Genomic DNA, 72,089 nt, shown 5'->3' with positions numbered 1-72,089 from the left:
GCCCTAGCGGTGCGGCTGAGAGCCGTCAGACTCACGGTCACTGCATGGCAGACGTCATCGACGGGCGTACTTCACAGTTATTTGTACTTCCCAACGTTCATCAACACACAAACACATCAGCAGCACACAGCAAATCCAATTAGCAACTCTTTCCCATCAAAAGCACTCATTATGGAGCTAGTCATTAAGGTCTGGCTCATTAATTAATGACGTGTTCACCAATTAAGTCCAATTAGGTTTGTATAGTGTTTTCCTCCTAAAACGAAGTGTTCCCTCAGTATGCACATCAGGTACATTATCTTCGAATTAGGAGAGCGGGAACCATCAAAAGTCTTGTAAGAGTAACTTTAGGGTAAACTTCGCTAAAATATACGGGCAGAGGTAGCGAGGCTAAGCGTCGCCATCGTGTATGCATTCATATCGTGACGTCGATATGACGTTTTTAACTACGACGTAGCAGTAATCACCGATCCAAACGGCAGTTCTCTCTCTCTCTCTCTCTCTCTCTCTCTCTCTCTCTCTCTCTCTCACACACACACACACACACACACACACACACACACTGTAGTCAGCACTGTACGTAGGGATGATGCTCATATGACAATATTATTTGAAAAAAACAGTTTTACTCGCAGGAAATTACTCATCTTTTCCATGGAAAACACAGCATTTGGTGCTACATGCTGCATGCATATAACACAGTGCAGCGGTTGTTAACCATGTCACCACGCCGCTCTAGTGCTTGGTGTCATGCCTCCACCACCTATCGCCGGCCACTATAATGTCGCTGTCAGTGGTTCCTAACCTGAGGGCGCTCCAGCATGGGGGCGTGAGTGATTTCCAGGGGAGGGGAGTCACCCAGCAGTAGGAATCTATCTACTTATTTTTCAACAGAGTTCTTCCAAAAAATCGGCGTATATATATATATATATATATATATATATATATATATATATATATATATATATATATAGATATATATATATATATATATATATATATTTTTTTTTTCTTTACAACAAAGGATACAGCTCAAGGGCACACAAAAAAAGAAAACAATAATAAAAAAAAGCCCGCTGCTCGCTGCTCCCAAAAAAAGAATCAAAAGAGGTGGCCGAGAGAAAGATCAATTTCGGGAAGAGAGGTGTCCTGATACCCTCCTTTTGAAAGAGTTCAGTTCGTAGGCAGGAGTAAATACAGATGAAGGAAGATTGTTCCAGAGTTTACCAACGTGAGGGATGAAAGAGTGAAGATGCTGGTTAACTCTTGCATAAGGGGTTTGGACAGTATAGGGATGAGCATGAGTAGAAAGTCGTGTGCAGCGGGGCCGCGGGAGGGGGGGAGGCATGCAGTTAGCAAGTTCAGAAGAGCAGTCAGCATGAAAATATCGATAGAAGATAGAAAGAGAGGCAACATCGCGGCGGAATTTAAGAGGTAGAAGACTATCAGTATGAGGAGGAGAGCTGATGAGACGAAGAGCCTTAGACTCCACTCTGTCCAGAAGAGCTGTGTGAGTGGAGCCCCCCCACACGTGAGATGCATGCTCCATACGAGGGCGGACAAGGCCCCTGTATATGGATAGCAACTGCGCGGGGGAGAAGAACTGGCGGAGACGATACAGAACGACCAACCTCGAGAAAGCTGATTTAGCGAGAGGGGAGATATGAAGTTTCCAGTTGAGATTTTGAATGAAGGATAGACCGAGGATGTTTAGTGTTGAAGACGGTGACAGCTGAGTGTTGTCGAAGAATAGGGGATAGGTGTTTGGAAGATTGTGTCGAGTTGATAGGTGGAGAAATTGAGTTTTTGAGGAATTGAAGGACACAAGGTTCCTTCTGCCCCAATCGGAAATGATAGCAAAGTCTGAGGTTAAGCGTTCTGCAGCCTCCAGTCTGGAGTCGTGTACTTCCTGTTGAGAGGGTCTTCTATTGAAAGAAGTTGAATAATGAGTGGAGTCGTCGGCGTATGAGTAGACAGGACAGTTTGTTATGGAAAGAAGATCATTGATGAATAACAGGAAGAGAGTGGATGATAGGACAGAGCCCTGTGGAACGCCACTGTTGATAGATTTAGGGGAAGAGCAGTGACCGTCTACCACCGCAGAGAGAGAACGGCCGGAAAGGAAACTGGAGATAAAGGAACAGAGAGAGGGATAGAATCCGAAAGAGGGCAGTTTAGAAAACAAAGACTGGTGCCAGACTCTATCGAAGGCTTTCGATATGTCTAGCGCAACAGAGAAAGTTTCACCGAAACGGCCAAGAGAGGATGACCAAGAGTCAGTTAAGAGAGGAAGAAGATCGCCAGTAGAACGCCTCTTGCGGAATCCATACTGGCGATCAGATAAAAGGTTAGAAGTGGAAAGGTGCTTTTGAATCTTCCGGTTAAGGATTGATTCAAATGCTTTAGATAGACAGGAAAGTAAAGCTATAGGGCGGTAGTTTGAGGGATTGGAACGGTCACCCTTCTTAGGCACAGGCAGTACAAAGGCATACTTCCAGCAGGAAGGAAAGATAGATGTTGATAGGCAGAGACGAAAGAGTTTGACCAGGCAGGGTGTCAGCACAGAAGCACAGTTTTTAAGGACAATAGGAGGCACTCCATCAGGTCCATAAGCCTTCTGAGAGTTGAGGCCAGAGAGGGCATAGAAAACATCATTTTGAAGAATCTTAAAAACAGGCATAAAGGAGTCAGATGGGGGATGAGTAGGAGGAATATGCCCAGAATCGTCCAGGGTGGAGTTTTTACAGAAAGTTTGAGCGAAGAGTTCAGCTTTAAAGACAGATGAGACAGCAGTGCTGCCGTCAGGGTTAAGGAGAGGAGGGAAAGAGGAAGAAGTGAAATTGGAGGAGATATTTTTGGCTAGATGCCAGAAGTCACGGGAAGAATTAGAAGAAGCAAGGTGTTGACATTTTCTATTAATGAAAGAAGTTTTGGTAAGTCGGGGAATAGATTTGGCGCGATTCCGGGCTGAAATGTAAAGATCAAAGTTAGCGGGAGTTCGAAGGGTCTGGAACCTTTTGTGAGCTGCCTCTCTATCTTTAATAGCACGAGAACAAGGATGATTAAACCAAGGCTTTTTAGCATGAGGAGTAGAGAAAGTACGTGGAATCTATGCCTCCATTCCAGAGACAATCACCTCTGTGATGCACTGAGCACACACAGAGGGGTCTCTCTCCTGGAAGGAGTAATCATTCCATGGGAAATCGGAAAAGTACATTCTCAGGTCGTCCCACCGAGCTGAAGCAAAATGCCAGAAGCATCGCCTCTTCGGTGGGTCCAGAGGATGTACAGGAGCGATAGGAGAGGGTACAGAAATAAGGTTATGATCGGAGGAGCCCAACGGAGAGAACAGTTTGACAGAGTAAGCAGAAGGATTAGAGGTAAGGAAGAGGTCTAGAATGTTGGGCCTGTCTCCAAGACGTTCGGGAATACGAGTAGGGTGCTGAACCAACTGCTCTTGGTCGTTGAGGAGAGCAAAGTTCTAGGCTTGTTCACCAGGCTGGTCAGTGAAAGAGGATGAAAGCCAAAGCTGGTGGTGAACACTGAAATCTCCCAAGATGGAGATTTCAGCAAAAGGAGAGTGAGTCAAGATGTGCTCCACTTTAGAGCTCAAATAGTCAAAGAATTTTACATAGTTAGTAGAGTTAGGCAAGAGATAAACAGCACATATGTATTTAGTAATAGAATGACAATGAAGTCTTAACCAGATGGTGGAAAATTCAGAAGAGTCTAGGTCGTGGGCACGAGAGCAAGTGATGTCGTTGCGCACGTAGGTGCAACATCCAGCTTTAGATTGAAATTTAGGATAGAGATAGTAGGAAGGAACAGAGTAGAAGTTGCTGTCAGTAGCCTCAGAAACCTGTGTTTCGGTGAGGAAGAGAAAGTGAGGTTTAGAGGAGGAGAGATGGTGTTCCACAGAGTGAAAATCAGAACGAAGACCGCGAATGTTACAGAAATTGATAAGGAGGAGGTTCGAGGAGTTATCAGGACACCTCTCAAGTCGGCAGCCAGAAGGGAAGTCTTCCCTGGGGGAATTTATGGTCCCCCCACCCAGGCGGGGGATATATATATATATATATATATATATATATATATATATATATATATATATATATATATATATATATATATATATATATATATATATATATATATATATATATATATATATATATATATATATATATATATATATATATATATATATATATATATATATATATATATATATATATATATATATATATATATATATATATATATATATATATATATATATATATATATATATATATATATATATATATATATATATATATATATATATATATATATATATATATATATATATATATATATATATATATATTTGTGTGTGTGTGTGTAATGAACCTTCTTATCCAAGTATTTCTGGACATATTCTTACTCGCCGCAATCATCCTCTATAGAACAGTTCTCCGGTCCACCCTCTGTAACACCTTAACCAGTTCTACCCAGTCTTTTCTTACCCCTGCCCATTAATTGTGTGACTCCTTCAGTTCTTTAATCTTAAATGCTAATGTCACCCATCGAAATCAAAGAAAATGGAGCACACGAGATGCGTCTACACCTGTGGTCAGTCTGATTAGAGATGAGAGGGCGCGTCGAGGAGAAAACAATATAATTATACGCGTGGACGTAATGTCCATGTAGCCCTTGAGGGATAGACCAAGTACTCGGGTGGTGGGTGGAGGGACGCACTGAGCGTGGACGGAATGACCATGTAGCCCTTGAGGGATAGACCAAGTACTCGGGTGGTGGGTGGAGGGACGTACTAAGAGCTAGAGCGGCGTGGTGACATTGTTAACAACCGCTGCACTGTGTTATATGCATGCAGCATGTAGCACCAAAGGCCGTGTTTTCCATGCCAAGGATGAGTAATTTCCCGCGATTAAACTGTTTTTCGCAAATATTTTCGTATGCGCATCATGCCATCATCCCTATGCATAGTGCTGAACTATTGTGTGTGTGTGTGTGTGTGTGTGTGTGTGTGTGAGAGAGAGAGAGAGAGAGAGAGAGAGAGAGAGAGAGAGAGAGAGAGAGAGAGAGAGAGAGAGAGAGAGAGAGAGAGAGAGAGAGAGAGAGAGAGAGAGAGAGAGAGTGAGAGAGAGAGAGTGAGAGAGATAGAGAGAGAGAGAGAGAGAGAGAGAGAGAGAGAGAGAGAGAGAGAGAGAGAGAGAGAGAGAGAGAGAGAGAGAGAGAGAGAGAGAGAGAGAGAGAGAGAGAGAGAGAGAGAGAGAGAGAGAGAGAGAGAGAGAGAGAGAGAGAGAGAGAGAGAGAGAGAGAGAGAGAGAGAGAGAGATGCCGTTTGGTTCGGTGTAGAGGCCCTGTTTTCGCCGCGCTTTTCAAACGCTAGCACACGCTCTCTTTTGTATTTCTGTTTCAAAGCCATACGGGTCATCCAATGAAACTGAGCACACTTGTGTCAGACCTGCACACCTTTCTCTAACACCCAGCAGGGAGCCAGCAGCCAACGAGCTCTGGGAAAGTAAATAGGACACAGTTTGTGCCTACATCAACAGGTATCGCCAACCCACCATAACGCCCTTATATTTTACCATAATTTGGTCACCAGCCGTTGTAACGTACCTTAAGAAGGTGACAGGAAATTATTATTAGCCTTACGATCAGCCACTGTCTCAGTATAGGCACTCAGTAACCCACGTAGCCTGTGATTTACGCGTGTCACGGTGGGCTACAGACGATCTTGAGAGGCGGCAGCGCTCAGAGTGTACTGAGAGACTTCACACAAGTCTGGGTGCTTCTCTTTTAGCATTGCTGCTGTGATGGATGGATTTAACAATACTTATCGCTGTAAAACGTTATCGGCAGCAGTTGGGTGATGTGGTTTTTACCTCACGGGGTCAAAATGGGCAAAATTTGGAGGTCAGCTGACCACATCTTACCACCTGATAATGTTGTCAGTTTTAGTCTCATTATCAATTTGGACAGATTAACTCTGTGCTACTGCATTTTGGTACGTGTAGCTCTTGGGGTAAGACATTTTTACCCCAAGGGCCAAAATCAGACTAAATTTGGAGGGCAGCTGACCCCCTTTTACCACCGAGAAATAGTGTCAGTTATTAGTAGATTCATATCTACTGCATTTTATCATTATACTGAGTGAATATGATTCGTGTAGCTTTTGGGGTAAAATCCAACACTTTTAGGGTCTTTTTAAGGGCAGCTGACCCCTTCATCCCCCTTAAATATTCTGTGAGTTATATCGCCATATTATTAAGAATAAATACATAGTTTTATATACAAAGTTTGAAGTGTATAGTTTGAAAAGTAAAATCAACCTCAAAAAGGGGTATTTTGGCACCCCCTGGGGGCAACACCCACCCGAGTTGAAGCAGCTGACAAACCTTTTTCAATTGTCGGTGATAAACTTAACCAAGTTAGAGCATTATATCTTCTGGGCTCGTTGGGGTAAAATCACCCGTAGCTAGCTCTCGGACTATCAGTTTCGGGAGGAGAGGTGTCCTGATACCCTCCTCTTGAAAGAATTCAAGTCGTAGGCAGGAGGAAATACAGATGAAGGAAGATTGTTCCAGAGTTTACCAGCGTGAGGGATGAAAGAGTGAAGATGCTGGTTAACCCTTGCATAAGGGGTTTGGACAGTATAGGGATGAGCATGAGTAGAAAGTCGAGTGCAGCGGGGCCGCGGGAAAGGGGGAGGCATGCAGTTAGCAAGTTCAGAAGAGCAGTCAGCGTGGAAATATCGATAGAAGATAGAAAGAGAGGCAACATTGCGGCGGAATTTAAGAGGTAGAAGACTATCAGTATGAGGAGGAGAGCTGATGAGACGAAGAGCCTTAGCCTCCACTCTGTCCAGAAGAGCTGTGTGAGTGGAGCCCCCCCACACATGAGATGCATACTCCATACGAGGGCGGACAAGGCCCTTGTATATGGACAGCAACTGTGCAGGGTAGAAGAACTGGCGGAGACGGTACAGAACGCCCAGCCTCGAGGAAGCTGATTTAGTAAGAGATGAGATATGATGTTTCCAGTTGAGATTTTGAGTTAAGGATAGACCGAGGATGTTTAGTGTTGAGGAAGGTGATAGCTGGGTGTTGTCAAAGAATAGGGGATAGTTGTTTGGAAGATTGTGTCGAGTGGATAGGTGGAGAAACTGTGTTTTTGAGGCGTTGAAGGACACCAGGTTCTTCTTGCCCCAATCGGAAATAATAGTAAGGTCTGAGGCTAAGCGTTCTGCAGCCTCCAGCCTTGAGTCGTTAAGTTCCTGAAGGGTGGGTCTTCTATTAAAAGAAGTTGAATAATGCAGAGTGGAATCATCGGCGTAGGAATGGATAGGACAGTTCGTTTTGGAAAGAAGATCATCAATGAACAACAGAAAAAGAGTGAGAGATAGGACAGAACCCTGAGGGACACCACTGTTAATAGATTTAGGGGAAGAACAGTGACCGTCTACCACGGCAGAAATAGAACGGTCAGAAAGGAAACTGGAGATAAAGGTACAGAGAGAAGGATAGAAACCGTAGGAGGGTAGTTTAGAAAGCAAAGATTTGTGCCAGACCCTATCAAAAGCTTTTGATATGTCCAGCGCAATTGCAAAAGTTTCACCGAAACGGCTAAGAGAGGATGACCAAGAGTCAGTTAAGAAGGCTAGGAGATCACCAGTAGAACGCCCCTTGCGGAACCCATACTGGCGATCAGATAGAAGGTCAGAAGTGGAAAGGTGCTTTTGAATCTTCCGGTTAAGGATTGATTCAAAAGCTTTAGATAGACAAGAAAGTAAAGCAATAGGACGGTAGTTTGAGGGATTGGAGCGGTCACCCTTCTTAGGTACAGGCTGTATGAAGGCATACTTCCAGCAAGAAGGAAAGGTAGATGTTGACAGGCAGAGGCGAAAGAGTTTGACCAGGCAGGGTGACAGCACGGAGGCACAGTTTTTAAGGACAATAGGAGGCACTCCATCAGGTCCATAAGCCTTCTGAGGATTGACGCCAGAGAGGGCATAGAAAACATCGTTTTGAAGAATCTTTATAACAGGCATAAAGGAGTCAGAGGGGTAATGAGTAGGAGGAATATGCCCAGAATCGTCCAGAGTTGAGTTTTTAGAAAAATTTTGAGAGAAGAGTTCAGCCTTAGAGATAGATTAGACGGCAGTGTTGCCTTCAGGACTGAGGAGTGGAGGGAAAGATGAAGAAGTGAAGTTGGAGGAGATGTTTTTGGCTAGATGCCAGAAGTCACGGGAAGAGTTAGAGAAAGCAAGGTTTTGACATTTTCTATTAATGAAAGAATTTTTGGTTAGTATATATATATATATATATATATATATATATATATATATATATATATATATATATATATATATATATATATATACACACACACATACACACACACACACACACACACACACACTAACCAGAAATTAATCTTGGCACCCTGCAAATCCCGACGCTCTAACGCTAAGGTTATTATTTCGGCTGATCAACCTAATAGGTTTTCAATATGGTAACATAATCCCCATCTGGCAACGCCAGTTGCTTGTGTCTACTCAAATTTGATAGTCGGTTATGCTGGGATCACACATCTGCGATTTCGCTCTGGGACGGTTGCCGATTTTGAAAATGCACGAAATCGTGGGAGCATCGCCATTGTCTCTGCGCGTTTGCCTCTGTTTCAACTCACAGCAACATGGCGAGGGAGGGTCGCTCGCCTATACGCACACGAGGGCGACAGGCGAGGGGACGTCGAGGTGAATCGTGCGTGAATGCGCGCGACTGTACGCAGAGGAGTCCAATTTTGAAAATAAAACCCGTTGCGACGGTTCGCGATGGACGCAGGGCCTGGCGACTATGCGCGACCGCCCCTCGTCTAGCCGCTCGACGACGCTCGACGTCGCACGCATGGTCGAGAAAACGTCGAGGGCGCGTCGCTGTACTACCCATATAGAGGTTTTGCAGTGACGTCACAAAATAGCGTCGTCTGCACCTTGTGCGTCGTCTGCACCTTATGCGTCGTCTGCAAACCCTTTGGTGGTCACCTCCCCAGCAGAGTGAGCTGACGGACCACGTGTGCCCCATCCCCAAGTCACTACCCGCGGGCAAATGGCAGGACCTTCAGCATCATTTGTGTTAAGTGATTACGTGACGAGATCGCTTGAGGATGCTGCGAAGCTAAGATACATCGAAAAAATCAGTGCTTTTGGAAGAGGAGACTGGTAGACTGGCTGTCTAGATGGCTGGCTGTTTGGTTGACTGGTTGCCTGGTGGGTTGATTGGCTGGCTGATTGGTAAACTGACTGTCTGTCTAACTGACCGACTGGATGGCTGACTGGTTGACTGGATGACTGACTGGGTGGTTGACTGACTGGTTGATTGGTTGGCTGGTTGACTGGCTGATTGGTTGGTTGGCTGACAGTCTGGCTGGTCGGTTGACTGGCTGTCCGTCTGCCTGGCCGATCTCCTGTTGCTGACCAGTGATGCCCAGGTAGGCAGCATAGGCGGGCAAACAGGTGAGGGCAAGTGACGAGCGGTACGTGAAGGCAGGTGACGGCAAGTCACCTTACACTACGCACTCTTTGAGGGTCACTTCCCTGCGTATACTTATATACTCCACCCAGCACTGAGCTCTGTCCCTCTGTGCACTTTCCCTCCACTGAATTTCCTTTCCTATTTTCTTCCCCTGCTTGAGCGCCGCCATACGTGTTTACCTCCGCCAGCTCATGTAAATCCCTTTCCAGAGTAACCCCCCGCCACACAATAAGCTAGGGGACCCGGGGCAATACCTAAATGAGTGTTACCTCATGTAATAATCTAATCAGTCTTGCCTGTAATATTTACCTCTGACAAAATGAGCACTGCAGAGTCGAGATGAAGCAGACGGCCGCCAGTTTTCCCTCCTCACAGCTGCTATCCACTTCCCCCGCCCTTCTGGATTCGCTGAAAATCTATAAAATGACACAGCATCTCTCCTGTGTCAGTTAGAACATCCAACTGTACAGCATACGTATCCCATGACGAACACACAGAGCACTTGTGCAGCCGCCACTAAGGTTTGCTTCGATAAGTGACTACCGCCACTGACCACCAAGATGGCCGTGCAGGCCCGCGCTACCCCCGCACCCCCACTAATGACGTCAGCTGCAAAACCTCTTGGCACCCTGCATATCCCGACGCTCTAACGCTAAGGTTGCTATTTCGAATGTTCAACCCTATAGGTTTTCAATATGGTAAAATAATCCCCATTTGGCAACGCCAGTTGCTTGTGTCGACTCAAATTTGATAGTCGGTTAAGTGCGCGCCAGCTAATTTGGCCCGTGAGAGGGAGGGCCGTGAAAAATGCTCATATGTCAAGTGAACGTATTTGGCTTTAATTAATGTGCGTCATTTAAAAAAAAAACTTTTCAAAAGATATAAACACACACTAATATTATTTTAATTCAAACTGCAATGAGCTACACAGTGTACTGTTACTTATATATTTAGGTTATTATAAAACGGTGGAGAAAACGTGACAACAGTGTTCAACAGTGTTGTCGGGTCACGACCTCACTGACTCCTCCTCTGGCCACTCCCTGTTCCCTCGGCCCAGCCCGGCATTCCACTTCCATCCACCACAGAGGAAGCATGGCAGCTCATCCAAACCATCACTCGTCTCACTTACGTAGTCAGGCAAAGGACATTGTTTTCAACGTCCACGAGTATTTCCAGAAAGAGAAGGACTACGGAGGACCTACAGAGAACGTTTCCAAAGTTAATTACAGGACAGCTTTGGCAACAAAAGTCTTTATCAAAAATCTTTATCATGAAGTACAAAATCTGTTAAAATTCGGGACAGAGAGAGAGAGAGAGAGAGAGAGAGAGAGAGAGAGAGAGAGAGAGAGAGAGAGAGAGAGAGATGGGTGGGAGCTAGACCCTGTTGGAGGCGGAGCGACAGATATGTGGCAACGCTTTAAGAGCTTAATGACCTAGGCTTTCCCGTGAAGCTCCTCCTTCACGGGCCAAAATAGCTGGCGCGCACTATAGTAACGACCACCCAGTGCTTCTAGTAAGTAGTAGCCCGTGCTACCCTCCCTTGCTGTCGCTGATATTGTTTTATTGTTTCTTGCTTCTAATTCAGCAGTTCTTAACCTGGGGTCGTGATCTCCTGGGAACGATGTAAGTTGTTTTTAGGAATATTGGATTTTATTCGTATGGTGTAAGGTTTTCTGCATGTTATACCGTATCTACTTCTGTAATAAATTGTAAGTGGAAAGAGTTTTCCAATTTGTAACAACTTGCTAATAAACTAATGAAGTAGTCAAGAGAAATTCAATATAATTTTACTGTGTATTCTGGCTAATAATTTTACTGTGTACACTAGCTTATAATTTTTCATTTTGTTAAACCAGGCTATTATTTTTCATTTAGGAATACTATTCAATTATTTTGTATTCATGAATACTAAGCTATTATTTAGCAGTTAGGAATACTATTCTATTATTTTGTATTCATGAATACTAGGCTATTATTTAGCAGTTAGGAATACTATTCTATTATTTTGCATTTATGAACACTAGGGTATTATTTTGCATTTAGGAATACTATTCTATTATTTTCCATTCATGAACACTAATCTATTTTTTAGCAGTTAGGAATAATATGCTATTATTATAAATTCATGAATATTAGGTTATTATTTTGCAGGCGGGCAGGGTAGTGGCGTGTGGCAGGACAGTGTGAGTACGAGCGAGTGGTCGCTCCGACTCGCTCGTCAACGGTTTTTCACACCAACCCGCTCCCTCGCTGCTACCTCACTTTCCGAAGCAGCGTCGCTGCCATACGTTCGATGTACAAAGTCGCTGATATTGTTTTATTGTTTCTTGCTTCTAATTCAGCAGTTCTTAACCTGGGGTCGTGATCTCCTGGGAACGATGTAAGTTGTTTTTAGGAATATTGGATTTTATTCGTATGGTGTATGGCGTTTGACGACGGTATGCGGGCGCATACTGCGATGGTCTCTCTCTTAACCGTGCGAATAATCGTGCGATTTGGCCAATATCGCAGACTTCTGCGAACTTTTTGAACATTTCAAAATGTTCGCGCGACGGGCCGGCACCCACAAGTCGTGCGAACTTTACCGCACGACTATTGCGACTAATCGCAGGGACGTCGCTACGATGTCGAGTGTATATGCCGATTTCGGAAATTTTCAAAATCGCCAACCGTCGCAGAGCGAAATCGCGGATGTGTGATCCCAGCATTACTCGGGTCTGTGGCGGCGGCGGAGGCGTCCCCACCCCCGGCACGAGTTTTTAATTGCTCGTTCCCCCTTACAGGCCCGCCTTAAGGCCAAAGGCCCTGTCCCCTATTAAGGGGTAAATTTTTAAGGAAGGAAGGACGCCTAGCCCAGTGGAACGCCAGCACTCGTCGAGCGGGCAGCTCTAGAGTTAGCCTTTGCGCCAGCTATGGACTGTTGAGTTGCTCGCTCGGCCCTGCTATGGGCTGCCATGTGCGCCCGTTCCCCGCTCGGCACGCCAGCCGGCGGGTTCTTTCCCTAGCCCCACGCACGAGTTTTTTAATCGACTCGACACTCTGCTACGGGCCGTCACATACGGCGAGGGCCCGCGAGAGGGCGCTCTGCCTGCATCGTCAGGCATCCCGTGGCCCAGGGAATGACCCCTCCCGTAGTTATGAAGCACGTATCCAACACAATAACCGAACAGTCGAACCACAGACGGAGGTGACGATTAGGCCAGGGTTAACCCTATAAGCTCCAACGTTTTCAGATTTTCACGCTTCTAACACCAAGCACCAAGTACTGGTACCGAATCAATAGTGTAAAACAATAATGAATAATGAGTGAAAAGAAGCTACTGGAAAGTAAAAAGAAAGAGTATAAAAAAAACGGAGGTAACTCTCTCTCCCCCTCCCTACCTCCGTCCCTCTCTCCTTCCCTCCCTCCCTCTGTCGCTCGGCACAGGCTTGGAAGAAGAATGGAGACGTCTTCACTCGGCAAACAAATGTCGTACACACGCATCATATATGTAGCTACCTCGCTGTTGTTGATTTTATTATTCAGGAAAAATCAGCACAAAATAGACAGCGCTGATGATAAGAGATACGTACAAGTGTGTCTGAGAGAGAGAGAGAGAGAGAGAGAGAGAGAGAGAGAGAGAGAGAGAGAGAGAGAGAGAGAGAGAGAGAGAGAGAGAGAGAGAGAATTTCTGCCACTTGAGTAAGACACACTTACACACGGACACATCCATGGTGGAGAGCCTTTGAATTACCTTTTTTTTTTATTTATTTATTAGTAAGTTTCTGATACGTCAAGGGGGTGGAAATAGGTTGACCGGAAACAATTTGATCCATTGCTGAGGCGGCGCGGCGCGGCGCGGCGGGGACAGCGAGAGCTTTTATACGGAGATAAGAATCACAAATATTACACTACAGACATTGCAAATACCCTTAGAAGAACGATTCGTTACATCGTGAAAGTAAATAAATACCTAAATAACCAGAGCAGGAAAGACGGAGAATAAGACACAATCAATCAGTCAACTTGCATTTCCATTTCTATATCCTCGTTTTGGCATTCAAGAAAAAAAAAATCACCTCATCAAAATCGTACCAATAGTTTGTCTAGTTAACTAATCATATATCTTCAATTTTTTTTCCATTATGGGGAGAAAAAAAGCGGAAAGATAACCAGCTCTGAAACCGGAGAGTAGCTACTTAGTTTTCATTGTTTTCATTATTAGGCTACTTCCTCGACAACAAAGAGACTATCATTTAGAAGGTTTGAGGAAGCGGGGGGGGAAGAAGAATGGCCAGTACTTCGTCTATTCTTTCTTTTCTTCGCCCCTCTCCGTCACTTGGACTGTTCTTACTTCTTTTCCAGTATTTCTTTATCATCGATGGTAAAACAGAGGCAATTAGAATGTTCAAAAGGAAGGGGAAAAAGTCAGTGGGCGTTGTGTGGGGACGGGCTGGAGTCCTGAGGCAAGCTGACGTGAGTGACGTCTGACAGACTCAGCCCCAACAGAGTTACCGTCACTCACTCAAGGACGAGTTTTTTTCTTTATTAGCAATAAGAATTGTCTGGCCAAAGTAAAAGAAATAAACAAATGTTATAATATACGAGACACAGTTATCACCTCATGGTAATGTTAAAATAAGTATTGTATGTACCATAATTCATAATTCAAAACGAGCATGTTAGCCCCCGCCGGCCCTAGAGACTCGCGCCCGTTGACACACGCCGACACGCACGCACCTCCCCATGTATTACTAGGGTTGGGATGGCATGTTCCTCCCGTCTCTATTGTTGTTTACTTGCAACAATAAACAATCAATCAATCATCAATCACAAGCTTGTGTCGAACGGCCGCCCGTTGACAACACACGCTAGAACTAATGCCATCTAGAGGGCCTTGCTAGAACGCACCTAGAATCCGCGCTACCAACGACGGATATATAGCCAATAGGCTTCCTTCATTATACTTACCACAGCCAGTTCGTTGGTCTGTTTAGTGTATCAGCTAAAGCTTTATTAACAAAAAACAAAAAAAAAAAAAACAAAAAAAAGCAAAACATGCAGTATACAACACAGGTATATATACTTGTAACAGTAATAGTATCGTCGAATCGTATAGGTTATTGTACATCTGACCGTCGGGCAGCCGTTGGAACGCTTTCCATAATGTATCGATTGTGTTTCAAAATGATTGGCGTCGGTTTCTCGAAATATTCGTGTGTAGCAAAATAACGAGGATTCTTATGGTTCTTATTGATATCACATGTTAATCTAGGGTATTTTCTGCGTTTATCTAGGTAGTAGGACTGTTTTTCTTCTACACTTGATAATAAAAAAAAAAATGTATCGTTTTGATAGAAGTGCCTGAGGGGTGGCCAGATGCGGCCACCCTCGGACCTTGTAGGGTTAAGGGGAGGAATCATTAAGAAGAAGAAGACGCCTAGCCTTGCTATCTGTGCCCGTATATTTTAGCGAAGTTTACCCTAAAGTTACTCCTACAAGAGCCGTAATCATCCACATTTGGCACCTAAGCCTATTTTTACCAATTAGGTCGGAGTCTCAAACACCCTCTCCCCAAATACCATCCTTGTCCGACGCTTTGTTAAAATGTTATTTTCGATAAACTGTGACACGGATGGCTCCTGACACGCTTAGTAGGCTATTAATTTAGATACCAAGTTGACTAAGACAGAAATGTAAGGGAATAGTAAGCTAGGCTATTAAGTAAGCCATGAACCTGAATAACGAAGTAATACCATTATAATTATGCAAATAGTAAACTACTATCCATATCAGGCCCTATGACATACCGTTTTTCGCAAATATCTTTCAAACGAAGACTCGGATCAGCATGGTGCTGTGGCACGGATTGTTTCACACACTCCGCTAATTTTTGACGCTATTGTGGACTGCCAGATGCGGTTAATTATGGCGTTTACTCTTGACTGTGATGGCAAAACCTGCGTGAGCCACTTACACATTCGGACAGGTGAGGCGTGACGTATTTGTGACGTGTATCCACCAACTACCTCCGCCCCTGGCTTCCCCTACTCCCACCCCTCCCTTTCCCTCCCTCCTACCCTCCTCTTTCTCCCCCACGCTCTTTCTCCCCCATACCCCCCTTCTCTCTCTCTCTCTCTCTCTCTCTCTCTCTTTTCCACTTGCGCTGTACACGATATATGAACCCATGCACACGTGTGACTTGATTTAATGGCAGATAAGTAGAAATTATATGCTGATTAAGGTTGGATAGTTTACGCAAGCAATCGTAATTGATGTTATTGCTTGTTTCACCGTTACATCGTATTTGGTAAGTGAAGAAGGTACGTAACATGGTAAGTATCAGGCACGCTGCCGATAGACGGCTGATACCCACGTCCTGTGGAGGAAGGAGTTTTTCATCGCTGTCAGCCATGGCCAACATACTACGATGTCCGCGTGGGTGCAAAGGAGTCATTGCACTACGACTCTTCCATATGTTTAACCAAGAGAATATCGAGAACAAATTAAGGATAAGTGTGAATAGGTAAATAATGAATCTAAGTTATATTTCGTAGTTACATATGAAACAGTCGTGTGTATAAAACACCCAACCATACTTAGCATATACTTTTGAGATATCCGCCATTATAGACAAGTCATATGTGTGCATACCTTCACTTCTCATGTACACTGAGAGAGAGAGAGAGAGAGAGAGAGAGAGAGAGAGAGAGAGAGAGAGAGAGAGAGAAAGGGGGGGTGGGAGTAGGGGGAGCCAGGGGTGGAGGTAGTTGGTGGATACACGTCACAAATGCGTCACGCCTCACCTGTCCGAATGTGTAAGTGGCTCACGCAGGTTTTGCCATCACAGTCAAGAGTAAACGCCCTAATTTACCGCATCTGGCAGTCCACAATAGCGTCAAAAATTAGCGGAGTGTGTGAAACAATCCGTGCCACAGCACCATGCTGATCCGAGTCTTAGTTTGAAAGATATTTGCGAAAAACGGTATGTCATAGGCCTGATATGGATAGTAGGGTATTTACTAAGCCATGAACTTGAATAAGGTAGTAATAACATTATCATAATCAACTAAGCCATGAACTTGAATAAGGTAGTAATAACATTATCATAATTAACTAAGCCTTGAACTTGAATAAGACAGTAATAGCAAAATTACAAGTGTGCGAATAGTAAACTAGGCTATTACTTAAGCTATGAAGTTGAATAACACAGTGGGAAAAACATTGCGAGTATCAACCTAGGCTATTATTAGGCTGTGAAGTTGACTAAAGTGGTTCTAAGTGATAATATTAGACTAGGCTATGGAAGGCTACCGTAATAGCAACATTATAAATACACACAGAATAATCAAGGTAACTAAGCTACTGGGTAAAGAGGTGCTGGTAACACTGAAACAAACACAGGAACAAGTAGCGCCAGGCCAGGCCTTGCCGGCAGGTAAAGGGTAACACACACACACACACACACACACTCGAACACACACACACACACACTCGAACACACACACACACACACACACACACACACCACACACAAACACACACTCGAACACACACACACTCACTCGAGTACACACACACACACACACACACACACACGGTAGCTCAGTGGATGATAGGACCGGGGTTCGATTCCCCGGCCGGGTGAAGATAAGCTGGGTTTGTCTTCTTTCACGTGCAGCCCCTCTTCACCTAGCAGTGAATAGGTACGCGACGTAAGGCAAGGAGTTGTGACCTTATTGTCGCGGTGTGTTGTGTGTGAGTGGTCTCAGTCCTACCCAAAGATCGGTACTATGAGCTCTGTGCTCTTCCGTAGGGGAACGGCTGGCTGTCTCGAGAGAGACCCGCAGCTGACCAAGAGGTGAATTACACACACACACACACACACACACACTCGAATACACACACACTCGAACACACACACACACACACACTCGAATACACACACACACACACACACACACACCCACAAGGTGCTAGTAACACAGTGAAACAAACACGTACAGGATCAGGCAGTGCCACAGCAAGTAAAGGTAGAACACACACACACACGTGGCCGCCCGCCTCATAACAAACAACTGTCAGCCATTTCCTCGCCACTCACGGGTCTCCAAGGGCCGCCTGGGGCCAGCAGGTGGCGCGGGCAGCGTCGGGCGCGCCGATCACGGGTCAACACAAAGCTGTGGCACATAGGAGCAAGGCACTGGCGGCCACCTCCATCCTGCGGCGGGTGTTACTGAAATGGGTGCAGCGAGGGGCGGGGTCTTGGTCTGGGTCTCGGCATGGGTCTGGAATGGACACAAGGGGCATGGTTTCCTCGGTCTGGCACACTGAAGGTCGCAGCGGAAGACGTTACCGAGGTAAAGCTTCCCGAACAACACCTGGAGACTCGCCACGCGGACTCGGAGACGGACAAAGCCGCCCTTCTCGTCGTCTGTTGGCAGATGCGGCACCGCTGTGCCGAGGCGTAAACACACCCTCCAGCTATTAACACCGGGAGTTTCCTATTACATTTTTATGAGTATGGAGTGCGTGTTCATCACATTTATTTCGGCTGTGCACTAGTTCGTTATGGAGCAAAGAAAGGATCCTCATACTCCTCTACTCCACCCAGAGTCCCTTGATAGAGAGAGTCCCGACAACCTAAAATTTGGACGCCATTATTGGCCCTGTTTTCGCCGCGCTTTTCAAACGCTAGCACACGCTCTCTTTTGTATTTCTGTTTCACAGCCATACGGGTCGTCCAATGAAACTGAGCACACTTGTGTCAGACCTGCACACCTTCCTCTAACAGTCATCAAGGAGCCAGCAGCCAACGAGCTCTGGGAAAGTAAATAAGAGACAGTTTGTGTCTACATCAACAGGTATCGCCAACCCACCATAACGCCCTTATACTTTACCATAATTTGGTCACCAGCCGTTGTAATGTACCATAAGAAGGTGACAGGAGATTATTATTAGCCTTACGATCAGCCACTGTCTCAGTATATATAGGCACTCAGTAACCCACGTAGCCTGTGATATATGCGTGTCACGGTGGGCTGCTGACGATCTTGAGAGGCGGCAGCGCTCAGAGGGTACTGAGAGACTTCACACAAGTCTGGGTGCTTCTTTTTGAGTATTGCTGCTGTGATGGATGGATTTAACAATACTTATCGCTGTAAAACGTTATCGGCAGCAGTTGGGGAAGTCTTTCTATTACCTACATATCCCTTCCTCGCCTGACCCTTGCCTGCAGGGAGGGACGCTGCCTCCTGAACGTCATGAGCCTTGATATACTTGTCATGGGCCACGTGGCTGACACACTACCCAAGCTCCATCAATGCAAAGGCACTTTGCTTCCTTTCCATTACCTGCTTGCAGTAAACTTTAGCATATGGAGAGAAAATTAGTGTAAACTAATTATCTGGGGGTGGAGGGGCCCTGATTCCATTACTCGCCGTGCTGCTCTCTTTATTGTGTTAACAACTTAACACACACACACACACACACACACACACACACACACACACACACACACACACACACACACACACACACACACACACACTATTGCTGCAATAAATGTTCTGTGCGATTCCATGATATAGTGAAGATAAGTCATCAATGATTATAATTCAATAACATTTAATTTAATTTAAATACTTATTGTTGATTAAAAAAAATAATACAGTAAAATACTTAGGCCATGTAAACGTGTTTCATTTTGCTTGAGGGTCAAAATACCTAGGTTTAGAGAATATTGTAGGAAAATGTCTTTAACATCTTATACTGACATTGGTACCCATGAAAATGAAGAGTGTGCAACCTTATATTTTAGGCTATTAAATAAAGATGGACTTATAACCCAACCTAGAGGAGTTTCTAGCTGAAGCCCCTCACGTACTGTACATGAGCAAATAGTAACCTAACCTATCACCGCTGAAATAGTAATATTTCCCCGCATTTTAAAATCTCATAAACGAGTAATAATAATGGAAATGGTTACCAGAGTGATGATTAGCAAATACAATCTAAACAAATAATGTGTTAACTTTTAGAGTGAGTTGGGTGTGATTCTAGAGTTTTACCAAGACAGGTATGGCTCACCAAAAGCTAGCTTCTGTTCATTAAACTCTTGTAACACGTCCAGTCTATTAGACTGCGGCAATTGATGAGTGTGAAATATCCATTGTGGGTCTGTAATAACAGCTAGAGCCCTGTGGGAGAGATCAGATCGAATAATTTTGGCCATAAGGGCCACAGCTTCCCTCATCAGCTTCGATGGCTGGACCTGATCGATGTGAACGATTGTTTCAATCCTTGTACGTAGCTGTGCCTCTCTCACAATGATTTCCAATTTTCCATAGACAGTACAAAGGGAAGGCGGTTATGACAGCAAGATACACACATTGCAATGGCAGTGTGTGTGTCTTGCTGTCATAACCGATGGTTTCCTCCCAAGACGACTGACTGTTAGCACATCTCTGTCTGTCTTCTCAGCTGCCTTGCAGTTAAATTATACACTTTGTATCCCCTCTGTGGCATGTTGTTACAGCCAAAGGCTAGACAGCAAGGCATTGTTACATTAAAAAGCATCCGAATCCGCTTCCAAAATAGGTAAAATTATGTTTTTATTACCTCAGTTCAAAGTCGGCGCGGTGCTCGAAGGGCCAAAAATGGCGCCCAGCAGCCTTATACACAGGGCCACCTATGTCGGGACTCTCTCTATAAAGGGACTTTAACGCCACCTTCACTTACGAAGAACTCACACCGCCGAAAACGTTACCAATAAACTAAGACTGTGCTTTATAAATCCCAAAGCGACACAATGCAGCCCTCGAAGGCTGAGTGATACGGATATTGTACACGTTTCTTTCCTGTACCGTTGCAAGTCACATTGGGTCACTTACTAAACGGCTCGGGCCCCCGCCACGACTATTTCCCAAGGCCACAGGGGAAATTAACTGGGTTTTCATGGGTGATTTCCCCGTTCATGATGCAGAAATCGCGTCAAACATTCTCCAGGATCACAAAACAGACCATAGAAACCCCAGCAACTTATACGAGAAGCTTTTCAAACAGGGGAACGGAGGGGCCGAGACGCTTAGAAATATGGGCTGTTATGTATTGCCTGGGGGTCGGGGTGGCGGGCTCCTCCCTTCTCCTGTGCTGTGTACTTTTGCAACGATAAACCAGCAGCAATCAACCAAGCAAGGACGCCATAACTGCCAGATGCTGCCCGGGACAACACTGCCACCTGGCGTTAACAATGGCGGGTTGCCTGCTTTGTGTGTGTGTGTGTGTGTGTGTGTGTGTGTTCCAGTCTGTTGCCGCGTGTTGCCGTGTGTTGTGTTCCCGTATGATGCCGCGTGTTGCTGTGTGTTGTGTTCCCGTATGATGCCGCGTGTTGCTGTGTGTTGTGTTGCCGTGTGTTGTGATCCCGTGTGTTGCCACGCGTTGCCGTGTTGCCGTGTGTTGCCAGGACGAGACACGGGGTGGAGGAGGAGGAGGAGAGACGGTGTGAGGGAAGAGGAGGAAGAAAGGAGTGAGGGAAGAGGAGGAGGAAGAGAAACATAGTAAGGGAAGAGGAGGAGGAACCGAGGAAGGCAGATAAGAGGAAGAGGAAGGGAAGCAGGAGTGGGTGGAGAGTTTGCAGAGCTGATGAGTGGGAGTAAAACTTGACTGGTGTGTATAGCAAGTACTGAAACAACTTACAGGAGGGAAACTACGTGTGTGTGGGGGGGGGGGGGATTCCCTCAGCAGCAACACGCCCTGGGGAAGGCAAGGAAGAGGACGGGCCAAGGAGGACGAGGACACACGTGAGTACATATCTGTGTGTGTGTGTGTGTGTGTGTGTGTGTGTGTGTGATTTGGTGTTTTGATTTTGTAACTTATCGCCGTAACCACAGTCCTCAGTGGCAGGTTAATGGCGCTCGTGGACCTTTCCATCCCATGCGAACCAGTGAATTCGAATGATTTATTTATTTATTTATTTGTCTGCACAACTTCCACCGATGGACGGGCGACGTATCAGCGGGCTGGCAGTGTCTGTGTCGTTTATATATCTGGGTGGTGCTGTTTACTAACTGACTATTTTGTTGTTTAGGAATTATTATGCTCCGCTGTACAGTAACAACCTGGTCGCCTCGTTTACTAGGTTATACTCTTAAAGCCTCTTCTATTTACAAACTAACTATTCTGTTGTTTATGAACTACTACACTCCGCTGCAGCTCATAGCGTAGTAACAACCCTGTCACCTTGTTACTAGGGTGTTATTGATACTCTTAAAGGCGGCGTCATACTGGACCAAATCTGGCGAGCATGAGCTTTTGCTGGCAGCTTTTCCTCGATGGATGGCTTGCTCGCGAGCTTATGCTCCTGAGTTTAGCTCGCCGTTCGGACGGGGAGCAGCTCGGCGAGCCGCGAGCAGGCAGTCAAATGAGCTCTTTGGTGCACCGATGTGAATAACATATTGTCTTGTGTATTGGATCGGTATACCCATGATTTTAGAGAACTTATTCACATGCTGTGAAAAGTAGTACTGGTTTTTATTTAGATTTCCAAGACCAAGACCGCCCAGCTGATATAAACACTCGCCATGGCCACCTCCGCTCCTAGTTCAAAAGTTCACTGGTCCCCCGGTATTGTGCACTCTTTAATAGCTAGAGTCAAGAACCATCCCGAGTTATGGGAACACATTCACCACGTGATGGACGACGCGGGTTCGAATCCCCACGCTACCACCTCGGACTTTTCAGTCACCACCGAGTGGTCTAAAACTACCCACATGCTGTCCTGAAGACCACCCATCAACCAGGACTCTAGAGAAAACCGTCCAAGTGAATCAAGAACGAGTTCCGGGGGGCAGCATGAGCCAAGAGAAGATGGCACCACTATAAATACTTTCATGCGCCATGACAGGCTGGGGCCGACTACCATCTAGGCCCCTCAAGAAAGCCTAGGCGTACACGTAAAAAAAAAAAAAAGTGATGCAAATCACCAGACCTAAAACAAGAATTCCCGGATCTCGCCACAACTGGTTTGACAGAAGGTAAGCTTTGTTTACTTGCAAGTTGTGTTATTTCCAAGTTCCTCTCTGGCCCAATTTTTCGTAACACGTAAAGTATTATAACAATTTATATCAGATCTAACCAAGCTGAACATTATAATCGAACACGTGTTATCCACTCTAACCCTCATAATAAAACTAACCAATCCTAAGATTTGTAATATTCAAGTGCCAATATCTTGCTTTCTAATTAAATATCTGTTCTTTTATTACCATATATATTTTCTAACTACTTTCAGACCTTTTAAAAATACATAAGAAGAGTGTAAAGGTTGAAACAAAAAATAAAATGACCTGATCTGATCTAGTCTTAGCTTATTCTATTCTAACCTAGTCTATCCGAACTTACCCACAGCATATATTTGACATAGTCATATTATGCTTATTATTCTTTGCAAAACAAATGATACTAAAGAACACTCAAAAGAGCTCAAAAACATATAGTTGACGAAAGAAAATACAGAAATTAGTAAACGGCAAGATATTAAATACTGAAAACAGTAGAGGTTATAACATTTTGGTGCTTGAAGGTGTGGGACCTAACCCACATTCAAATTAACTTACATTGCATTACTTTAACCTTATTTCTGATGTTATTATTATTATTATTATTATTATTATTATTATTATTATTATTATTATTATTATTATTATTATTATTATTATTATTATTATTATTATTATTATTATTATTATTATTATTATTATTATCATTATTATTATCATTATTATTATTATTATTATTTTATTATTATTATTTTTTTTACAGATGACGTTTAGAAGAAGTTTGGTGTCCTGAAGTCAACATTCCAGCGGGAGGTTAGGAAAATTCATAACACTCCCAGCGGTTCTGGTGGTTCTGTTGAACCAAAGTGGGAATATTTTAAGACTTGTTTTTTCATGCTCCCACTAAACATCAGTGAACCTACGAGGCCATCCCGTACCATCAATAATTTGGAGGTAACTAGCATAATTTACTTGATGTCACTGTAACTATACACCTTTGCACTAATATACTTTACAGGAAAGCAGAGTAGCATTGAGGGTTTATGGAAGTGTTAATAGTTTCCTTTAATGAGCCATGGCACTTCCGCTCTCGTGGTTAGGTTAATGCGATTTCAATGAAATTACCGTATTTTCCGGCGTATAATGTTCACTTTTTTCACAAAAAAATGCCAAGAATTTAACCCTGTGTGGTATACGCCAAAGGTACAATTTTTAGCAACTCTAAACTCTAAACATTCTCGCAAGGCATACTCACTTGTGGAATTGTGTTACCCATAAACTAAACCTACGTTATAACATGTTAAGTATTATAGCAATTTATATAATATCTAACCAAGCCGAACATTATAATCTAACACAAGTTATCCGGTCTAACCCTCATAATAAAACTAACCAATCCTAACTGGAAAGCTTTGCCCCTTTGGACCATCCAGTTAATCATACATCATTAAATGTATTGTGAAGCATGTAATAAAATAAATTCTTAATAATTTCCTTGAATGAGCAATGTCACTTTCACTCTGGTGGTTAAGTTAGTACAATTTCAATGTAACTACTCTTTTACGGCATATAATGCTCACTTGTTACTAGAATAATGCCAAGAATTTAACCCTGCGCAGTATACGCCGAAGGTACAATTCTTAGCAACTCTAAACTTACGTTTAGCATTGTTGTTGATCCTTCATAATATATAGTGGTGCTTATATGTTGCCACAGAATACAAAATGAACAAATAACCAGATGAGGATTGCCCAGGTCTATTTATTCCAGCTTCATTTTCATCAGGGTCTTAAAGGGCTGGTTAGGCCATGGTATCATGGCCTCTGAAGCCCCTGACAGTACACTGTGCGTAGGTTAGTTAAGGATTTGGGGACGTGCCTCTGAGGTGGGGGCTATTTCAGCTTCTCCGCCGACCCGGCCCGGCCGCCAGTGGCATTGTTTTGTATGACTCAGGTACACTGTTTTTACACTAAATATTTTATTGACAAAATGTTGTCTTAAAGTTTATGGTGCGCGTTATACAATGGAGCTCGTTATACGCCGGAAAATGTTACTCCTTTACACTAATATACTTTGCAAGAAAGTAGACCAACAGTCTTATCTTGTTATTATTTTACAGACCTGGCCAAGCACTATAACCCTTTCTGCTGATGAGGACAGTGTACCCTCCACGAGGTGTTTAGAAGTTAAAGGTCTTCCTTGATGAGCTACAATGAGCACCTCCTGACACCATCATCAACTGCGACTCCACCTGATGCTGCGAATGTCTCGTACGTGCCTGTTCCCTCAACATCATCTGGTCGATCGGAATCCTGCTCACCCACACTGCCACCAAGAAAGAAGAGGAGAAAGGCACTACAAGAAAATTTTAATGAAACACTGGCTTAAGTAAATACTGTGCTAGGGAATCATTCAGGCAATATTGTGTAGGCAACAACAGATTATATCAGTGGTTTTATGTGGTTATTATCCGAAAAACAACAGCGTAAATTTGCTAAAATTTTTTTCATTCCCATCAAGTTTCTAACGATTCAGGTGATGAATAATGAAGTCTTACAAGATTTTTTTCATTTGTCCTTTTCACATCCAGAGAGTTTTGGAGCATGGTTGACTGAGGATATTGATACATATTGAAGATTTATTAAAACAAGGTTATAACAAATTGTTTTTTACAAAATCATACAATGCTAACAATGAAAAAATACATAGAGAGAAGTGGCATGAGAACTTTTTTTTACAACAAAAGACCCGGCTCAAGGGCAATAAAAACAGTGTATAAAAAAAGCCCGCTACTTGGCGCTCCTAACAACAGAAAATGGAAGAGTGGCCAAAAGAGAGGTAAATTTCGGGTGGAGAGGTGTCTTCATACACTCTTCTTGAAAGAGGACAAGTCATAGGCAGGAGGAAATACAGACGAAGGAAGGCTGTTCCAGAGTTTACCAGTGTAAGGAATGAAGGAGTGAAGATGCTGGTTAGCTCTTGCATAAGGAGTTTGGATAGTATAGGGATGAGCAAGAGTAGAAAGTCGTGTGCAGCGGGGCCGCGGGAGGGGGGGGGGGGGGGATGCAGTTAGCAAGCTCAGAAGAGCAGTCAGCGTGAAAATATCGATAGAAGATAGAAAGAGAGGCAACATGGCGGCGGAATTTAAGAAGTAGAAGACTATCAGTAAGAGGAGGAGAGCTGATGAGACGAAGAGCCTTAGACTCCACTCTGTCCAGAAGAGCTGTGTGAGTGGAGCCTCCCCCCACGTGAGATGCATACTCCATACGAGGGCGGACAGGACCCCTGTAAATGTATAGCAACTGTGCGGGGGAGAAGAACTGGCGGAGACGATACAGAACGCCCAACCTCGAGGAAGCTGATTTAGTGAGAGAGATGAGATGTGAACTTTCCAGTTGAGATTTTGAGTTAAGGATAGACCAAGGATATTTAGTGTTGAAGAAGGTGACAGCTGAGTGTTATCGAAGAATAGGGGATAGGTGTTTGGAAGATTATATCGAGTTGATAGGTGGAGAAATTGAGTTTTTGACGCATTAAAGGACACAGGGTTCCTTTTGCCCCAATCGGAAATAATAGCAAGGTCTGAGGTTTAAGCGCTCTGCAGCCTCCAGTCTTGAGTCATGTAATTCCTGTTGAGAGGGTCTTCTGTTGAAAGAAGTTGAATAATGCAGAGTAGAGTCGTCAGCGTATGAGTGGATAAGACAGTTTGTTATGGAAAGATCATTGATGAATAGCAGGAAGAGAGTGGATGATAGGACAGAGCCCTTTGGAACACCACTGTTGATAGGTTCAGGGGAAGAACAGTAAGCGTCTACCACCGCAGAGATAGAACTGCCGGAAAGGAAGCTGAAGATAAAGGAACAGAGAGAAGGATAGAAACCGTGAGAGGGCAGTTTAGAAACCAAAGACTTGTGCCAGACTCTATCGAATGCTTTCGGTATGTCTAGTGCAACTGCGAAAATTTCACCGAAACGGCTAAGAGAGGATGACCAAGAATCAGTTAAGAGAGCAAGAAGATCGCCAGTAGAACGCTCCTTGTGAAACCCATACTGGCGATCAGATAGAAGGTTAGAAGTGGAAAGGTGCTTTTGAATCTTCCGGCTAAGGATTGATTCAAAAGCTTTAGATAGACAACAAAGTAAAGCTATTGGGCGATAGTTTAAAGGATTGGAGCGGTCACCTTTCTTAGGTACAGGCTGTACGAAGGCGTACTTCCAACAGGAAGGAAAGGTAAATGTTGATAGGCAGAGGCGAAAGAGTTTGACCAGGCAGGGTGTGCAAATGTAATGAAGTGTAGAGTTTGTGAGGTGGATAAATAGATGCACTGAGCTGGTTAGGCACTACTGAAAGGATGATGTGAGACAATTGAATGAAGTCAGTACAAATTAAATCAAGGCACCTAATGGGAAAACATAAGAACTAAATCAAGTCTCCTTGCACCCGCCACCTCTCTAGAGGCTGCAATGAATGCATCACGAAGGCACTCCTATATGTATCTTACGGAGTAGAGCCTGATTTTGTGATTGCATGATTACAGTCTTATAATCAGTTCACCCGAGTCTGAGGTGAGTATTATCGCGCAAGGGCAGCCTGCAGCCACACGGGGTGTCCGATTTTGTGGATACTGGCCTATATTCCTGTCCACCGATGTTTTCCTTCCAAGCAGTGATGCCAGATCGATGCTGTCTGTAGTCACATATGGCCCTCTGCTTGTACGCAATAATAAAAACAATAGCTGCCCAGGAATAGCTTTTTGCACCCTGTATGTAAACGTTTGTGGCTAAAATCCTTAATAATAGGTCAAAAGCATGCGAAATATAGCACAGGGCAGCTTAAAGCTCGCCCATGAACATGTTAATTGTAAACACCCTCTGTGTAACTAATTCCCTATATAGACCTTCCTGCCCAGCACAGGAGATGCTTATCGATGTAGTAGTACTTTCCTCATGTACGAAATATGGATGAGAAAACAGTCGATTATTGTACTTAAAAGCCGCGTATTTACCGGTTTCTGGCCCATAACTTGCCAAGAAGCACCAGTAATTAACCATTTAAACGTTAACCATATATGAATGCAGTAATTTGGGTGATGAAAGCAGTTTTTGGGTCGGAAATCGGCAAACATAATCTGGCAACATTGTCCACGGCTCAGCTGACGACATTGTTGGAACACGGTGATGCCGCTTTCTCTATGTGAAAAGCAAATAGCTTGAGCAATTGAATATTTCGCAGTTCTACTACTTCCACTTATAAATAAACAAAATGTACTTCTTATTCTGATCACATAAGTCTCGCTCATACGTTTTACTTTATAGAACATATTTTAAGCAATCAATAAACGTGACACCCTGCAGGAAAACATCACCCTATTTCTTCACACCTACACTAAAGTCTTATAAACGGGTTTGTATCCGTCATTTTTTCCTATATTCGGGTCAAGGTGGACTGAAATTCACGTATTTTACGCCAATGAGAATATACTTGCACTTCATCGTGCATAAATGACGATATAATTCCTAATTATGTCCCAAGGGAAAGGCTCAAGGGAGGTCTGGAGGTACCTTGGAAATGCTAAGTATTCTTTCAAGGATGATGTTGGGAGACGGGCATACGGCTGACTGTATGCTAGCCCACGCATAGTAAACAGTCGTCAGTGTCAATAATATGCAGGCAGCAATAACAAATACCGTCAATTATAATCGATTATGAGTCAATATTAGTAATATCACAAATAGCTGTTTTGTTAATATACAAAATAGCTGATTATGATTATTAAACAGCCTTGAAGCTGTGCACCACTGAGAAAATTAGCAGGCTTTATATCAATAAAACAGCTATTTGCGACATTACTAATATTTATCTAACTCGAAATCGACTACAATTGACGGTATGTGTTATTGCTGCTTGCAATAAAAAATTGCACTAATTTGGAGTAATTGACACTGACGACTGTACTTTGCGTAGGCTGGCAAACAGCATCCACGAAATCTGACACGCCGTGTGGCTGCAGGTTGCCGTTGCCCGATAATGCTCACTTCAGACTCGGGTGAACCGACAATAGTTCTTCATGGTATTTAGTGATACAGGGCCATCCTATCCTGCTAGTGGTACTTTCCTTCATTTACAAAGTAGGGCATGGATGAAGGTGTCTCTGACTACGTTGGCCTCATTCCTTGGGTTCCTGGGAACCCTGCACAAAGGCTGCATCGCACCGTTCTGTTCCTGCGGCTCCTCACATGCTAGCACTTCTGCAAATGCAGGCATGGTTGGTGAACGGCTGCGGAGGAAATTATGAGATACATAGGTAGCTAATATTATTGACTTGACATTTTTGGGTGACGTATTGATTGGTTGCTTGAAAATTCTGAACTTTGCTGATAGTATGCCAAAGGCATTCTCTGCTGTCCGCCGGGCACGAGAAAGCCTGTAATTAAAGGCCATCCTCTGTTGGGTTAGACCTTTACCAGGAAAGGGTTTCATCACATGACGTGTGAGAGGGAAAGCATCATCTGAAACAATGACACTAGGGCACACACTGTGAAAAAGGCAATGAATGTGGAGGGGGGAATTTTCAGTAAATCATGATCCAATGCTTTTTTCAAAGTACACTTTTCCCATATATCACCATCACTTGAACGTCCAACACTACCCACATCAACATATATAAATCTAAGTTTGGCATCCAGAAGAGCAAGCAAAATTGTACTAAAATTACATTTGTAGTCATAATAGGTTGATAGGTTTGTGGGTTTTGCAATGAGCACTTTTTTTCCCATCCATAGCCCCAATACAATTGGGGAATCACTAGAAGGAATAGTAGTCCGCTTGAATTTGGAGCCATCCCTCTTCTGTGGTGGGGATCTTGAGGTGCGTGGGCTTGAGTGCTGCGTAGATCGCCTCGCAGACCTCAGGGATCACACTTGACAGAAGATTCGGGCTGATTCTGTATGTAAATCTCAGCGACTTCTTGGACTCGCCTGTAGAAAAAAAGACATTGTAGATACTGTCAATTTCACATTTATCGGATATGCTTAAGTTAATGCAAACAAATTTTCACCTTACCTGCTGAAAATAAGCTACATACTGGAATATGAACAATTCATTTAAATATATATTGGGAAGATAATGTAATTCATTTCCTCTTTCAAAAGATATCTTTACATCCGCGTTATTTTTGAAAATAATGGCTTTAGTTTTGAGATATGAGCCGTTTTATTTCATGTAGTGTCATTTTTTTGTGTTTGTAGGCTTTTTGCAGTATATGTATATATATATATATATATATATAAATATAAATATATATATATATATATATATATATATATATATATATATATATATATATATATATATATATATATATATATATATATATATATATATATATATATATATATATATATATATATATATATATATATATGTATATATTTATGCATAGGGAGAGAGAAAATATAATCAATACTAAATCAAGGTTCAGTTGCAAGAATACACACAATTGTGTTTAAAACTGAAAATCGAGGTCAGGGTGGAAAAATAGTATTTTTCTGATGTCATTATGGTTATGTGCACTTAATTTAGGTTATAAGGTAAGGTAGAGTTTGGGGTAGATGCTATAGCTGTACTAGGCCACAGTGTTCATCTCTCTCTCATTGGTCCTTGAGGCTGTGGTGTGATAGAATCCATCACCCGGGACACGGGGCCTGTGTGACATCCGAGTTACCACGGTTTACCTTCCCTACGTTTCTCCAAGTACCCAACTATAGACAAACCCCAAAAGGGAGGAAAAACAGCAGGGTGAGCTGTGTGCAGACTGCCCAAGCCAGGATTTGAACCTGGGCCAGCGGAGTCGTAGTCAGCAACACTAACCACTAGACCATGGAGTCATGCAGGTCGCAAGAAAACACAAGAAAAAATGGGCTATGCAAGATTTCCAGAGAAAACACTCAAAGGTAATGTGTTTTCCTGTTAAACATCAGATCCACAGTAAACACCATCTAAGCAAAAAAATCACATTCTTTCAGGTGCCTAGGAATTCTGCACAATTATCCTAATACATTTGCATAACACAATAGAAAATAAATATATATTTCTTTATAATTGGTTAACATCTTCATGCGAGTGTAATACTTTCACATAGATGGTTATGGTTACGGTATTATGAGAAGGGCTGATGTTAAATGTCAGGTTACATTAGGTCAATATAATCTAATCCAACCTCTATCCACTTAACCTCCCCTCCCCCACTGAGAGAACCTAAATATTATGTGGAACTACTGCACAATGATTTTACAAAATTACATGGATTAATTATAATTCTAACATTAAAAGAATAATAATTGCTACACAAAAATTATTACCGTAGTAAAATAATTTACCTGTGGCTAAGTGTCTCAAAGTGACTGTAAGTCGTTGCTGAGGTGGTACTGCTTTCCTCAGCCTTGTGTCTTGCTTATTAATCGTGGGTCCCACCAGTCCTAGAAGATGGTTAATGTCTTCCTTCTTCATCCGGTAGTAGCTGTAGAAAGAAGTCTCATCCTCCAGCCTCATCTCCATCACGAGATTGTTGTACCCACCATGGGCCTCCCTCCTCTTCAGCCATGATCGAACCCAGACTCGTCTTTTTTTTCTGCGCTCGTTGAATAACGGCAAGTAATGCCGTCACAGCTGCACACTTAGCCGTAATCCGAAGCGTATATGTAGTAGGCGCCATGGCTTTGTTTACAATGTCGCTCGTCGCTCGCCGCTCGATCGTCAGTGTGAGGACAACAGTGACTTGCTCGCGAGCAAAAGCTGCCAGTAAAAGCTTGTGCCCATCAGATTTGGGTCCAGTGTGACGCCGCCTTAAAGCCTTTTCCGGTTACTAACTATATTGTTTAAGAACTATTACACTCCGCTGTAGAGTAACAACCTGGTCGCCTCGTTTACTAGGCTGTTACTAACACTGTCAAAGCCTCTTCTGCTCACGATTTCAGATAATTGAATCGACCTTGATAAGACGGAAATTTACCGAAATTTACCAAAATATGTTACCAAAGATTACCGAAATCGCCCGAAACAAGGTTCTATAGTCTATTGATTTTAATTTGAGCCCTTGGGCGCGACTCAGGGATTTCCCACGAGACCGCGCTGGTGCCACATCACTCCATTACTCTCCTCAGAGAGGGTCGCTTACTCTCTCTCTCTCTCTCTCTCTCTCTCTTTTGCATGGCTGTTCAGGGAGCGAGAGTGAGATCTACTTGAGTTGCCCATTGTGGCGTAACGCTGAATGGTGCAGTCTGGCGCCTGTTGCCAAGGTCCGTCAGCGGCAACGTCGTATGAGCCACGTTGCCACGTGATATGGAAGGTTTACTGAGTCGTCGTCTTTCCCTGTAATCCTATAAGCCATTCATAACACCATTCACTCGTATTATGAATGTATATATATTCCATAAATAGATAAAGTACAGACTAACAGTGAGACATTGTCATGCGCAGGTTGTCGCTAGATCTGTAACCAATGGGGGTTTCCCCGGACCAAGCCACAGGGCTCAAGTTAGAGTCGATGGACTATAGTGTGTGCGTGTGTGTGTGTGTGTGTGTGTGTGTGTGTGTTTGATTCACCACGGCCTGATCACGCACTGGACTCCTTGCCGAGGGGGAACAGTAACCGCTCCTTGTCATTGGAAATCTCCCGGCCTGAGCGGGGCTCGAACCTCAGACTGTCAGGCCGCGAAGTCTGGCAGCGCAGGTCTTTACCACTGAGCTACCGGAGCGGAGCGGTGAGTTTAAAGCCCCCTTTCCCAACCCTGGGGTCGCGACCCCAAGTGGGGTCGCCAAGCCTTTTTGCTGGGGTCGCCAATACCTCAAAATATCAAACATGGTGTTATTATGATTATGTATGATTAGGGTCACCTGAAGAAAATGTTGGGAACCCCTAGTTTAGAGAGAGAGAGAGAGAGAGAGAGAGAGAGAGAGAGAGAGAGAGAGAGAGAGAGAGAGAGAGAGAGAGAGAGAGAGAGAGAGAGAGACTGTTGGAGTGTGTTTATTTTTTTTGTGTGTGTTTCAGATTTATAGTAAGCATCTCTCTCTCTCTCTCTCACACACACACACACACACACACACACATTCAACAGTCTGTCGATATCAAGCCTGTTATTCTCAGTTGGCAACACTGTTATTCGTAGCCAGTTCTCCTCCTCCTCCTCCCCCTTCTCGTCCTCCTCCCCTCTTCCTCCCCCCCATCTTTCTCCTCCTCCTCCTCCTCCTCCTCCTCCCCCTCTCTTTCTATCTCATTCTTGTATATCATCATCAGGAACCTTCAATCTCTTCCTCTTCTTCTTCCTTCTACTTCTTTTTCTTTATTCCCCTTCTTTTTCTTCTTCTTTTTCTTCTTGGTCTTCTTGTTTTTCTTCTTCTTCTTCTTCTTCTTCTTCTTCTTCTTCTTCTTCTTCTTCTTCTTCTTTTCTTTTTTCCCCTTTAATACTCGTATTTCGCTGCTCTCGCTAATCGTTCCACTTAGTTTTATATATGAACACACACACACACACACACACACACACACACGGCCACAATAGGCTGTTTCATTTGATATGTCCATCAACAAAGCGGGAATTTTGATAGATGTGGCACCTGCGCATTTCCAGTTCGTGAGTACGTGAAAATCAACTGTTGTGATAGATAGTCAAGGCAATTTTTCAATTATATAACTGAATGTTCCTGTGCACAAGTAAAACTTCAGTCCTTAAAAATCCCAAACATGCCAATTTGCATTGATAATAAACCATACAAGCATACGAAAGACAAGTTTGCATTAGCAGTATAGTCAGATCATACTCGAATGATCTGTGTCTTTTCAAATGACTATAATTCATATCATTTCATGATTTCACCTACATTAAAAGTGCAAATAAAGGGAATTTCAATAATTTACCTCATGTAAATAACGATTAATATTTGAAATAACATGAAATAGTTAATAATATCCGTTGAATGTGATGCTAAGCTATTTTGAATGTTACCCAGTGTGTTATTTACATGCAACAAATCATCGCGATTCCTTATGTACAGGCGCATGCCGAGCCAGATGACATTTTGTGTACCTGCAATGAGATCAATTATTGGTATTTGAAAGGCCATAAATCGTTCGAGTATGATCTAACTATACTGTTTGGTACAAGCTTGTCATTCGTGTGCTTGTTTGGCATATTAATGCTGCAAATCAGCATGTTTGTGGTTTATACATGAGAGCTTGAGGGTTCTTTGTATACACAAACATTCAAATATATATATATATATATATATATATATATATATATATATATATATATATATATATATATATATATATATATATATATATATAAGTAGTAACAAATGTACGGAAGTGGGGATAATTTTAGCGGGGGTGCACGGAAGTGGGGGTTAGGGGGGTCAGCCGGGATGTGACGGAAGAGGGGGTAGCTGGTCCCCCTCCCCCTCACACCCTCCCACGTCTTTCACCTTTTCACCCCCCCTTCTCGGGCTAGTGTGCGTAAGCGGGGACGGGGGGGGTGACGGGAGTGGGGGTGCCCAGCGGGGGGGGGGGGGGTGACGGAAGAGGGGGTAGTTGAAAGGTTAAGATAAGATCACGGGGATCGAGGGCTCGAATGACCACAAGATTATAATCGCGGAAAAGGTTAAAGACATTACGTTAATGACCTGGCTGGAATATGTCCCGCCCACCTGTTCCCGGCGTCTTATATTTCCTTAATCTCTTTTCTTTCCCTCTCTCCCATAGACGCGCACACACACACACACACACACACACACACACACGCACACACAACTGGTCATACGAGATAAAATCGCGGAAAAAATGGTTCGATGACATCTCCATGTATCTGAGACCACGCCTTCTGGCCTTCTGGAGCCTTAATGATTCAAGTCATTACAATAAACCTCGGGTCATTAAGGACTGACCTGAAGAACACACACACACACACACACACACACACACACACACACACACACACACACACACACACACACACACACACACACACACACACACACACACACACGCACACACACACACACAAGTATAAACGAACACACAACGCCGGGGGTATTTATGGTCGTCAAACCAACGAGCCCTTCACAGCTTCTCAAGGAGGTCTCAGGTCAGGAGGTCTCCTGTTTTTGTTTCTCGCAAACATGAGGATCCCTGTACACACCTGTATCAAATGTTCATGGTGTAATAATTACTTCCCGTTGTCCACGCTCGCAGCTCATAGGGCGACCTGTCTTCCAGAGGGCCTTGGGACTGGATCGAAAGATATATCTACTAGGTAACTAGAAACAATGGTAAGTACTTAAATGCTCGCGTTACTTTATATGATCGTCATAAAAAAAAGTAGCACGTGTGGATGACGGGAGGGAGGTAGAGAGTTAGGCAACATGTTCAATATCGACTTTAGTCTTTCTATCTTTTTTCAGAAGAGACACCGTCGACTAGCTCTGATCGATCAGATGTTGGTTTCTCTCAACCAGGCCCCAGCGATATTGGGAGTTGTTTTCCACGGACGGGTCTCAGCGACGAAGCCAGTCAAAACCAAAGGTAGGCCAAAACCTAATATCTTCTGAAATGCAATATTGTTAAAATGTGTTTTACAATAGACACATTTCCCATATTGTATTTTAAGTGTCACAGTAAAATATGTGCGGGGTAGAGAGGTTCATAAAATTTCATTTATGTGTCTCATATTCCTTAAGGGCTATCTCCGAAGAAGGCGGGTCTGGTAGGCTCAGCCATTGCTCCTCCTCTTCAGCGATCGGTAGTGGACGAAAACGAAAACAAGCGAATACAGGAACAAACGGTAAGTTTCTACGTTTTTTTATTTTATTGCGCACACGTCTGTTCTAAGGAAAAAAATGTAATTTCACTGATCCCTCTAATATTATTTTACCTTTCTTCAGACACCTGTAGGAAAAATCAAGCCCGTCGTGAGGGATTCTCCCATCCAAACAGTTCTCCACAGCCAGGGCCCAGCAGTTATAACCCGGGTCGGCCAGTAACAACACCCTCACCAACACCCGGTGAAATAAGCCAACATTTCAATGGGGCTTTAACAACGATCGACGTGCCCATCCCACCAGCACACAACGGAGACATTGCATCGTATTTCAACAACAACACTTACCGTCTTCGCGAGGCAGTAGAGTCTGTATTCCAAGGCTGCCAGCAGGTTAGACCTCCTTCTTTTAAAGTGTACGTTGACATGGATCTGCGTTTAGTCAGAGAAGACCCCGACGGTGGAGTTCAATATAGAGATATGTATATGAGAAGTCATATGCAGGTAATTAACTATGATGATATAGATTCATATGTACGTGAACTATCCGAATATTTTGTTAATCGGTTTGAACATGACATGTCAGACGAAGAGGGCAGTGGATTTACGTTAGATGAAATAGTTAGCGTAAAATTTGCCGTCTTTCTTGTAATGCTGCACAATAGTATTGGAGAGTATGTACCTTATCCTAAAGGTGTTCCAGGGAAAACACAAGTTCTCAATCATTCAGTACCCACGGACTGTGTTTTCCAAGTTCTAACAGCTTATCGCTATCTAAAGTCAAGAAATGTAGTTCCATCGGGCAGACAATGGGAGAATGCTTGCTTGGCCTCTGTTGATACAGGTAACATTCCAACCACGGTATCCTGGGAAGACCTCGGTCGGCTTGAAAGATTAAATAACATAAGTATTCGCCATCACCTCTACGGTTAACACGATCTTTGTTGAAGAGTCTGTAGCCATCTATGTTTTATTCTGAACTTATTTGTGGTGTCGATAAATGTTTCGGTTATAGCAATTACGTCAAAATGTTCTGTTAGAGCAAAACATTTCAGTTCATCGAACCGTTTCTAATGCTACGTGCATTGAAACTAAGGCCTTTCAAGTTATTTTGAGGCATGGTAATAGAGGTAGTGTTACTTGCGGGTTCACGAGAGAGAGAGAGAGAGAGAGAGAGAGAGAGAGAGAGAGAGAGAGAGAGAGAGAGAGAGAGAGAGAGAGCATGCAGTATTTTGGCAGGATTTCTCTCTCTCTCTCTCTCTCTCTCTCTCTCTCTCTCTCCCCCTGCCCCGCCCCGGCCCCGGCACAGGATGTGTGCACGGAGCTGCTGCGGGGCGGCATTACGTGACGTGTAACTTGAAAACAACAACAACAACAATGTAAATCAACACACTCAAAAAATATAATCGGTACAAATACAAACATTACAAACAGAATACCCACAAATGCAATCCCCACAAATACAATCACTACAAATACAGTCAGCACTCGTGAGTTTTGTGGCTTGTAGGTAACAGTCTGATTGCGTATCTTTGTAACATTAATGTGAGCGTGACGCCGACTGTTGTGTGCCTCGCCCACTGCTGACGTGCCCTAACCAATGCTCTTTCCTGCCGAGACGTGCTGTGTTGGCTAGAGTGTTGCTTTCATTACTTAAAAATATATTTAAGATAGATTGTTTCTGTTCTCCATAACACGGATCGCGTTGCCAAGGCCACGACACGGTAAGGCGCTCACAGCTTGAAAACAGAAGGCTTTTGGCGTGTCGGGTAAACAGAAGTGGCCGTGAAGGGAAGCACCACGAAGCCAGTGGGGCCAGAGCAGCACACCGACACACCGTTGCCTGCCAGCTGGCCGCGGCTGTAGTCACTCCTCTAAGAGCAAAGACTTGGAAGCTACCGGATGACAGGCAGGCCAAGAACACAAGAACAACACTTCTTGATCTTTTATTGGTAAAGTTAACAAACACAGCAACTTGTGGCTATAGAAGAACACACTGGTGACGGGCAAACTCCACTAACTTGTACCTTTAGGGAATGGGACAACAAAGCCTGTTTATTTATATAATACAGCACGCGCACAAGTATGCGGCACAGAGCGTCAAGCAGCAGCAAGGAGCAGATGAGAGAGATCGTTGTGACGGCCGTCCAAGAACACCGGCGAGGCGGATCAGGCGAGGCGGAGGACCACCGGATGTGATCACACACACACACACACACACACACAGACACACACACACACACAGACACAGACACACACACGCGCGCGCGCGCACACACACACACACACACACACACACACACACACACACACACACACACAGATAAATAGATAAATTTATTGAAGAGCCTTCATCTATTCTATCCTGTCCTATCACACGTAGATTACTAGTAGTAGCGGTAGTAAACAGACACCCTCGCCATAGACCACCAGGTCTTTTGGTGTCCGTTCTTCCTATGTATATTCCTATGTTTAACATTCAGTATATTATTATAAAACAGTAACACACCATGTGGTCCAATATGAATAACGCCAGAAACAAACGATGGAATAAAATCTAAACACGCAAACACATCAAACGCAAAACATAACAGGAACACCGAAGCTCACACACCTGCGTCATCTCCTCAACTCCCACACACACACTGCGTCTGAAACACACAAGGCACATAAAAGAGCCATGCAACGAAAAACACGAGACAACGTGAAACAGCAATAGCATTTGAAGAGGTAAAGCCTAAACAAGTTAAAACATATGAAATAAATGCCAGGAAATTACTCTCTCTCTCTCTCTCTCTCTCACACACACACACACACACACACACACACACACACACACACACACACACACACACACACACACACACACACACACACACACACACACACACACACACACACACACACACACACACACACACACACACACACACACACACACACTCACACACAAACATGCTAATCGGATATTCGGTGATGCATATAACATGGTGAGAATTATAGGAATAGCATTCCATTACATTGATAAAAAATAAAATATGGATATGATAAAACAATTAATTACCACTATGATCAGACAAAAAATGGAATATGCGGAGGCAGTGTGGTCTCCTTATAAGAAGAAACACATAAAGAAACTTGAAAGAATACAAAAGATGGCAACAAAAATGGTTCCAGAGCTGGAGGGACTGACATATGAGGAAAGACTTACCAACACTAGAACAAAGAAGAGGAAGGGGAGACCTAATTCAAATCTATAAATTATTGAGCAAAATGGGAGAAGCAGATAACGAGGAGTTACTACTAACAGAAGGAATTACCACCAGGAACACAAGAGGACATAGTAAAAAATTGAGGAAGGGAAGATGCTTGAGAGACAAAGAAATATAGCTTCCCGCAAAGAAATAAAGAGGTTTGGAACAGACTAAGTGAGGATGTAGTATCGGCGAGGAGTGTGCAAAGCTTTAAGGAAAAGTTGGATAAATGCAGTTACGGAGACGGGACCACACGAGCGTAAAGCCCAGGCCTTATAAAACTACAACTTGGTAAATACAACTAGGTAAATACACAACAAAAGCAAACATTACAACTGGCATAAAGCTGAACGGCAGCCACACCTGATCAGAGAAGCGTCCACATGAACTATGCACTGACTCAGGTGGCGCCTGACGGACACAACCGTTTCGCCTTGGTGCGCATCCTCAGCACTCACACTTTTATGGCAACATAGCTCTGAAAATATACGTCTAGGGGCTTTCTAACCTCCGCTATGCAGTTAACATCAAAATCGCAGAGAAACGAAATACATTATCTCTTATTGATTATGAACACCATTAATATTCCAGGAAAGTGAACGTAACTTACAATTTTGTGAATCTCAAAAAACGGTGGATTCCATCCGTCAATAAAAGTACCGACTTTGTACGACCGGTTCTCCCGCACGTCCAGGCGTAGCTCGCGGCCAACATCCCCGGGCCGCTCCTCTGTGCCCCCCCCCCCCCCCACACACACACATACACACTGAATTCATACACTCTGTGTGTGTCCGTGTTTGTTAACACAGTCTGTGTTTGTTCATACACTCTGTGTGTGTCCGTGTTTGTTCACACAGTCTGTGTGTGTCCCTGTTTGTTCACACAGTCTGTGTGTTTCCGTGTTTGTTAACACAGTCTGCGTTTGTTCATACACTCTGTGTGTGTCCATGTTTGTTCATACACTCTGTGTGTGTCCCTGTTTGTTCACACAGTCTGTGTGTTTCCGTGTTTGTTAACACAGTCTGCGTTTGTTCATACACTCTGTGTGTGTCCGTGTTTGTTCATACACTCTGTGTGTGTCCCTGTTTGTTCACACAGTCTGTGTGTTTCCGTGCTTGTTACCATAGTCTGTGTTTGTTCATACACTTTGTGTGTGTGCGTGTTTATTCACACAGTCTGTGTGTGTCCCTGTTTGTTAACACAGTCCGTGTTTGTTCATACAGTCAGTGTGTGTTCATGTTTGTTAACACAGTCTGTGTGTGTGTCCGTGTTTGTTAACACAATCTGTGTTTGTTCACACTGTCTGTGTGTGTTCGTGTTTGTTCATACAGTCCGTGTGTGTCTGTGTTTGTTCACACACTCTGTCTGTGTCCGTGTTTGTTTACACAGTCTGTCTGTATCGGTGTTTTCCGTAGTCTGTGGTATCTGTGATCGCGCCCCGTGTCTGAGGGCGGGGCTTGGCCTTTGTGAACACAACACACTCTCGTATGAAAGACTGTTTCTGGTTACCAAGTTTCAATATCTATTATTTATAAATCTGTTTTCGGCCCAAGAGGAAGCGGACACAGCCGATACGTGGGCTTCGGTGAATCACTGAATGGCGCACACATCGCCGGGCGCCTAAATGCCCTCGCTTTGCCGTCGCATTCCTGTACACACGGCGAGGAGAAACCCTCCTCCATCACCGAGCCCTGAATCCTCCTACTGGCGGTAGTGTGCGGGCACATATAACTCGTCGTAGATGGGCTCCTCTTCCTTCGTGACCCATGAGGTTGTGCCCTGGGGGGCGCGCCTCGGAGTTAGGTAATCATCATCATCGTCGTCTACATTCTTGGACTGGCGGGAGAATGCAGGCTTGGGTATTTCCTCGTAGATGGGCTCCTCGCCCTCCGTGACCCCTGAGGGTGTGCCCGGGGGGGCGCGCCTCGGAGTTAGGTAATCATCATCATCGTCGTCTGCATTCTTGGACTGGTGGTGATAGTATGCAGGGGCGGCTATCTCGACCCTGGGTGGTGCTGCGTGGTTGTTGTCGTCTGCAGCCTTTCCCCTGACGGCCCAGGAGGCGGCATGCCCAGGCCGCGGGGGTACGCGCGGATGCACCATGGGGACTCTGACCGGCTTCAAGCGGTTGTTGTAGTCTGCAGCCTCTCTCCGGACCGCCCAGGAGGCGGCCAGCTCGGGCCGCGGCGGTCTGGGCTGGAGCACCGTGGGGACCATGGGCGTCTCTTTGTGCTTGTCGCCGTCCACAGCCTGGCCGCCAACGCCCCAGCAGGCGGCCAGCCAGTTCCACGACTTCACGCGGAGCCTTCCCTTCCGAATACGCCTCTTTACCACGACCACCACACTAACACCACCAACAAGAACAATTATTACCACCAAGACAACCACCGCCGTGCCTGCCCCCGTCATTTTGGGGCTGGTGGTGGTTTGGGAGGTGGTGGAGGTGACGGTGATAATCTTCGGGACTTGAGGCTCGGCACATGTTATCGTTGAGAAACGTTGTTTTACGTTGTTTACCACACTGCATGGCTCCGGGTCCTCAAATCTCCACCTTGAGGGCCCCTTAGCCTCAAGATGAACATTCATGTCACCAGTGAAGTGGCCTACATGGTAGCAGTTAAGACTACACTCACCAGCATTTAAACCAAACAGAAGAAGGGGATTATTGTTCCTCCACTCTCGCTCTACATTTATCCACAACTGCCACCAGTCTGCGTCTTGAGGGAAGCAAGTGTTGTCCAGCGTGAACCAGGCAGCGCTCCGCCAGCCATCGCCCGTCGCCACGAGTTTGACGCCCTTGAAGTTTGGATCGGGATGCACGTACAAGACTTTTTGGTGGACATGCCCCCAAGTTTGCACGGTGGTAGTGTTCACCCATTCCTTAGCCAACGAGATGGTAGTATCGGCGGGGCAGCGCTGGTCCAGGGCGGGGCTGAGGGTGGTGGTGGTGGTGGTGGTGGTAGTGATATTGTTGTTGTTGTTGTTGGTGGTGGTGGTGATGGTGGTGGTGGGGGTGGTGGTGGTGGTAGGGGTCTTCGGGTCTAGAGGCGTGGTGCATTTTACCATTTTGTAGTCTCCTGATGGATTTTTTATGGTAGTGCATGGGTACGGGTCAGCAAATCTCAACCTTGAGGGCCCGAGAGCCTCAACATTAAGACTCAGGTCACCAGGGACGGGGCCTTTCACGGAACATTCAAGCTTACAGTCACCAATCGCTCCATAAATATCAAGACCATTGTTTTTGTTCAGCTTTCTCAGTACACCTGCCTTCAACCGCCACCACACTCCGTCGTGCTGAGGGAAGCAAGTGTTGTCCATTGTGAAGCTGATGGGGAAAGTCCATCCATCGCCCGCCACCACGATCAAGACGCCCTTGAATCCTAAATCAGGGTGCACGTACAAGACTGCTTCTTTGGAGTCCCATCCATCTCGTACAGTGGTAATGGTCGCCACTTCATTAGCCCCTGAGATGGCAGTTCTGGCGGGGCAGCGCGGGTCCAGGACGGGGCTGAAGTAAGCTCCGAGCGCCAGCAACGATGCCTTGAAAAGCAGCAGAAGTAAGGACAGCGTGGTGTTCATCGTGGCTCCCTGCGTGTGACTGTGTGTGTGTGTGTGTGTGTGTGTGTGTGTAAAGATAAGTCACCAGTTGAACATCCGTTGAAAATGTCACACACACACACTCTCTCTCTCTCTCTCTCTCTCTCTCTCTCTCTCTCTCTCTCTCTCTCTCTCTCTCTCTTAGAAATAATTATAGGGGAGTAACAGAGGACGGGCTAAGAATCTTCTATACTAACAGCAGGAGCCTCAGAAACAAGATAGACTTACTAAGGGGTGAAGCTTGTTCAGAAAATTTTGACATAATAGCGATCACTGAGACATGGATAGACACTGCCAATAGAAATTTTAGATCAGAATTTGAAATAACGAGTTATCAGATGTTTCACAAAGACAGAAGGGGCAGAGAGGGAAGTGGAGTTGCGCTATATGTTAAAGACTCACTTAAATGTTTAGTTAACAATTCAGTCACAACTAACATGGATTCAAAATGAGTTTGGGTGGACGTTTACAAAGGGAAAGAAAAACTGGCTCTAGGAGTTCTGTACAGGCCACCCAACCTTAACAGGCAGGACACGAGTATATTACTACAGGAGATTGACATGGCGAGTAGGAGTGAAAATGTCAGCGTAATGGGGGACTTTAATTATAGGAATATAGACTGGGAAGACCTAGTGGGTGACCTGGAAGCCGAGGATTATCTTGAAGTTATACAAGATAATTTCCTTAAGCAGGTAGTTACTGAGCCTACCAGAGGAGATAACATATTAGACTTAGTCCTAACTAATAATGGAAACTTGCTACATGAGCTGGAGGTGGGCGGAGAGTTAGGAAATAGTGACCACAGAACGGTTCGTTTTAGCTTAGACTGGGCGGTAACCCGCGAACCAAACCCAGTGTTAGTGCTAGATTTCAGAAGAGCAAATTACGAGGGGCTTCGAAGACATCTTGAAGGGGTAAACTGGGATAATTTAGGGATTCATGAGGGCCAGAATTGCGGATTGAAGAGCCAGGAAAACCAGGTAGAAATGTCTTACAATAATTTAGTTAGGGTAATAGTAGAGGGGCAAAGACACCATATACCACAGCGAACAGCGTGGAGTAAAACACGAGATAAGGTTAAAGAAGGGAATTTATCAGAAAATAAAGAATGGTGAAACACATGTCAGGGGCCGGTATGTCGAACTATCTAGATTAGTGAAGAAAAACACCAGGATAGCAAAAAGGAATTATGAGATCAAAGTAGCAAATGAGGCGAAAAGTAATCCTAAGGGCTTCTTTCAGATGTATAGAACAAAAACAAGGGAGAAAATTGGACCGCTGAAAACAAACACAGGGGAGCTAGTAGAATATTACGAAAATATGAGCACATTGCTGAACGATTACTTCCTCTCAGTATTCACACAAGAGGATCGAACGACTATTCCGGAAAGGGTTCAGGTGTACGAGGGCGGGATGGCGATAAACTGAGGGATATAATCATTACCAGGCAAATGGTTCAGGATAAGATAGATAAGCTTTAAAAGAATAAGTTACCAGGTCCTGACGGGATATTTCCGAGGGTATTAAAGGAATTAGGTGATGTACTCAGTGACCCACTAACTGACATCTTTAAGATGTCGGTAAATACTGGTTATGTGCCCAGCCTATGGAAAGTAGCTAATGTGACGCCGATTTTCAAGAAGGGGGACAGGTCAGCTACTTCAAACTATCGCCCAGTTAGCTTAACATCGGTTATAGGCAAGATGCTGGAGTCCATAATAGCCAGGAACATTCGGGAGCATCTAGAGAAACATAGCTTAATTCACGACTCGCAGCATGGGTTCACTAAAGGTAGGTCATGCCTCACCAATCTCTTGTCTTTCTACAATAAAGTATTTGAGGCGGTAGACAGAGATGAAAATTATGATGTAATCTATCTTGTACATCATCTTGTACATCATGACTTATGTGTGAAGTAAAACGAGGTTACTTGGTTTCTGTTTACAAAGTTCCAAGTGGAAAAACAACTTAATTGTGAATTCAGTGTATATTTTTCTGGAGTATTGTGTTTACTGAGTGAATTGGTAACCAATTTGTTGCTATTTATGTCTTGCTTGAAGATATTCATCATTGGATTCAAAGCTATGGTATTAATGTGCAATAGTCGTCATAACAAAATACGTAGTAATTAATTATATATGTCAACCTATTTACTTTCCTGAGATCATGGTATGACCACTGAAAAACATAGCTTTTTTATCTTGGCTCCATTACAAGTTCAGTATATAATTACTCATATATTCAATAAAGTAGTGAAATCCAGTTTTCAGCATCTTTTATTATTATGCCAATTAGCACTCAGCTTGCAAACACGCTTAGGTTTATGTTGTCAGCTTGGGTCGGATTTAGATGATCACTTTACCAAGTGACCTAAGATTACTCAATGCTATCATATAGGTATACTACATCTTTGATTGTGAGTGCATCAGAGAGCACTGGAGAGCAGCATGAGTCTAATTAGGTGCTAATGAATATCCTGCCTGCATCACAGACTACATAAAATGCTAATATGATCTGTGCCTAAAGCTGCTATAACCTAATGATGGTATATATATATATATATATATATATATATATATATATATATATATATATATATATATATAGAGAAATATATATATATATATATATATATATATATATATATATCTATAGATATATATATATATATATATATATATATATATATATATATATATATATATATATATATATATATATATATATATATATATATATATATATATATATATATATATATATATATATATATATATATATATATATATATATATATATATATATATATATATGTATGCGCAAGCCACTCCCGGTGAGGTATATATGGGAGGTGAGAGGGGAGCTGAAGCCCTCCAAAGACCCTTCCCATGTCCTCACTAACCGTTTCCCTATTGTCTCACCAACACCGGAGAGTAGTTCAGCATGCTCTCTAAAGACAGATCCTCTCTTTATCCACACCACACTACATTCTCACAACATATACACCTTTTCCCAAAATTAAAATTTCAAATGGCGCACATACACCAAGCCTCAGAGTCCCCGCCTGGGGACCTAAATTCCCCAGGAGGACTCCCTTCTGGCTGCCGACCCGAGAGGTGTCTTGATAACTCCTCGAACCTCTTTCTTCTCAATTTCTGCAACATTCGCGGTCTTCGCTCTAATTTTCATTCTGTGGAACATCATCTCTCCTCCTCTAAACCTCACCTTCTCTTCCTTACCGAAACACAGGTTTCTGAGGCTACTGACAGCAATCTCTACTCTGTTCCCTCCTACTATCTCTATCCAAAATTTCAATCCAAAGCTGGATGTTGCGCCTACGTGCGCAACGACATCACTTGCTCTCGTGCCCACGACCTTGACTCTTCTGAATTTTCCACCATCTGGTTAAGACTTCACTGTCATTCTATTACTAAATACATCTGTGCTGTTTATCTCTCACCTAACTCTACCAACTATGTAAAATTCTTTGACTATTTGAATTCTAAAGTGGAGCACATCTTGACCCACTCTCCCTTCGCTGAAATCTCCATCCTAGGAGATTTCAATGTTCACCACCAGCTTTGGCTTTCATCCTCTTTCACTGACCATCCTGGTGAACAAGCCTACAACTTTGCTATCCTCAACGACCTAGAGCAGTTGGTCCAGCACCCTACACGTATTCCTGACCGTCTTGGAGATCGGCCCAACATTCTAGACCTCTTCCTTACCTCAAACCCTTCTGCTTATTCTGTCAAACTGTTCTCTCCGTTGGGCTCCTCCGATCACAATCTTATTTCTGCATCCTGTCCTATCGCTCCTGTACACCCTCTGGACCCACCGAAGAGGCGATGCTTCTGGCAGTTTGCTTCAGCTCGGTGGGACGACCTGAGGATGTACTCGTACTTTTCCGATGTCCCGTGGAATGATTATTGCTTCCAGGATAGAGACCCCTCTGTGTGTGCTCAGCGCATCACAGAGGTGATTGTCTCTGGAATGGAGGCATACATTCCTCGTTCTTTCTCTACTCCTCACGCTAAAAAGCCTTGGTTTAATCACGCTTGTTCTCGTGCTGTCAATGATAGAGAGGTAGCTCACAAAAGATACCAGAGCCTTCAAACTAATGCTAATTATGAACTTTACATTTCTGCCTGAGATCGTGCCAAATCTATTCTCCGACTAACCAAAATTCTTTCATTAATAGAAAATGTCAAAACCTTGCTTTCTCTAACTCTTCCCGTGACTTCTGGCATCTAGCCAAAACATCTCCTCCAACTTCACTTCTTCATCTTTCCTCCACTCCTCAGTCCTGACGGCAACACTGCCGTCTCATCTATCTCTAAGGCTGAACTCTTCTCTCAAACTTTTCTAAAACTCCACTCTGGACGATTCTGGGCATATTCCTCCTACTCATCCCCCCTCTGACTCCTTTATGCCTGTTATAAAGATTCTTCAAAATGATGTTTTCTATGCCCTCTCTGGCCTCAATCCTCAGAAGGCTTATGGACCTGATGGAGTGCCTCCTATTGTCCTTAAAAACTGTGCCTCCGTGCTGTCACCCTGCCTGGTCAAACTCTTTCGCCTCTGCCTGTCAACATCTACCTTTCCTTCTTGCTGGAAGTATGCCTTCATACAGCCTGTGCCTAAGAAGGGTGACCGCTCCAATCCCTCAAACTACCGTCCTATTGCTTTACTTTCTTGTCTATCTAAAGCTTTTGAAACAATCCTTAACCGGAAGATTCAAAAGCACCTTTCCACTTCTGACCTTCTATCTGATCGCCAGTATGGGTTCCGGAAGGCTCGTTCTACTGGTGATCTCCTAGCCTTCTTAACTGACTCTTGGTCATCCTCTCTTAGCCGTTTCGGTGAAACTTTTGCTATTGCGCTGGACATATCAAAAGCTTTTGATAGGGTCTGGCACAAATCTTTGCTTTCTAAACTACCCTCCTACGGTTTCTATCCTTCTCTCTGTACCTTTATCTCCAGTTTCCTTTCTGACCGTTCTATTTCTGCAGTGGTAGACGGTCACTGTTCTTCCCCTAAATCTATTAACAGTGGTGTCCCACAGGGTTCTGTCCTATCTCCCACTCTTTTTCTGTTGTTCATTGATGATCTTCTTTCCAAAACGAACTGTCCTATCCATTCCTACGCCGATGATTCCACTCTGCATTATTCAACTTCTTTTAATAGAAGACCCACCCTTCAGGAACTTAACGACTCAAGGCTGGAGGCTGCAGAACGCTTAGCCTCAGACCTTACTATTATTTCCGATTGGGGCAAGAAAAACCTGGTGTCCTTCAACGCCTCAAAAACACAGTTTCTCCACCTATCCACTCGACACAATCTTCCTAACAACTATCCCCTATTCTTTGACAACACCCAGCTATCACCTTCCTCAACACTAAACATCCTCGGTCTATCCTTAACTCAAAATCTCAACTGGAAACTTCATATCTCATCTCTTACTAAATCAGCTTCCTCGAGGCTGGGCGTTCTGTACCGTCTCCGCCAGTTCTTCTCCCCTGCACAGTTGCTGTCCATATACAGGCGCCTTGTCCCCCCTCGTATGGAGTATGCATCTCATGTGTGGGGGGGCTCCACTCACACAGCTCTTCTGGACAGAGTGGAGGCAAAGGCTCTTCGTCTCATCAGCTCTCCTCCTCATACTGATAGTCTTCTACCTCTTAAATTCCGCCGCATTGTTGCCTCTCTTTCTATCTTCTATCGATATTTCCACGCTGACTGCTCTTCTGAACTTGCTAACTGCATGCCTCCCCCCCTCCCGCGGCCCCGCTGCACTCGACTTTCTACTCATGCTCATCCCTATACTGTCCAAACCCCTTATGCAAGAGTTAACCAGCATCTTCACTCTTTCATCCCTCACGCTGGTAAACTCTGGAACAATCTTCCTTCATCTGTATTTCCTCCTGCCTACGACTTGAACTCTTACAAGAGGAGGGTATCAGGACACCTCTCCTCCCGAAACTGACCTATCTTTCGGCCACCTCTTTGGATTCTTTTTAGGAGCAGCGAGTAGCGGGCTTTTTTTTATTAATGTTTACTTTTTTGTGCCCTTGAGCTGTCTCCTTTGCTGTAAAAAAAAAAAAAAAAAATATATATATATATATATATATATATATATATATATATATATATATATATATATATATATATATATACATATATATATATATATATATATATATATATATATATATATAACTGTCTGCCCTAATGTCCCTGGCACTTTTGAAGTCCAAATGACGCCCCTGATTGTAACAAAGTATTTTGTAACACCCACGACTGGGTGCCGGTGCAAATCTCCTCATTAAACACCGTGAAATTAATCAAGGGAACTCAGAAAAATCCGAGTTAGAGAGTGCTGGCTGTAGGGATTGAACCAGTGACCTTCGACATACAAAGCCATGTCTCAGTCAGTCGAGCCAATAAACGTAAAGGTAAAGTTGGGGCAAACGCTGTAGCAGCGCGTGGCCTCGGTGCTCATCTCCTTAACATTGGCCCTTGAGCCTGTGGTGGTAGGGAGCCCATTACCCAGGGACACAGGGCCAGTGTGACATCCGGGTTACCACAGTGTCCCCAGGTTTCCCCAGGTACCCAATTATCGACCAGCCCGAGAGGGAGGATGATCAGCTGTGTGAGCTGCACGTCGACTGCCCGGGCCAGGATTCGAACCTGGGCCCGCGGAGTAGAAGCCAAGCACGCTGACCACTAGACCACGGAGGCGTATTGGAGCCCAATCTCAAGTGAACCCACTCACAATGGCACGCAATTTTTTTTTCTGGTAAATTTTGTGCTTTGAATGAATTTGCTAACCATTTCTGTCGAAAAACAGCAGGGATTTTTTTTCACCCCTTCCACCCTAACCTCCTCAGAAAAGAAAGTGACAAAATCATAGCCTTGTGGCAGTAATATTCAGCCCCAGCATCAAAAAATTATACTGCTGCCCTATGAAAGGCATCTCTTAACTCCGATGAGGTAGGTGGTGACTGTGGTGGAGCAGCTTCATTGTCATCCCTTGCAGTGGCAGGTGTCATTGGGCCAGCAGATGATGAAGCAGTGGCAGGTGTCATAGGGCCAGCAGATGATGAAGCAGTGGCAGGTGTCATAGGGCCAGCAGATGTTGAAGCACTGGCAGGTGTCATAGGGCCAGCAGATGTTGAAGCAGTGGCAGGTGTCATAGGGCCAGCAGATGTTGAAGCAGTGGCAGGTGTCATAGGGCCAGCAGATGTTGAAGCAGTGGCAGGTGTCATAGGGCCAGCAGATGATGAAGCAGTGGCAGGTGTCATAGGGCCAGCAGATGATGAAGCAGTGGCAGGTGTCATAGGGCCAGCAGATGTTGAAGCAGTGGCAGGTGTCATAGGGCCAGCAGATGATGAAGCAGTGGCAGGTGTCATTGGGCCAGCAGATGATGAAGCAGTGGCAGGTGTCATAGGGCCAGCAGATGTTGAAGCAGTGGCAGGTGTCATAGGGCCAGCAGATGATGAAGCAGTGGCAGGTGTCATAGGGCCAGCAGATGTTGAAGCAGTGGCAGGTGTCATAGGGCCAGCAGATGTTGAAGCAGTGGCAGGTGTCATAGGGCCAGCAGATGTTGAAGCAGTGGCAGGTGTCATAGGGCCAGCAGATGTTGAAGCAGTGGCAGGTGTCATAGGGCCAGCAGATGATGAAGCAGTGGCTGGTGTCATTGGGCCAGCAGATGATGAAGCAGTGGCAGGTGTCATAGGGCCAGCAGATGTTGAAGCAGGGGCTGTTGCCGGAGCAGCTGATGGTATCTTTTCCACAAGTAATGAACAATGTGCTGGGATGGTCTCTAGCAATAGAGCAGCGGGGCTGAAAAAAAGGATCATATCTTAGTCATGATTAATGCATGTAACTTAAATAGGTAGTTGAAGAACAAGGGTCTTAAATGTGAAATATTACTTATTAACAGAAATATTCCACTATTTGTTATTGGTTGTAAAGTAACTGGCCGATAAATTGTGTATCTACAAAGCATATGAATTTAAGAGTGATTAACAAATCGTTTTAATGAGAATATAAAAGTTTTTGCTTCAAACATACAGGCCTGTCAATATTTCACTGCTGCTTGACTGCTGCTGCTGCTGTCCTATCCCTTGCACATCATCAGCTGTGTCAATGCTGAATGGCTCTGGTACCCCTTTGAATACATGAGACGAGCAGCCTATGATGTCATACACCAGTTTATCCACCACAGTTAATTTCATAGTTATGTAGGCGCCTGCACATCTGCGGTGCCACACATGTGGGGCACTCAGGTGCGGAGGGGAAATGTCATTGTTATGAAGGGGCAGGGGTAAACCAGTGTATGCTGTGAAGCCTTGGTGTGGAAGTTCCCTGTCTGAACTGTGCAGCTAATCCCCCGTACAGTGGGGGCAGTGAGGGCCTTTTTTACTCCCTCAGGGGCTGTGCAGCTGAGAGAGTGGTGTACATGACTGTGAATGTGTGAGTGAGTGTGTGCCTGTCTTGGCTAACACCCTTCATTGGGGGAAGACAGTCAAGGTATTTAGATAGATTGATAGTCATTGACAGATGAACATTAAAAAAAAAAAAACTATCAAATATGCAGTTCACTGCTATGAACTTATTAACTTTAAGCTGAAATAAAGGGATTATTTGTGATCAGTATAGCTGCATTCTGTGAGCACACACAAAAAACTAACTAATAAAAGTTTTACATTTAAAAACATAACAACTCAAAAAAATTACCAGTCTGCCGCTGCTCATTCTCGTACTTGGCAGTGCGAGGCTTTGATTTTTGTTGTACATTTCACCAACGCCTCTCACAGTCATCCTGCGTACGGGGTCCACTCCCAGGGAAGGCACTGTTAGGGTATAAATGTGAAGTGAGTTTCTTAATAGTTTGACTATGGCATGCTATTTATTTCCCATACCTTCTCCAATAACATTTGATACATGCTGTGATGGAAATTCTAAATCAGTACCGGTATTTTATTTACATGCATCATAAGACATTAACTTTTTAGTTGTTATGAACATGGCTATAAATACTACTTTTCATTACCTACTTTTCTAAAATGCTTTTCTCTAAGTAAGATGATATTACACAATACTGCTATACAAAAATATTCAAAGCATTAACCTTAATTCCATTCTTTTGAGTACTTCTAACCTAACATTATATCACCAGAAACTGTTTGACCAATGCAATCAAAATAATATTTTAATCTTACTATACCATTCTCATCAAATCTACATAATTCGATATAGTATTAAAATAAAATACTTGTAAAAGTGTTCAGAGTCTGGCATGCCCTCTCCCCCCAAAAAATCTAAATAGAGAATGAATAAAATAACAGGTAAATATAACTTAACTCTCTTCTACTAGCCCCCTTTCCACCCTAACAAACTTGGGGACCTACCATGTTAGGTTAGGACGTGTTAGGTAGGACAGGTTTAGCAAGAGTTGGTTTAGTTATGTTAGATTGTTGAGGGAGTAGGGGTTGCAGCAGAAATGGTCATGATGATGCTATTCACGTGGAGCAGTAGGAAGAAGTATGTTCTGTTTGGAAACGCTGTGGTTGTGTTCGTATACAAAAATACCCATTTAGGTTAGGTTAGTTTGCAAGTTACTTGAATCATGAATAATTATGTGAATATGTAACAAAAAAATATAAGCATTAACCTTAATTTCATTATCTTGAGTATATTCCAATCTAACATTATATCACCATAATATGTTTGACCAATGCTATAAATATCCTATTTTAATCTTAATTTACCATTCTCATGAAACCTACCTATTCCCATATAGTCTTGACATAGAGTACTTCTAAAAGTGTCCATAGTCTGGCATGCCTAGCATCCACCCCCCACCCCCCAAAAAATAAAAATAAATAAATAAAGAAAGAATAAAATAAGAGCAAATATGCCTTAACTATCTATACCAACCCACTCTTCTCCCCCAACAAACTTTGGGGACCTGCCATGTTAAGTTATGATGTGTTCGGTAGGACGGGGCAGGTTTGGCATGGTTAGGTTAATGAACAGCGTGAAGCAGCACTAACAGCACCGTGCCCCGCCCCGCCCTGTATGCACAGGTTGCGTGTGTTTACATGACACATCTCTTAGCTTATGGCGTGGTGCTGTCGTTGGGCAAAGTGGGTGGTTTCGGAGAGCCGGCAGAGCGCCGGCTACAAGGGGTCCTGTGACGCCCCTTTTACTTCCTGAGTGAACATAAGAACATAGGAGTCTGGAAGAGGCCGGTAGGCCTGTACGAGGCAGCTCCTCTGAACCTAAGCTCCCGTGTATCTAACCCCACCTAATATCGCTGTCCATGAATTTATCTAATCTATTTTTGAATGTGACAATTGTATTGGCACTCACCACATAACTGCTAAGCCTATTCCACTCATCCACCACCCTTTTTGTAAATGAATTTTTGCCTATGTCCCTGTTGAATCTGAATTTATCCAGTTTAAACCCATTACTTCGTGTCCTACCCGGTTCTCTTACCAACAAAACCTTATGAATGTCTCCCTTATTAAGGCCCTTCATCCATTTATAAACCTCGATCATGTCTCCACGCACCCTTCGCCTTTCTAGAGAATGCAAGTTTAACTGTTTCAGTCTTTCCTCGTATGGCAAGTTTCTCAACCCCTGAATCATCTTAGTCATCCTCCTCTGCACTGGTTCTAGCATTTTGATATCCATTCTATAGTAAGGTGACCAGAACTGAACCGCATAGTCAAGATGAGGTCTAACTAATGCTAAATATAGTTTGAGAAAGACTTCAGCGCTTCTGTTGCTTACGCTCCTTGAAATAAATCCCAGTACCCTATTTGCTCGAGTTCTAGTTTGAATGCATTGTGCCCTTGGACGGAGATCAGAGCTCACTAAGACCCCTAAATCCCTCTCGCACCGAGACCTGCTTATGAGAGTGTCATTTAAGCAATAGTTATGAGAGGGGTTGTTCCTACCTACACTCAGAATACTGCACTTCCCTACATTGAACTCCATCTGCCATATATCCGCCCAGTCATACAATCTGTTTAGTTCATCCTGGAGAATAATAGCGTCCTGATCCGACTCAATTACTCTACCGATCTTGGTATCATCTGCAAACTTACTGACATCACTACTAATTCCTATATCTAAGTCATTGATATAAATAATAAACAAAAGTGGACCTAATACCAAACCTTGTTGGACCCCACTCGTAACACATCCCCAGTCAGATCTTTTACCATTGATTTGCACTCTTTGCTTCCTATTGTTAAGGCCTTGACCCAGTTCAAAACTTTACCCTCAACTCCGTGAGCCTGTAATTTATGCAACAGTCGTTGGTGAGGAACTTTGTCAAACGCTCTACTAAAATCAAGATGGATTACATCATGATTTTCATCTCTGTCTGCCGCCTCAAATACTTTATTGTAGAAGGACAAGAGATTGGTGAGGCATGACCTTCATTTCGTGAACCCATGCTGCGAGTCGTGAATTAAGCTGTTTCTCTAGATGCTCCCGAATGTTCCTGGCTATTATGAACTCCAGCATCTTGCCTATAACCGATGTTAAGCTAATTGGGCGATAGTTTGAGGCAACTGACCTGTCCCCCTTTTTGAAAATCGGCGTCACATTAGCTACTTTCCATAGGCTCGGCACATAGCCCGTATTTACCGACATTTTAAAGATGTCGGTTAATGGGTCACTGAGTACAGCATCTAGTTCCTTTAATACCCTCGGAAATATCCTGTCAGGACCTGGCGACTTGTTCTTCTTAAGCTTATCTATCTCATCCTGAACTACTTGCCTGGTAATGATTATATCCCTCAATTTATCGCCATCCCCGCCCTCGTACACTTGAACCCTTTCCGGAAAAGTCGTTCGATCCTCTTGTGTGAATACTGAAAGGAAGTAGTCGTTCAGCAATGTGCTCATATTTTCGTAATTTTCTACTAGCTAATACTTACACTCAAAGTTGACGAGGATAGCTATTACTCTTAATAAATTGAAACTATTAACTTTGATGGTAACTTTAAGGGTAAAAGTTAATAGTTCGTGAGGATACGGGCCCTTGTCTGTTATGTACACATTTTGCCACATACGTCACCGCCATAACCAAGCACACGGCACACACACCGCCACAACGCACAGCCCCCATGCAGCCCTCGCCTCCATCCTGTGGGCTTCTGTGCATACAGCCCCCATCAGTCCTGTATCTATGTACTAAGAGGTTGCCAAAAAACGACTCTTACATTACAGCAGCAGGCGTTCACAATTACAGCCTCCAGTCACCAGTGTGCACGGTGCAGCACTCAGGCCTCCATGGCATGGCGCGGCAGCCATACTGACTTGCTACATGCCTATATATATATATATATATATATATATATATATATATATATATATATATATATATATATATATATATATATATATATATCTCTATATATATATATATATATATATATATATCTATATATATCTATATCTCGATATATATAAATATCTCTCTATCTATCTATCTATATCTCTATATATATATATATATATATATATATATATATATATATATATATATATATATATATATATATATATATATATATATATATATATTTATATATATATATATTCATGGTTTTTAAAGCCCTGCCTTAGTTTATTAGGGTATTATTATTATTATATTATCCCCATACATCGCTTACTATTCCTGCCAGACAAATTCAGAGACAACCAGTGAAAAGTAGAAAAAAAACTGGCTGACTATTATCATTATTATTATCATCATTCTTATTATTATAATTCTTCTTCAGTTCTCCTTCTTCTTATTATCATTATTGTTATTATTATGATATATCTGCATGATACTTCAGTCACTTAACGATGAAATCGGTGTTCTACATAAAATGATAATAATAATACTAATAATAATAATAATAAAGCCCCAAATACACTGCCGAATTTTGGCTCACGAATGTGCGCGAATATGCAAGTCATCCTGTGTCGCGAACAAGTTCGGCATCTTTCTTGCCTGTTCTTGGCCGTTCGGGGATATGTCTGCGTCCACCACACGACTTTTGACAGTTGGTCACGACCGCCACGAAAGTTTCATGTTGCATGAAAAATTCGCGGCCGTTCGCCGAATGTGCACGAATGTAAAATGGACGCCGAATTGTCGCCGAAATGTCGCCGACATGTCGCAGACAATTCGGCGTCCGATTCGCGGTGTTCGGCGAATTGTCGCCGAATTTTGACCGTTGAAATTTAAATTTTATTGGGAAATTTGTCGCCAACATGTCGCCGACTATTCGGGGACATGTCTCCGACATGTCGCCGAATGGCCAAGACTATTCGGGGACATGTCCCCGAATATTCGGCGAATTAATCACGACGCGGCAATCGGGTCGCGGTGGGAGGTGTAAACGGGGGTCTGTCTATCTATCTATCTATCTATCTATCTATTTATGTATTATATTTCTCTCTCTCTCTCTCTCTCTCTCTCTCTCTCTCTCTCTCTCTCTCTCTCTCTCTCTCTCTCTCTCTCTCTCTCTCTATATATATATATCTATATATATATATATATATATATATATATATATATATATATATATATATATATATATATATATATATATATACACGGAATAAAAGAATACTATAATAATAAATAGTAAACAAGAAAATATGAAAAACAAGAAGAATCATGAATTAATAAAATAGGTATGGAACTAACATTTTAATTTATTTCATAATTAATTTACTATTTATTACTTTATTTATTTCTTAATATCATTATTCTGCCATTATTTAACCTTTGTTTCATTTTCAGTTATTTAAATTTATTTCTTCTTTATGTTACTGGTTTATTTATTAATATTACGTAAACATTCATTCATTCTAAAATATTTTTAGGAAAGCAAAACAAAAACAAGCCACATTTATACATTTTATTACACATACTATCATACATATTACCACACATATTACCACACATGGTATTTACTCGCCCACAATTCTGTCCTGCCAGGCACTGCTCCCCGGGTGTTGTAGAAGTCCATGAGGTAGGCGCGGATTCCCGTGCTTATATATGCCACATGGGCATCAGATGATCAGCTGTCAGAAATCTTGGCACTGCCAGAGAATTGTCCCCGACATGTCACCGACACTTCGGGGACATGCGAAGACAATTCGGAGACTTGTCGCCAGTTATTCCGCGACAAAAAAAACGTTAAAATTCCAGATTTTGAGCACGGTGACATGGACGCCGAATAGTCGGCGACATGTCTCCGAACTGTCCCCGAATTGTCTTGAGCATTCGCCGACATGTCGCCGACATGTCGCCGAATGGTCATGAACTGTAAGAATCCTGGTCATGTCGGCGAACCGGTCGCCGAATTATTTCACAAACTGATTCGGCGTCAGGTTCGTGGCCAAAATTCGGCAGTGTATTTGGGGCTTAATAATAATAATAACAATAAAAATAATAATAATAATAATAATAATAATAATAATAATAATAATAATAATAATAATAATAATAATAATAATAATAATAATAATAATTATTATTATTATTATTATTATTATTATTATTACTATGATAATAATACAAAAGCATGCGACGAAGATGTTTCCATTACGAGCTTGTTTTGTTTCCGTCACGCACTTAGGCGTCTCCCCTCTCACCTACCTACGATACCGTTCAGAGAAATTCATGCTGCAACAAACAATTACATTCCAGCTCTTAACATCACATGATAAATTACAGTTCTTTAGCTTCAACATTATGCAAAAATATGTTCTTTATAGTAAATAACATCTCTGCTACAAGCAAAGCAATTCATCTGCTCCAGTCATATGAAACACAAGGCACCGCCACTCACGGCATCACGCGTGGCTGGAGCTGGATAATCTAAACTCCAACATTATCCACAGCGGCATTAGCCTATATATGCCGGCATGGCTGGAGATCTGGGGAGCGGGGGCCCGGGAGTCTTGTCTCCTTGTGGGGTTCTTCCCACACACGTCTACAAATGAGTATGGCAACAAATGGTGGCTCCCAAATGGACCATTTTGGGGGCGGCGGGCCCCTTTGTTGGGGGCCTTGGGAGGCGTTTTCTTATATGACCCCAACACCCCTTCCCTTAGATACGTCACTGAATTTATCCATTAGACTTGAGCCTGTATCAAGGCACCCCCCTCAGGCTGTCACCCGGGCCGGCCCGCCCCCCCTTACTACGCCACAGAGAGAGAGAGAGAGAGAGAAAGAGAGAGAGAGAGAGAGAGAGAGAGAGACCATGCAGTATTTTGGCTCTCTCTCTCTCTCTCTCTCTCTCTCTCTCTCTCTTCCACCCCTTGCCCCCTGCCCCGCCCCGGCCCCGGCACAGGATGTGTGCACGGGGCTGCTGCGGGGCGGCATTACGTGACGTGTAACTTGAAAACAACAACAACAACAATGTAAATCAACACACTCAAAAAATATAATCGGTACAAATACAACCATTACAAACAGAATACCCACAAATGCAATCCCCACAAATACAATCACTACAAATACAGTCAGCACTCGTGAGTTTTGTGGCTTGTTGGTAACAGTCTGATCTTTGGCGTATCTTTGTAACATTAATGTGAGCGTGACGCCGACTGTTGTGTGCCTCGCCCACTGCTGACGTGCCCTAACCAATGCTCTTTCCTGCCGAGACGTGCTGTGTTGGCTAGAGTGTTGCTTTCATTACTTAAAAATACATTTAAGATAGATTGTTTCTGTTCTCCATAACACGGATCGCGTTGCCAAGGCCACGACACGGTAAGGCGCTCACAGCTTGAAAACAAAAGGCTTTCGGCGTGTCGGGTAAACAGAAGTGGCCGTGAAGGGAAGCACCACGAAGCCAGTGGGGCCAGAGCAGCACACCGACACACCGTTGCCTGCCAGCTGGCCGCGGCTGTAGTCACTCCTCTAAGAGCAAAGACTTGGAAGCTACCGGATGAGAGGCAGGCCAAGAACACAAGGACAACACTTCTTGATCTTTTATTGGTAAAGTTTACAAACACAGCAACTTGTGGCTATAGAAGAACACACTGGTGACGGGCAAACTCTACTAACTTGTAGCTTTAGGGAATGGGACAACAAAGCCTGTTTATTTATATAATACAGCACGCGCACAAGTATGCGGCACAGAGCGTCAAGCAGCAGCAAGGAGCAGATGAGAGAGATCGTTGTGACGGCCGTCCAAGAACACCGGCGAGGCGGAGGACCACCGGATGTGATCACACACACACACACACACACACACACACACACACACACACAGACACAGACACACACATGCGCGCACACACACACACACACACACACACACACACACACACACACACACACACACACACACACACACACACACACACACACACACACACACAGATAGATAGATAAGTTTATTGAGGAGTCTTCATCTATTCTATCCTGTCCTACCACACGTAGATTACTAGTAGTAGCGGTAGTAAATAGACACCCTCGCCATAGACCACCAGGTCTTTTGGTGTCCGTTCTTCCTATGTATATTCCTATGTTTAACATTCAGTATATTATTATAAAACAGTAACACACCATGTGGTCCAATATGAATAACGCCAGAAACAAACGATGGAATAAAATCTAAACACGCAAACACATCAAACGCAAAACATAACAGGAACACCGAAGCTCACACACCTGCGTCATCTCCTCAACTCCCACACACACACTGCGTCTGAAACACACCAGGCACATAAAAGAGCCATGCAACGAAAAACACGAGACAACGTAAAACAGCAATAGCATTTGAAGAGGTAAAGCCTAAACAAGTTAAAACATATGAAATAAATGCCAGGAAATTACTCTCTCTCTCTCTCTCTCTCTCTCTCTCTCTCTCTCTCTCTCTCTCTCTCTCTCTCTCTCTCTCTCTCTCTCTCTCTCTCTCTCTCTCTCTCTCTCTCTCTCTCTCTCTCTCTCTCTCTCACACACACACACACACACACACACACACACACACACACACACACACACACACACACACACACACACACACACACACACACACACACACACACACACACACACACACACACACACACACACACACACTCACACACAAACATGCTAATCGGATATTCGGTGATGCATATAACATGGTGAGAATTATAGGAATAGCATTCCATTACATTGATAAAAAATAAAATATGGATATGATAAAACAATTAATTACCACTATGATCAGACAAAAAATGGAATATGCGGAGGCAGTGTGGTCTCCTTATAAGAAGAAACACATAAAGAAACTTGAAAGAATACAAAAGATGGCAACAAAAATGGTTCCAGAGCTGGAGGGACTGACATATGAGGAAAGACTTACCAACACTAGAACAAAGAAGAGGAAGGGGAGACCTAATTCAAATCTATAAATTATTGAGCAAAATGGGAGAAGCAGATAACGAGGAGTTACTACTAACAGAAGGAATTACCACCAGGAACACAAGAGGACATAGTAAAAAATTGAGGAAGGGAAGATGCTTGAGAGACAAAGAAATATAGCTTCCCGCAAAGAAATAAAGAGGTTTGGAACAGACTAAGTGAGGATGTAGTATCGGCGAGGAGTGTGCAAAGCTTTAAGGAAAAGTTGGATAAATGCAGTACGGAGACGGGACCACACGAGCGTAAAGCCCAGGCCTTATAAAACTACAACTTGGTAAATACAACTAGGTAAATACACAACAAAAGCAAACATTACAACTGGCATAAAGCTGAACGGCAGCCACACCTGATCAGAGAAGCGTCCACATGAACTATACACTGACTCAGGTGGCGCCTGACGGACACAACCGTTTCGCCTTGGTGCGCATCCTCAGCACTCACACTTTTATGGCAACATAGCTCTGAAAATATACGTCTAGGGGCTTTCTAACCTCCGCTATGCAGTTAACATCAAAATCGCAGAGAAGTGAAATACATTTTCTCTTATTGATTATGAACACCATTAATATTCCAGGAAAGTGAACGTAACTTACAATTTTGTGAGTCTCAAAAAACGGTGGATTCCATCCGTCAATAAAAGTACCGACTTTGTACGACCGGTTCTCCCGCACGTCCAGGCGTAGCTCGCGGCCAACATCCCCGGGCCGCTCCTCTGTGCCCCCCCCCCCCCCCACACACACACACACACACACACACACACACACACACACACACACACACACACACACACACACACATACACACTGAATTCATACACTCTGTGTGTGTCCGTGTTTGTTAACACAGTCTGCGTTTGTTTATGCACTCTGTATGTGTCCATGTTTGTTCACACAGTCTGTGTGTGTCCGTGTTTGTTAACACAGTCTGCGTTTGTTCATGCACTCTGTGTGTGTTCCTGTTTGTTCACACAGTCTGTGTGTTTCCGTGTTTGTTAACACAGTCTGCGTTTGTTCATGCACTGTGTGTGTCCATGTTTGTTAACATAGTCTGTGTTTGTTCATACACTCTGTGTGTGTCCGTGTTTGTTCACACAGTCTGTGTGTGTCCGTGTTTGTTAACATAGTCTGTGTTTGTTCACACACTCTGTCTGTGTCCGTGTTTGTTTACACAGTCTGTCTGTATCGGTGTTTTCCGTAGTCTGTGGTATCTGTGATCGCGCCCCGTGTCTGAGGGTGGGGCTTGGCCTTTGTGAACACAGCACACTCTCGTATGAAAGACTGTTTCTGGTTACCAAGTTTCAATATCTATTATTTATAAATCTGTTTTCGGCCCAAGAGGAAGCGGACACAGCCGATACGTGGGCTTCGGTGAATCACTGAATGGCGCACACATCGCCGGGCGCCTAAATGCCCTCGCTTTGCCGTCGCATTCCTGTACACACGGCGAGGAGAAACCCTCCTCCATCACCGAGCCCTGAATCCTCCTACTGGCGGTAGTGTGCGGGCACATATAACTCGTCGTAGATGGGCTCCTCTTCTTTCGTGACCCATGAGGTTGTGCCCTGGGGGGCGCGCCTCGGAGTTAGGTAATCATCATCATCGTCGTCTACATTCTTGGACTGGCGGGAGAATGCAGGCGTGGCTATCTCCTCGTAGATGGGCTCCTCGCCCTCCGTGACCCCTGAGGGTGTGCCCGGGGGGGCGCGCCTCGGAGTTAGGTAATCATCATCATCGTCGTCTACATTCTTGGACTGGTGGTGATAGGATGCAGGCGCGGCTATCTCGACCCTGGGTGGTGCTGCGTGGTTGTTGTCGTCTGCAGCCTCTCCCCTGACGGCCCAGGAGGCGGCAAGCCCGCGCCGCGGCGGTACGCGCGGATGCACTGTGGGGACAATGGGTGGCTTCACTTGGTTGATGTCCGCAGCCTCTCCCCTGTTGGCCGAAGAGGCGGCCAGCCCGCGCCACGGCCGCATGTGCGGGAGCACCTTGGGGACCATGGGCGTCTCCTTGTGGTTGTCGCCGTCCACAACCTGGCCGCCAACGCCCCAGCAGGCGGCCAGCCAGTTCCACGACTTCACGCGGAGCCTTCCCTGCCGAATACGCCTCTTTGCCACGACCACCACACTAACACCACCAACAAGAACAATTATTACCACCAAGACAACCACCGCCGTGACTGCCCCCGTCATTTTGGGGCTGGTGGTGGTTTTGGAGGTGGTGGAGGTGATGGTGATAATCTTCGGGACTCGAGGCTCGGCACATTCTATCGTTGAGAAACGTTGTTGTACGTTGTTTACCACACTACATGGCTCCGGGTCCTCTAATCTCCACCTTGAGGGCCCCTGAGCCTCAATATTAACATTCATGTCACCAGTGAAGTGGCCTTCACCATAGCACTGGAAACTACACTTACCAGCCATTAATTTAAACGTAAGAAAGGGATTAACGTTCCTCCACTTTCGCTCTACATTTATCCACAACTGCCACCAGTCTGCGTCTTGAGGGAAGCAAGTGTTGTCCAGCGTGAACCAGGCAGCGCGCCGCCAGCCATCGCCCGTCGCCACGAGTCTGACGCCCTTGAAGTTTGGATCGGGATGCACGTACAAGACTTTTTGGTGGACATGCCCCCAAGTTTGCACGGTGGTAGTGTTCACCCATTCCTTAGCCAACGAGATGGTAGTATCGGCGGGGCAGCGCTGGTCCAGGGCGGGGCTGAGGGTCGTGGTGGTGGTGGTGATGGTGGTGATGGGTGTATTGGTGGTGGTATTGTTGTTATTGTTGTTGTTGGTGGTGGTGGTATTGTTGTTGTTGTTGTTGTTGTTGTTGTTGTTGGTGTTGGTGTTGGTGGTGGTGGTGCTGGTGGGGGTGGTGGTGGTGGTATTGTTGTTGTTGTTGTTGTTGTTGCTGGTGGTGGTGGTGGTGGTGCTGGTGGGGGTGGTGGTGGTGGTATAGGTGTTGTTGTTGGTGGTAGGGGTCTTCGGCTCTGGAGGCTTGGTGCAGTTTACCGTTATGTAGTCTCCTGATGGATTTTTTATAGTAGTGCATGAGTCTGGGTCAGTAAATCTCAACCTTGAGGGCCCGAGAGCCTCAATATTAAGACTCAGGTCACCAGGGACGGAGTAATTAAGGGGACAATGAAGTTTACAATCACCAATCGCTCCATAAATATCAAGAGCATTGTTTTTCTTCATCTTTCTCAGTACACCTGCCATCAACCACCACCACACTCCGTCGTGCTGAGGGAAGCAAGTGTTATCCATCGTGAAGCTGACGGTTACAGTCCAGCCATCGCCCGCCACCTCGATCAAGACGCCCTTGAATCCTAGATCAGGGTGCACGTACAAGACTGCTTCTCTGGAGTCCCACCCATCTTGTACAGTGGTAATGGTCGCCACTTCATTAGCCCCCGAGATGGAAGTTTTGGCGGGGCAGCGCGGGTCCAGGGCGGGGCTGAGGGAAGCTCCGAGCGCCAGCAACGACGCCTTGAAAAGCAGCAGGAGTAAGGACAGCGTGGCGTTCATCGTGGCTCCCTGCGTGTGACTGTGTGTGTGTGTGTGTGTGTGTGTGTGTGTGTGTAAAGATAAGTCACCAGTTGGACATCCGTTGAAAATGTCTCTCTCTCTCTCTCTCTCTCTCTCTCTCTCTCTCTCTCTCTCTCTCTCTCTCTCTCTCTCTCTCTCTCTCACACACACACACACACACACACACACACAGAGACACACACACACACACACACACACACACACACACACACACACACACACACACACACACACACACACACACACACAGAGGTTTGTGTGTTCTGACGGAAAAAAATTTAATAACACACACACACACACACACACACACACACACACACACACACACACACACACACACACACACACAGGTTTGTGTGTTTTGACTTGGAAAAAATGTAATAGCGATTTGTTTGTTTGTTGCTATATAACACAAATTTCTGCGTGGCCCAGAGAGAGAGAGAGAGAGAGAGAGAGAGAGAGAGAGAGAGAGAGAGAGAGAGAGAGAGAGAAAATGTTTTGACTGTTAAAAGGTTCCAGTTAATTTAATAAATTTAATAGTTTATATTTTTTATCATTTCCATCCAAGTCTGAACTCGGGAAAAAGAAATGTTTCAGCACAGTCATTCGTCAGCGGCCCGTAATGTTGACCAAACCGGTTCTGTGTGATTCGCCGCAGCTTTTATGTGCTTTGTTTTTATCCCGAAAGATGGCCGCCAATGGTGCCCTGTATGGCGACAACGATAACACTGTACTTTGTTTTGGCAGTGCCGACAAGGGCAACAATGATGACACTACACTTTGTTTTGGCAGTGCCGACAAGGGCAACAACGATAACACTGTACTTTGTTTTGGCAGTGCCGACAAGGGCAACAATGATGACACTGCACTTTGTTTTGGCAGTGCCGACAAGGGCAACAACGATGACACTGCACTTTGTTTTGGCAGTGCCGACAAGGGCAACAACGATAACACTGTACTTTGTTTTGGCAGTGCCGACAAGGGCAACAATGATGACACTGCACTTTGTTTTGGCAATGCCGACAAGAGCAACAATGATGACACTGCACTTTGTTTTGGCAGTGCTGACAAGGGCAACAATGATGACACTGCACTTTGTTTTGGCAGTGCCGACAAGGGCAACAATGATGACACTGCACTTTGTTTTGGCAGTGCCGACAAGGGCAACAACGATAACACTGCACTTTGTTTTGGCAGTGCTGACAAGGGCAACAATGATGACACTGCACTTTGTTTTGGCAGTGCCGACAAGGGCAACAATGATGACACTGCACTTTGTTTTGGCAGTGCCGACAAGGGCAACAATGATGACACTGCACTTTGTTTTGGCAGTGCCGACAAGGGCAACAATGATGACACTGCACTTTGTTTTGGCAGTGCCGACAAGGGCAACAACGATAACACTGCACTTTGTTTTGGCAGTGCCGACAAGGGCAACAATGATGACACTGCACTTTGTTTTGGCAGTGCCGACAAGTGCAACAATGATGACACTGCACTTTGTTTTGGCAGTGCCGACAAGGGCAACAATGATGACACTGCACTTTGTTTTGGCAGTGCTGACAAGGGCAACAATGATGACACTGCACTTTGTTTTGGCAGTGCTGACAAGGGCAACAATGATGACACTGCACTTTGTTTTGGCAGTGCCGACAAGGGCAACAATAATGACACTGCACTTTGTTTTGGCAGTGCCGACAAGGGCAACAATGATGACACTGCACTTTGTTTTGGCAGTGCCGACAAGGGCAACAACGATAACACTGCACTTTGTTTTGGCAGTGCTGACAAGGGCAACAATGATGACACTGCACTTTGTTTTGGCAGTGCTGACAAGGGCAACAATAATCAGCCGCATTTACATGGCACTGGGCGGCACAACGCAATTATTTTTTTCCGGCAGAGGTTGACAATGGACGCCCTTTTATAAAAATGCGTAATTATTTAACGATTTTATTCCGTAGTATGGCCACGACTGTTCCCACGTGTGATGTTGTTTGGCGCGCTGCCGGCCCGTGCGTGTGTGGGCAGCGGCAGGTGTCATGGTGGTAGGGAGTTAGGGCAAGCGAGGGTGCCGGGCGGTGCTGTGAGCAGTGTAGCGCGCCTGGGTAGGCAGCGTACAGGGTGTTAGGGCAAGGGAGGGTGCCGGGCGGTGCTGTGAGCAGTGTAGCGCGCCTGGGTAGGCAGCGTACAGGGTGTTAGGGCAAGGGAGGGTGCCGGGCGGTGCTGTGAGCAGTGTAGCGCGCCTGGGTAGGCAGCGTGCAGGGTGTTAGGGCAAGGGAGGGTGCCGGGCGGTGCTGTGAGCAGTGTAGCGCCCATAGCTGGGCGTTATCGCGATAAGTTATCGCGATACCTTATCGCTGATAACAAAATCGGGTTACCGGCCATCCGCTACTTATTTAAATATATATCGGTATCTTCGTTACTTCGGGGTATGAAATATCTTCGGTGAAGAGATTTCATACTTAAATGATCAACATTAAAACACTAGGTTAATTTTTATTTTTTATGAGTAGAAAATCAATATATCAAAGAGAAAAATCATTCAACTTTGCCCAAAAATTGATTATTCACTGCCTCAAATTTGAAATTCCATATTCGTTTGTGAGCATGCCATGGTATTGAAGGTACCCGGTGTTGTGTTATTTGGTGTCCCATCGTCAAAAACTGGCGCTTTTGTTTACAAACACTGGTCTCTCGTGAACTGTGCATGTTCAGACCAGTAAGCGTAGCCCTCTACAGTCTCACAAAGCTTTTTAACACATTAAGAGTTGCTGGAAGGCTGAATCAGACAAACAGTACCACCATCCTCGCTGTTTCTAGAACGACACTCTGTACATATAAATACAACTCGTACAGTGTCGTTCTAGAGACAGCGGGGATGATGGTAGTGGTACTGTATGTCTGATTCAGCCTTCCAGCAACTCTTAATTACGGTTAAAAAGCTTTGTGAGACTATACAGGTCTAAGCTTGCTGGTCTGAGCATGCGCAGTTCACGAGAGACCAGTGTTTGTAAACAAAAGCACCAGCTTTTGACGGTGGGGACGCCAAAAAACACAACACCAGTTCAGGCGTTTCTAGCATTACTGTCCATAGGTACGTGTCAAAGTGTGGTTTTCAGGTTTTGTAAGTTTTCTAAAATACAGATAATGAAAATTTGAATTCATATATGATTTTTTATTTGAAATATCAATATAGTATCGTTTTCGCCTATCGGACTTATCGCTAGCTAGTATCGGAATTGTGGATTTATATCGGGTATCGGTTATCGCCTATATTTGTGTCTCCAGTTAACGAATATCGGTTATCATCGATAAGGTTTTCCATTATCGGTTATCGGGAATAGGTTTTCTGTTATCATGCCCAGCTATGGTAGCGCCCCTAGGTAGGCAGCGTGCAGGGTGTCAGAGTGTGAGGGCAAGGGAGGGTGCAGGGCGGTGCTGTTAGCAATGTGGCGCCCCTGGGTAGGCAGCGTGCATGGTGTCAGGGCAAGGGAGGGAGCCGGGCGGTGATGTGAGCAGTGATGCGCCCCTGGATAGGCAACGTGCAAGGTGTTAGGGTGATAGTGCAAGGGAGGGTGCCGGGCGATGCTGTAAGCAGTGTGGCGCCCCTGGGTAGGCAGCGTGCAGGGTGTCAGGGCAAGGGGCTGTGGTGGGCGGTGTTAGGGAAGTATTGGCGCCCCTGGGTAGGCAGCGTGCAGGATGTCAGGGCAAGGGGCAGTGCTGGGCGGTGTTAGGGAAGTGTTGGCGCCCCTGGATAGGCAACGTGCAGGGTGTCAGGGCAAGGGGCTGTGCTGGGCGGTGTTAGGGCAGTGTTAGCGCCCCTGGGTAGGCAGCGTGCAGGGTGTCAGGGCAAGGGGCTCTTTAGTATACCCTGCCCGAGATCTATACGTAGATTTTGACCCTGCCTTCCCTACCCTCTTCCCCCCACTTGGGTTACATTCCACGTCACAGGTCTGCGCAGATGGATTCAAGCGGTCTAACTCTATCATCTTTTAACCTACAAGCTCCGAGGGGGGGCAAATCTGGCCCCTCCTGAGCCACTTCTATCAAAACGATACACTTTTTGTTATTATCAATTGTAAAAGGAAAACAGTCCAACAGAAAAACGGAGAAAATACCCTAGATTAACATGTGATATCAATAAGAAGCATATGAATCTTCGTTATTTTGCTACACACGAATATTTCGAGAAACCGACGCCAATCATTTTGAAACACAGTCGATACATTATGGAGCGAGTGGAAACGGCTGCTGACTGCCAGATGTACAATAACTTATACGATACCACGATACTATTACTGTTACAAGTATATACATACCTGTTTTGTATACTGCATGTTTTGCCTTTATTGTTTATAAAGCCTTAGCTGATACATTAAACAGACCAAGAAACAAACTGGCTTTGGTAACTAAAATGATGGAAACCTATAGGCTATATCGTCGTTGGTAGCGGCTCGGCCAGCGACACAAGCTTGTGATTGATGATTGATTGATAGTTTATTGTTGCAAGTAAACAACAATAGAGAAGGGAGGAACATGCCATCCCAACCCCCAGGCAACACAGGATGTGATGGTACAACTAGTAGAGGGGGGTAGTACGACGAAACGAAAACGACAATGGCTGGGATAAGGGAGGAGGAAGGAAACCTATTCGCGTGCGTTCGTGTGTGCGTGTCTGCGTGTGTTGATGGGCGCGAGTCTCTGGGGGCGGCGGCTACTCATGCTTGTTTTGAATGATGAATTCTGGTATATACAATACTTATTTTGGCATTACCATGAGGTGATAACTGTCGCGTACATTATAACATTTGTTTATTTCTTATACTTTGGCCAGACAATTCTTATGGCTAATAATGAAAAAGCCCATAACGTCCTTGAGTGACGGTAACTACTGGGTGCTGACACACACACACACACACACACACACACACACATACCACACATTATCTTTCACTTCCTTCCTTTTCTCCTTCCCTCCCTTCCTTCCTTTTTATCTCCTTCCTGTCCCCCTCCACCCCCTCTTCTGTAGCCCAGGAAACAGGGAAACAAGCGCGAGTGAGAGAGACAGGGGAAGGAGGGAGGGAGGTAAAACATATGGATTATTTTGCGAATTCAGGACGAAAAGGAAAGCGAAATAGTAATAATGAAAAAAAATATTTTCATTAGATGGGGAAAGAGAGGGTGGCAGCCACTATCTCTCTCTCTCTCTCTCTCTCTCTCTCTCTCTCTCTCTCTCTCTCTCTCTCTCTCTCTCTCTCTCTCTCTCTCTCCTGCAGCAGGAAGTAATAATAAGGAAATAATGAAAAAAAGGTAACGTATCAAGGGACAAATTTCAGCCTGACTTATCCATGTGAACGAAAATAATGACAAAGCAAAATATAGACAACTAACTTTTCCCCTTCCTTTTGAACATTCTAATTGCCTCTGTTTTACCATCGAGGACGAGGATAAAGAAATACTGGAAAAGAAGTAAGAACAGTTCAAGTGACAGAGAGGGGAGAAGAAAGAATAGACGAAGTACTGGCCATTCTTCTTCCCCCGCGCTTCCTCAAACCTTCTAAATGACTGTCTCTTTGTTGTCGAGGAGTAGCCTAATAGTGAAAACATAATGAAAACTAAGTATTCTAAGGTTTCAGAGCTGGTTATCCTTCCGCTTTTTTTCTCCCCATAATGGAATAGAAAATTAAGATATATGATTACTTAACTTAACTTAGGGTAGGCGGTGGCCGAAGTGATAGCGTACTGGACCCACATTCGCCGCGTGATGGACGACGCGGGTTCGAATCCCCACGCTACCACTCGGATTTTTCGGTCACCGCCGAGTGGCTTAAAACTACCCACATGCTGTCCTGAAGACCACCCATCAACCCGGACTCTAGAGGAAGCCGTCCAAGCGAATCAAGTACGAGTTCCGGGGGGCAGCATGAGCCAATGCAAGATGGCGCCACTATAAACACTCGCCTGCGCCAGAACGGGCTGGGCCGACCATCAGGCCCCACCTGGAAGAAGCCTTGGGCCGACCATCAGGCCCCACCGGGAAGATGCCTACCGGCGCAATAGGCAACAACGTAAAAAAAAAAAAAAAAAAAAAAAAACAACTAGACAAATTACTGGTACGATTTTGATGGGGTGATTTTTTTTTTCTTGAATGAGGATAGCGAAATGGAAATGCAAGTTGACTGATTGATTGGGTCTTTCCTGCCCTGGTTATTTAGGTATTTATTTATTATCACGATGTAACGAATCGTTCTTCTAAGGGTATTTGCAATGTCTGTAGTGTAATATTTGTGATTCTTATCTCCGTACAAAAGCTCTCGCTGTCCCCGCCGCGCCGAGCCGCCCCAGCAATGGATAAAATTGTTTCCGGTCAACCTATTTTACCCCCTTGACGTATCAGAAACTTACTAATAAAAAGAAGGTAATTCAAAGGCTCTCCACCATGGATGTGTCCGTGTGTAAATGTGTCTTACCCAAGTGGCAAAAACAGAGAGAGAGAGAGAGAGAGAGAGAGAGAGAGAGAGAGAGAGAGAGAGAGAGAGAGAGAGAGAGAGAGAGAGAGATCTCAGACACACCTGTACGTATCTCTTATCATCATCGCTGTCTACTTTGTGCTGATTTTCCCTGAATAATAAAATCAACAGCGAGGTAGCGACATACATGATGCGTGTGAACGACATTTGTTTGCCGAGTGGAGATGTCTCCATTCTTCCTCCAAGCTTGTGACGAGCGACAGAGGGAGGGAGGGAAAGAGGGAGGAAGGTAGGTAGGGAGGGAGGGAGAGAGAGAGTTACCTCCGTTTTTTTTATACTCTTTTTCTTTTTACTTTCCAGTAGCTTCTTTTCACTCATTATTCATTATTGTTTTACACTATTGATTCGGTACCAGTACTTGGTGCTTGGTGTTAGAAGCGTGAAAATCTGAAAACGTTGGAGCTTATAGGGTTAACCCTGGCCTAATCGTCACCTCCGTCTGTGGTTCGACTGTTCGGTTATTGTGTTGGATACGTGCTTCATAACTACGGGAGGGGTCATTCCCTGGGCCACGGGATGCCTGACGATGCAGGCAGAGCGCCCTCTCGCAGTGCAAAGGTGCTGCGTCTGGCCTGGCTGCTGCAGTATCGTCTAGTCACGATAAAGACTGATAAAAGGCTCGGAGAGGTACCCTCATGGTATGTAAGGGTGCCGCGTCTGGCCTGGCTGCTGCAGTATCATCTAGTCACGATAAAGCACTGATAAAAGGCTTGCTGAGATAACCTCGTGTTCGTGGAGGTCATTATTGAGGTCAGAATCCGAAGAGTTCAAAAGAGTACGCTACGGTAACATGTGTTTGGGACCATACGAAGGCGGGCAAAGCTCTTATGTGTTATAGCTATGTAAAGGTTCTCCGTCTGCCTTGGCTGCTGCAATATCTTAGTCACTATAAGGCACTAACAAAAGGCTTGCTCATATAACCATTACATAGGTGGGAGTTATAATTCCGGTGAGAAGGCGATGTTTAAAGAGTACGGTACGATAACATGGGTTTGGGCGCCGGCAGCACAGCACCGCTCAAAAGCTTCAAAGCCTAGCGGTCACTCCACCAGCTCGCGCGGTGACCTGAACAAGGCACCTCGCCGCGTCTTGTGTCAGTGCGTGTGCGGTGCTTTCGCTGTATTGCTGTGCGCGGTGCCTCGGAGCGGATCAGGGCTGCGGGTAGCACCTCGCCTCGCCCTCGCCTCAGGTCGCAGCCTCGAGGCCAAGCCTGAGGTAATTGTGGAGATTCTCTACGCGCCTCCAAAATACGATATCACGCCTCTATGTTATACTTAAGGGACGAAATACATGTCCTTTAACCATAATATGAAGGCGGAAAAACTTAAAAGTAAAGAAAAAGTGGTAAAGGTAGTGAAAAGACATATTATACATACGCGCACTTTGTTTTGGTGGCGGCGGCGGTGGCAGTGTTGCCAACGATCCGGTTAGCGATGATACGCTAGGCTAGCGATGGTACGTTTAGTTAGCGATTAACCCACGCATGTGAGACCAGGTCCACCACGCGTGGTTAATTTTTTTTTTAGAACACTCACCTTTACCTAATACTATACCCGGCCCAAACCTTCACAAAACCCTTTGGGTAAAGGTGCGTGTTCTAAAAAAAAAAAGTGTGGTGGACCTGGTCTCACATGCGTGGGCTAATCGCTAACTAAACGTACAATCGCTAAACTAGCGTACCATCGCTAACCGGATCGTTGGCATCACTGCCACCGCCGCCGCCACCAAAGCAAAGCGCACGTATGTATAATAAGTCTTTTCACTACTTTTATACTGGGATCACACATCCGCGATTTCGCTCTGCGACGGTTGGCGATTTTGAAAATTTTCGAAATCGGCATATACGCTCGACATCATAGCAACGTCCCTGCGATTAGTTGCAATAGTCGCGCGGTAAAGTTTGCACGACTTGCGGGTGCCGGCCCGTCGAGCGAACATTTTGAAATGTTCAAAAAGTTCGCAGAAGTCTGCGATATTGGCCAAATCGCACGATTATTCACACGATTAAGAGAGAGACCATCGCAGTATGCGCTCGCATACCCTCGTCAAACGCAAGGGGTCACCGTGTATGCGAGCGTATATGCAAGCGACTTTGTACATCATACGTATGGCAGAACGCTGCTTCGGGAAACGAGATGGCAGCGAGAGAGCAAGAGGGTGTGAAAAACCGTTGGCGTCGTGGCGAGGGACCGCTCGCTCGCACTCAACACTGTCCTGAAACACGCCGCTACCCTGCCCACATGCAAAATAATAGCCGAATATTCATGAATTTATAATAATAGCATATTATTCCTAACTGCTAAGTAATAGCTTAGTATTC

At 44.4% G+C, this 72,089-nt stretch overlaps 1 protein-coding gene and 2 long non-coding RNA genes across 10 annotated transcripts; 2 read left to right on the top strand and 1 right to left on the bottom strand.

Annotated features, from left to right (window-relative positions):
• The first annotated feature begins 20,922 nt into the window (after nucleotides 1-20,922).
• Nucleotides 20,923-25,086, top strand: LOC126997168 (uncharacterized). The gene is made up of 3 exons (XR_007751919.1): nucleotides 20,923-21,329; nucleotides 23,350-23,540; nucleotides 24,706-25,086. It is a non-coding gene; the product is annotated as an uncharacterized LOC126997168 (long non-coding RNA).
• A 12,242-nt stretch (nucleotides 25,087-37,328) lies between these two features.
• On the bottom strand, nucleotides 37,329-63,215 carry LOC126996794 (uncharacterized). Its single transcript, XM_050857656.1, has 2 exons — nucleotides 60,187-63,215; nucleotides 37,329-39,160 (listed from the first exon to the last, which is right to left on the bottom strand). The coding sequence occupies exon 1, from the start codon at nucleotides 63,213-63,215 to the stop codon at nucleotides 61,179-61,181; it is 2,037 nt and encodes a 678-aa protein (XP_050713613.1). The 3' UTR covers nucleotides 37,329-39,160; nucleotides 60,187-61,178.
• On the top strand, nucleotides 49,174-50,021 carry LOC126996795 (uncharacterized). 8 transcript variants are annotated; one of them, XR_007751608.1, is made up of 4 exons: nucleotides 49,174-49,366; nucleotides 49,403-49,690; nucleotides 49,727-49,942; nucleotides 49,979-50,021. It is a non-coding gene; the product is annotated as an uncharacterized LOC126996795 (long non-coding RNA). The 8 variants fall into 8 exon arrangements; XR_007751609.1 differs by having other exon boundaries at nucleotides 49,439-49,654; nucleotides 49,691-49,942; nucleotides 49,979-50,019; XR_007751607.1 differs by having other exon boundaries at nucleotides 49,403-49,618; nucleotides 49,691-49,942; nucleotides 49,979-50,019.
• Nucleotides 63,216-72,089: the final 8,874 nt, after the last annotated feature.

Source organism: Eriocheir sinensis, chromosome 11, assembly GCF_024679095.1.
Source record: "Eriocheir sinensis breed Jianghai 21 chromosome 11, ASM2467909v1, whole genome shotgun sequence".
In the NCBI taxonomy this organism is placed as follows: Eukaryota; Metazoa; Arthropoda; class Malacostraca; order Decapoda; family Varunidae; genus Eriocheir; species Eriocheir sinensis.
This window is presented reverse-complemented; position numbering and strand designations above follow the sequence as displayed.

Bases quoted from the DNA above. Each gene is read 5' to 3' on its own strand.
- LOC126996794 (XM_050857656.1), bottom strand. From the start codon at position 63,215: ATGAACGCCACGCTGTCCTTACTCCTGCTGCTTTTCAAGGCGTCGTTG.